This window comes from Dendrobates tinctorius, unplaced genomic scaffold (genome assembly GCF_039654945.1).
Source record: "Dendrobates tinctorius isolate UK_male_01 unplaced genomic scaffold, ASM3965494v1 ptg000070l, whole genome shotgun sequence".
NCBI lineage: Eukaryota > Metazoa > Chordata > Amphibia > Anura > Dendrobatidae > Dendrobates > Dendrobates tinctorius.
In genome coordinates, this window is record NW_027361738.1 from 30,023,101 (window position 1) to 30,082,028 (window position 58,928).

The 58,928-nt window shown below is 46.8% G+C and overlaps 1 protein-coding gene and 1 pseudogene across 1 annotated transcript; both read right to left on the reverse strand.

Annotated features, from left to right (window-relative positions):
* Positions 1-3,725: 3,725 nt before the first annotated feature.
* On the reverse strand, positions 3,726-7,092 carry LOC141095867 (uncharacterized). The gene is made up of 5 exons (XM_073582247.1): positions 7,074-7,092; positions 4,981-6,850; positions 4,646-4,687; positions 4,424-4,482; positions 3,726-3,872 (listed from the first exon to the last, which is right to left on the reverse strand). The coding sequence occupies exons 1-2, from the start codon at positions 7,090-7,092 to the stop codon at positions 5,880-5,882; spliced, it is 990 nt and encodes a 329-aa protein (XP_073438348.1). The 3' UTR covers positions 3,726-3,872; positions 4,424-4,482; positions 4,646-4,687; positions 4,981-5,879.
* A 28,954-nt stretch (positions 7,093-36,046) lies between these two features.
* LOC141095512 (nuclease EXOG, mitochondrial-like) lies at positions 36,047-55,765 on the reverse strand (annotated as a pseudogene).
* Between the last annotated feature and the right edge of the window lie 3,163 nt (positions 55,766-58,928).

The following is a 58,928-nucleotide window of genomic DNA, read 5'->3' on the forward strand; positions in this document are numbered from 1 at the left end:
ACACTCTACTGAAACTACCCTCACTAAAGTCTCTAATGATCTACTAACAGCTAAATCAAATGGTCATTACTCTATGCTAATTCTCTTGGATCTCTCTGCAGCATTCAACGCTGTGGATCATCAGCTCCTCCTCACTATGCTCCGTTGCATTGGCCTCAAGGACACCGTTCTCTCCTGTTTCTCCTCCTATCTCTCTGACCGCTCCTTTACTCTATCTTTTGCTGGTTCCTCCTCTCATCTTTCCCTTTCTGTTGGGGTTCCTTGAGGATCAGTCCTAGGCCCCGTCCTCTTCTCTTTGTACACTGCCCCTATTGGTGAAAAAATCAGTAGATTTGGTTTCCAGTACCATCTCTATGCTGATGACACCCAATTATACGCTTCTCCTGACATCACGCCTGCCTTTCTAGAAAACACCAGCGATTGTCTAAATGCTGTGTCTAACATCATGTCCTCACTATATCTAAAACTGAACCTGTCAAAGACTGAACTGCTTGTGTTACCTCCCGCTACTAATGTACCCATACCCGACATTGCCATTTCCGTGTGTGGTTCCACTATTACTCCCCAGCAACATGCCCGTTGTCTTGGGGTCATACTTGACTCCGAGCTTTCCATTGCTCCCCACATCTGATCACTGGCTCGCTCTTGTTATCTGCATCTCAAAAACATTTCTAGAATTCGACCATTTCTTACTTTTGACTCCGCAAAAACTCTTACTGTTTCTCGTATTCATTCTCGTCTGGACAATTGTAACTCTCTTCTAATCAGTCTCTCTCTTACCAAACTCCCCTCTACAATCTGTCTTGAATGCTGCAGCCAGGATCATATTCCTCGCCAATCGTTACACCGATGCCTCTACCTTGTGCCAGTCATTACACTGGCTACCCATCCACTCCAGAATCTGTACAAACTTATTACCCTCACCCGCAAAGCCCTCCATGGCTCAGCACCACCCTACATCTCCTCCCTTGTTTCAGTATACCACCCTGCCCACGCCCTCCATTCTGCTGATGTCCTGAGGTTAGCATCCTCGATAATCAGAACCTCCTACTCCCGTCTCCAAGACTATACACGTGCTGCGCCAATTCTTTGGAATGCACTTCCCAGGTCAATACGATTAGTCCCTAATCCCTACAATTTTAAGCGTGCCCTGTAAACGCATTTATTCAGATTGGCCTACCGCCTCAACATGTTAACCTATCCCTGTGTGGCACAGCCAAAAGTTTTACCATAACCAGGTTCCATGCATCATGTTCCCACATGCTTTATGCATCTATTAGCCCTCTGTGTCTGTACTGTTACACACTTAACATTATGGCTGGTCCAAACAATCAGGGCAACTGTTACCACACACCTTTCGTGTCTACCTTTTTCCTCATAGATTGTAAGCTTGCAAGCAGGGCCCTCATTCCTCTTGGTATCTGTTATGATCTATGTGATTATTGTTATGCTGTAATGTCTATCGTCTGTACAAGTCTCCTCTGAAATGTAAAGTGCTGCGGAATATGTTGGCGCTATAGAAATAAAATGTATTATTATTATTATGGGGGAGTGTTGCCTTATTTTACAGTCTGCTTATTGGGGGCTGCAATATACTCGAGTCTGCCTATGGGGGCTACATTATACTATATACTAGGTATATTGAGGACTCTCTGGTGTGTTATACTATATGGAGGCTGTCTAGTGGGCCATCATACAGTGTGTAGATTACAGTAAGGGGGACATCATACAATGTGGATTTTACAGTGAGGGGACCATCATACAGTGTTGGAGCCATCATTGGGGGATACTAAGGGGTCAGTATATATACAGTGAGGGGGCATTATACTGTGTATAGGGGAGCGATACAAGGGGGATACTCAGGACATTATTAAATGTAAAGTGGGCACTTATTGTTATAGGGGAACTCAGGTTACTGTGACTGTCAATCGGGGCACACAGAGGGCATTATTACATTCTAGGGGACAAAATGTGCGCACTGTTTTCTCAGTCACTTGCACCCGGCATTACTGTATTATAGAGGGATGCTTTAGAATTTAGAGGGCACACAGAACCACACAATAGGTGCAATAATAGGGACACGTACAGCAGCAGCGGCTCAGCATTGGGGTATCAGGTTCAGTAATAGGGACACGTACAGCAGCAGCGGCTCAGCATTGGGGTATCAGGTGCAGTAATAGGGACACGTACGGCAGCAGCGGCTCAGCATTGGGGTATCAGCTGCAGTAATAGGGACACATACGGCAGCAGCGGCTCAGCATTGGGGTATCAGGTGCAGTAATAAGGACACATACGGCAGCAGCGGCTCAGCATTGGGGTATGAGGTGCAGTAATAAGGACACATACGGCAGCAGTGGCTCAGCATTGGGGTATCAGGTGCAGTAATAGGGACACAAACGGCAGCAGCGGCTCAGCAGGATGAGGGGTTTGTGCAGGTTGGGGATACATGGTGATGGGGCTGGAATATTAGAAGAGAAACGTGTCAAATATTTTATATTTATTTATATGCATCTCCAGTTGGAGTACTGAGGGTTTTGTTTTGTTGTATAACTATATAATTTCACTTTTTTTTACTTGTGGAATCTGCATAGCGATTATTTCCTAAATTGTGTTTTTGTGTTGTGCCTCGGCTCGGGTTCTGTAGGAGGACCATTGGATTCGTAATGCATCTTATTTTATGCTATTTTTGACTGTATATTAATTACTGCTGGTATCTTTGTCCAGGACGCGAACTTGCGGTGTTCCTGCGGTGGTTCTTCTGAGCCATCGATGGTTCCTGGCTTTCTTCTTCGGCGCTCAAATGGATATATTCCCTCTGACGCCTATTTTTTAAACTGACAATCTCCTCTTCCCCTTTAAAAGGTCATTTTAACCCCCAAAAAATGATCCTTTCTATAATAATCTACAATATCCTCTTTTAAAATATTCCCCTCTATTACAAATGGCTGAATGGTATAATTTATGTTTTCATATTCCCTTTCTATATATCAAAATTATCTCTGACGAAATTCTCAGTTATAATATTGAATTATCCTTCTCTTCTCTAAAATTTGCTTTTTGAATGTAACCTTAGATATAGATTCATTTCCATACGGATATTTTTTTTTTGTCTTCTAATTACTGATAGTCCTTTACTATGACATCATATATATATTTTTTTATTGTTTTTAAATAAGTTTTCTCTTTTGAAATGCTTTCACAGTTATAGATATCTGCATGTCAGTACGTCGACAGCGATGTCATTTCTCTCTGACAAATCCATCTTTGTATACTCACACGCATATTATTTATACTTTTTAATTATGACGTTTTTTTCAACAATAAGTGATGATGGGTTTCTCCTTGGATATGATCTCAGCATAATATCGGCCCCAGTCTGGGAGTTTGCGATGTCTTGCGACTTTCCCTCACTCTAGAGCAGGGTTCCCCACCTCCAGTCCTCAAGGCCCACCAACAGATCATGTTTTCAGGATTTCATTAGTATTGCCCAGGTCATAATTGCTTCACCTGTGCAATACAAAGGAAATCCTGAAAACATGATCTGTCGGTGGGCCTTGAGGACTGGAGTTGGGGAACCCTGCTCTAGAGCTTCGAACAGAAAAAATCCCCCTCCCCTTTTTATCTTGTCTTCCTCTTTTTTATATTGTTTGTACTGGGAAATTGATTTATTTTACATGGTAAAAGCGATCACTTTATATTCATAATTATTAATGGACACAGTTCACTTAGATTTTTTAAATATTTATTAATTTTTTAATGTGTTTCTGCTCCGCAGGTTCTTGTCCATATCTTCTCTTTTGAAGAAAGCTTGGATCCACTCATTCATTTCTTAATTTTTTTCTTTAAATAATTTTCAGTTGTTACCCGTTAATCTGTGAATAGAAATGAATTGATGATTAAGAAAGGGATCCTTAATGTATATGTTTAATTCTATACCGATAAAGACGTGTTAACCTTTTGTCAACCATGAACTCTGACATCATGCGTCATTTGATCGTTAGGCGCCATTTTTTGAATTTAGCATGTGCTTAAACCTTGCAAGCACCTTGTCTCTTCATATTGTATGTGGTATTTCCTGACGAAGGGGTCATTGGAACACCGAAATGCGTTGAATAAGCAACTGGAATATTTCAATAATTTCTGGAATTAATCTATTGCGGCAGCGCGGAGATAATCCACACTTCCTACTAAGCATATCTCTTCATAAGGTCGTGGATCGACCTGTGGATCTGCGGCAGCTGCCATCTTTACATGCCTGTATTCACCTGCACCAGGTGAGCAGTTTTCTTGGTGTTTCATCTTTGTGATACGTGGGATAAGACCCTATTGCGCTTTGTGTCTCCCCTCTTTCTTTTTCTATATATAGCAAACTGATGATACCGCTTAGAGTTTGTAAATCTTTCAATAAAAAAATTATACTTACGTTTTATTTATTGTGTTCCCGCTCTGCTGAAGCAGCAGGTAAAAGCTCGGAGGAGTCAGCTGTATAGAATGGAGAAGAAAGGAAGGGAAGGTGTTGGTATCTTCCATTAAAAATATACTGTACAATATAGTATAAAGGGAAGACACAAAGTATATCTACCCATATTATGGGCCTTAGTGTAACAACATGTCACATACAACAATGGGGGAAGCTTTTCCTTACTTTGTTGGACGTCTCTCTGTTTCTTTTTTATCACTTTTGCTGCTGGAGAAAAAGAAAAAGTGATCACAAATAAATATATCAATATAATAATCAGGAACAAATCCTAGCATCATAGGGATACAGATAATAAACATAATGTATGCCCTATCTCATATACTTCACCACATCATATAGATTGCTAATTATTAGCTCATTGAATACATTTCACATGCACTTGCAAGCGGACTGATCTGCCTGTGTAACTACCAGGACAAATCATTGTATAATTTTGCATCTAGAAGACAGCGTTTAGGACATAAGGGCACATCCATTTGTGGGAAGGGTTAAATACTTACATGTTTTTGACAGTGATCTGGTTTTTTCTTCTATAGCATTTTGGCATCCACCATTTATGTTTGTGTCTTAAAAAATCCAAACAAACAAATTGAGACTCAGACAATTCACATCATCATTCTGATCAGTCTATGAGAATTTATACAGTGATATTGTCCTGTGTAATGTCCTATGATAATGTCACAATTAGTGATGGGTGAACCTCTGGATGTTTGGGTCCTGCGTGTTATGCCAAACGGTTAAAAAAAAAAGCTTGGTTTGGGTACCAGAACAGTACCCGAAACCGAACCTAGACCCCATTCAGATGCATGGTATGCCCGAACACCCATTGTTTGCCATGCTGTCATTTGCAGCACAGCACAGCAAACACTGTCTGTGATCAGTCAGAGAGCTGCGGTTTCCAACACCAGCTATGAAAGTTTACCTCTGTTCATAGAGGCGTCGGCTGATTAGAGAGTACTATTCCCAGCAGCCTACGCCTGCTGCCGCTAATAACAGCGAGATCAGGTGTCGTTGATGGGAGTATTCATCAGTCAGTGCCTGCACTATAAATAAATACAATTTTTAAAAAAAAATATGACGTGAAGTCTTTCTATTTTTGATTACCAGTATGGTAAAACTGACAGCTGCGAGCTGCAACATTTAGCTGTCAGCTTTAGCAAAGCTGGTTATCAACAATAGAGGGGTCCCAACGGCATTTAAAAAACAATTAAAAAATATGGAATGGGATCCCCCCATTTTTAACAACCTGCCAAGAATTAATGCTTAGGAAGCCTATGGATAAAGTTATCGGACTGGATATAACTGCTATCCATGTCTTCTTGAGTACATTTTTTTCCAGGAGACTCGGCGGTGTTCTGGGAGTCTTGGCGAATACATTATAATCTCACTATCTGTCTACTTACAAGCTGATATCCTCATTGCTGCCTTCTGATGTGGCATTAAACTTATCCACCTCTTCTTCCTCCTTTTTCTCCTCCTCCTCGTCATCCTCCTTCTCCTCCTCGTCATCCTCCTTCTCCTCCTCGTCATCCTCCTCATCCTCCTTCTCCTCCTCCTTCTCCTCCTCCTCGTCATCCTCCTTCTCCTCCTCGTCATCCTCCTCCTCCTCATCCTCCTCCTCCTCATCCTCCTCCTCCTCATCATCCTCCTCCTCCTCGTCATCCTCCTTCTCCTTCTCCTCATTCTCCTTCTCCTCCTCCTCGTCATCCTCCTTCTCCTCCTCCTCCTCATCATCCTCCTTCTCCTCCTCGTCATCCTCCTCCTTCTCCTCCTCGTCATCCTCCTTCTCCTCCTCCTCGTCATCCTCCTCCTCCTCCTTCTCCTCGTCATCCTCCTCCTCCTCGTCATCCTCCTTCTCCTCCTTCTCATCATCCTCGTCATCCTCCTCCTCCTCGTCATCCTCCTTCTCCTCCTCCTCGTCATCCTCCTTCTCCTCGTCATCCTCCTTCTCCTCCTCGTCATCCTCCTTCTGCTCCTCCTCCTCGTCATCCTCCTTCTCCTCCTCCTCGTCATCCTCCTTCTCCTCCTCCTCGTCATCCTCCTTCTGCTCCTCCTCCTCGTCATCCTCCTTCTCCTCCTCCTCGTCATCCTCCTCCTTCTCCTCCTCCTCGTCATCCTCCTTCTCCTCCTCCTTCTTCTGCTCGTCATCCTCCTTCTTCTCCTCCTCCTCGTCATCCTCCTTCTCCTCCTCGTCATCCTCCTTCTCCTCCTCGTCATCCTCCTTCTTCTGCTCGTCATCCTCCTTCTTCTGCTCGTCATCCTCCTCCTCGTCATCCTCCTTCTCCTCCTCCTCCTTCTCCTCCTCGTCATCCTCCTTCTCCTCCTCCTCTTCCTCACTATTGGATATATAACAGACATTATTTAGCAATTCTCATAAACTGCCATTGTTTTTACAATTACTCATTTTATATGAGAAATTTCTCTAAAAACTTCTGAATTTCTATCCATCATCACTGTTATCCTCCAGTTGCCAACTATTAGCAGAATGAAGGCTGCAATTTATAGTAGACTGTGTATGGAGGACATAAATGGTTTCATAAAACTCCCAGGCATGATCCGTAAAAATCTCTCTAAGAAAAAGTGTCCGTGTTACCGTCCGCCATGTCTGTCATGCCGCAAGATGCCTGGAGCAATGTGCACATGCGCCTTACCTCATGGCTGTTGCTGGGTAACCATCCATCTGTCTGGTTCTGCAATCCGCTGTATTCCTGGAACACCTAATCATGTGACTTCTATGTTCCAGCCCTGCTCTGATTCTGCAATCCGCTGTATTCCTGGAAACCTCTGATCATGTGACCTCCTCTATGGTTCTACCCAGGCTGTTCTAGCGATGCTCTCTATGATCCTGGAGGATCTGAACACAAAGTTCCTCCCAGGTCCTGACCCGGAAGTACTGGTGCTATGGTGCTATATCAGACCGCCCCTCCCTATGGTCAGGGCCTGAGTATCGTGTTGCTTCCCTGTATGGCTGCTAGGCTTGCAGGGTCGCTCCTGTATTCTGTGCTCCTACACTTTGCTCTGTCGTGCGTCTCTGCACACGCTCTGTGCTTGTACTCTGACTCCTGTCTCGTGCCATGTCTTGTGTTGTCTCTCATGCCATGTTTGTCCTTGCCTTGCCTTGTAGTACCTCCGCTGTTCTCTGCTTTAGCCTGTTTTGCCATGTCTGGTCTTTGCTATTCTGAGCCTTGTAGTACTTCTCATGTTTCTTGTCTCTGCCTGGTTTTCTGTACTCTGCCCTTTGGTGCTCTCTTGCACATTTCCACGCTAGTCCCAAGGCTCTGCCTTGGCCCGGCTCTGGGCTAGGGCCTACGCTCCGCTGCTAGCTCTGTTCTTGCTCTGACCTGGCTCTGTTTCTGCCTATGTTCCGCACCCTGTCTTGCCTTGTTTCTCGCCTAGCCTTGTCTTGTTTCTTGCTTTGTTGCTTCGTGTGCCCTTTGCATGCACCTGGCCTTCCTAGCCTCCTGCTTCTGCCTCAGCCCTGCCCGTCCTAGTCGTGCCCGCCTGCTTGTGCCTCAGCCGTGCTCGTCGGTCAGTGACAGCTGTGTCGCCTGCTATGCCTCAGCCGGGTTCGCTGGAGTCTTGCCCGCCTGTTAGTGCTGCAGACCGATCAGCTAGCCAGTGCCCCAGCCGTGCTCTCTGTGCTTCCTTGCACTTCACGCTGTTTCTGCACTGTGCTCTACGTGCTCTCTATAGCACGCGCAGGTGTAACAGTCAACGTGGGACTGGACACAGCGCCTCCAGCAGGGCGAATTTATGACACACGTGACCCTGGATACAGCGCCTCCAGCGGGGCGAATTTAAATAATACCGGGACGTGCAGCCGGATACACCGCCTCCAGCTGGCGAATTTAAAAAGTACACGTAAAACTGGATACCCCGCCTCCAGCTGGCGAATTTAAATAATAAGGGGAAACACAGGAACAATTACAGTGGTGGGCCCTGTAATAGGGAATAGGGACATGGAGACCTCCTGAGCTCCCCTGAGGCAGCGTCCCTGCACTCCTTACATTCCCTATACAGGCTCCGAACCTGTCGCCGCACGCGAACCTTATGCCCTGACTCGCCCTGAACCTAATCCCTCGCTAGGGCATTGGCCGGTGTGGAAACTAATCCCACCACTGCACTAGATCAAACATAAGGAAAGTCACAAACAGGGGAAATAGATCTTAGCTCTCTCTGTGCAAATGCTCCAGCACAGAGTCCAGCAACCGACTGCAGCCTTCCTCCAGAATAGCTGCCACCAAGTTCAGTCAGCGCTGCAAAGAACTCCCTTCTGTGACTCCTTCCACACCAGGACTCAGATTGAGCTGAGCAATCTCTCCAGCTCCTTCCACCACCAAGGTTGGTTGCAAATGAACAACTATCACCAATGATGATTGCATACCCTGAGCACACCTTTATAGGGTGTCACACCTGATCCATAATTAAGTGAACATTAACCTAAACCTAAGGTGCGATACCATTCCCCACCACCGGGCAACTTAGAATGAAGGACACCACGTGTGATAATTCTAATGGCCACCGGGGTCTATCACGACACACTTTGGAACCAAAGGAAAAAAAGTTCACTTAATGCATTAAATACCGCCAGATCCAACACTGGATCATGACAGTACCCCCTCCTTAATGAGGGGCCTCTGGACCCTCAAGACCACCCCTCCTTAGGGAAACCCCTACAGCGGGGACGCCCAGACCCTGAGTTCACCCACCCTCACCTGAATTCAAATTTATGACAAACACGCAGCTGGTAATGGCAATAAAGTTAATTTTGGAGGCACCACTCATCTCCACAGCGCCGACCTGGGGAACGAGTTTATGTATGTGTATGTTTGTTTGTTATGAGCTGATCAGGCTCCACAACACACTTCCACAAGATGATTTTTGGTGGCACCCATACACGCTCATTCACACACAGGTCCGGACCTGAACGTTTATTGCACACATTCGTTTGTCATAAAACTTGGTGAACTCATTCTGGACCTGATAACAGAGGCGTCCCCCTGTGTCACCACACTCACACCCCCGCATTACACCATAGGGTACACCACCCTCCAACCCTTTCCACCACGAGGTCTGCCCCTCACAGGGTTTGCTAGTGGCGAGGGCTGGAACTTGCCCCTACTCCCCCACCGCACAATCGCTGCTCTCACTGGAGAGGAAGGGGTCCCCTGAAAAGAGACGGCAGAGACAGTGGTCTCAAGGCAGCAGCCCCCACACGACTGCCCCCAGCTGACTACTTCCCTAGCTCGCCAATCTATCCCCGGGTTGTGTTTTTTCAGCCAAGGGAAGCCTAAAACGATAGGTACTGGCATTCCCTCCAAGACGTAGCATGACAAGGACTCCTCATGATGTCCTATACGCAGATGGATGTTTTCTACGACTTGGGTAAGGCTCCCCTGACTCAGTGGAACAGAGTTAATGGCCTGGACGCTTATAGGTTGGGCCAGCGTCCTACACTTCAGGCCATGAGTCTGGACAAAACGAGCATCCACTAGACTGACTCCTGCTCCGCTGTCCACAAGCACCAGTACCACCTCCGGTACCCCGCCAGCTAACACTTCTGCTGACATAATACCTTGGGAGGGCAAAATGGAGGAAATGTACACTCCCTGGTTGCCTCCCTCCAAACGACCATGGGTCTGCGGCTTCTGAGATGACACAGATATTTTGGCACGTAATGGGCACGCCTTAAGGAAATGACCAGTCTGCCCACAGGAAAAACATGCCAACCCCACTCCCTGAACCGTAGGCAGGCCTGAACACAACCCAACACCTCCTACTTGCATAGGTTCGTCCGGAGACTTGGCACGCCCTGGGCAGATTCCCATGAAATGGCCCGGCTTCCCACAGGAAAAGCATACCCCCCACCACGGTGAACCCCAGGCAACCCCCTATTTGTACCAACAACACCGGGCTGCCTGGGTTCCACCAACCGTACCAGGGGGTCCTCACCCCCGGAGCGGACTACAGGGGGCACATTTTGTGTATGTCTTTCCCTAAGGCGTCTATCCACCCGGATGGCGAGGGACATGGCGGCCTCCAGCAACCTGGGGGCGGCGTACTGCACCAGAGTGTCCTGCAACTTAGGAGACAGACCCTGCACAAATTGACTCCTAAGTGCAGGGTCATTCCACTGAGTGTTAGTGGCCCATCTCCTAAACTCAGAGCAGTACTCCTCAGCAATCCGGGCTCCCTGTTTACACCTACGGAGTCGGGATTCCGCCAGAGAGACGCCATCAGGATGCCCATACACAAGCGCCAAAGCCGCAAAAAACTCGTCCACGGACTCTAAAGATGGTGAATCGTCCGGCAGGGAGAAGGCCCAGGATTGGGGATCCCCCTTCAAAAGGGACATAATGATTCCCACCCGTTGCTCTTCGATCCCTGAAGAACGAGGGCGCAGCCTGAAATATAATTTACAGGCCTGCTGAAAAACCAAGAATTGATCTCTCCCTCCAGAAAACCGGTCTGGGAGAGATATCTTGGGTTCTGGCTGAGCCTGTGCCTGAATCAAACCTCCAAAGCCCACCAACAGCTGCAGTTGCTGCACCATCTCACCGCGCAGCCCTCTAATCTCTTCAGTAAAGGTCTGCAGTACCTGGGTAAAGGTTTGCATTAGGTCCATAGCTCAGCAGAAAAGAAAAAATGTTACGGTTAGTGATAATGTAACGGTCAACGTGGGACTGGACACAGCGCCTCCAGCAGGGCGAATTTATGACACACGTGACCCTGGATACAGCGCCTCCAGCGGGGCGAATTTAAATAATACCGGGACGTGCAGCCGGATACACCGCCTCCAGCTGGCGAATTTAAAAAGTACACGTAAAACTGGATACCCCGCCTCCAGCTGGCGAATTTAAATAATAAGGGGAAACACAGGAACAATTACAGTGGTGGGCCCTGTAATAGGGAATAGGGACATGGAGACCTCCTAAGCTCCCCTGAGGCAGCGTCCCTGCACTCCTTACATTCCCTATACAGGCTCCGAACCTGTCGCCGCACGCGAACCTTATGCCCTGACTTGCCCTGAACCTAGTCCCTCGCTAGGGCATTGGCCGGTGCGGAAACTAATCCCACCACTGCACTAGATCAAACATAAGGAAAGTCACAAACAGGGGAAATAGAACTTAGGTCTCTCTGTGCAAATGCTCCAGCACAGAGTCCAGCAACCGACTGCAGCCTTCCTCCTGAATAGCTGCCACCAAGTTCAGTCAGCGATGCAAAGAACTCCCTTCTGTGACTCCTTCCACACCAGGACTCAGATTGAGCTGAGCAATCTCTCCAGCTCCTTCCACCACCAAGGTTGGTTGCAAATGAACAACTATCACCAATGATGATTGCATACCCTGAGCACACCTTTATAGGGTGTCACACCTGATCCATAATTAAGTGAACATTAACCTAAACCTAAGGTGCGATACCATTCCCCACCACCGGGCAACTTAGAATGAAGGACACCACGTGTGATAATTCTAATGGCCACCGGGGTCTATCACGACACACTTTGGAACCAAAGGAAAAAAAGTACACTTAATGCATTAAATACCGCCAGATCCAACACTGGATCATGACAGCAGGTCCTCGCCTGCCCTTGGCATACCTCCCCGTGCTTCTCTAAAAGTACGCGCAGGTTTTGCCATGTACCCTGTCGTGCCCTCTAGCACACACAGGTCCTAGTCTGTATCATGTCTTGAATCCTGACCCTGGCGTGCCTCTCTGCATGCGCAGGACTCTGCTTTTAAACTCTGTCCCTGGCATGCCCCTCGGCATGCGCAGGCCTCCGTCCATGAACCTGACCCTGGCGTGTTCCTTCGCAAGCGCAGGACTCTGCTCTGTACCTTTCTCTGGCGTGTCCCTCTACACGCGCAGACCTCCGTCCTTAAACCTGTCCCTGGCGTGCCCTTTGCATGCGCAGGCCTCCGTCCTTGAATGAACCCTGGTGTGTCTCCAAGCACGCACCCTGCCTTGATCCCTGGATTGCCTGCCGGATTCCCGAAACCTGCCGACCGCTGCCAGAGGTCCAGAACCAGATGACTGCGGCCTGATGTCCGGACCTGATTTCCGTAGCCTGATGCCTGGATCCTGTCGGTCGTTGCCAGTAGTCCGGAGTCCGATGCCATCGCACCCAGTCTTGGATCCTGGCGTGTCTCCTTGCACGCACCCTGCCTTGGACTCTGGCGTGTCTCTCGGCGTGCACCTTGTCTTGGACTCTGGCGTGTCCTAGCACGCATCCCTCCTAGGAACTCGTGTGATCCCTAACACGTATCCTGCCCTGGACTCCAGTATGTTTTCTGCACGTGTTATGTCTGAACTTTAGGCGTGCCCTTGCACGCACCTTGCCGTGTTTCACCGTTGGTGCCCTGCATCTGATTCTCTGTTTTTGCCTTGTATCTGATTAAAATGTGTAACCACGTTTGCTGATGAAATCCTGTGACTTCGCTTTATGTTTCGTTTCCTGTTCGCCCTGTTGCTAGACACTCAATAGTGTCTCCCTGAGCCGGCCGTCTGGTCCAGCTGCCGTGGTGGCTCACCCCGTTGGTCTTGCCCCTGACACTCCCTGTACAGGGGGTGGGTTCTCACTAGGTTCGCTCGCCCTAGGTGGGTGGGTGCCACGGCCCAGAGGGTCCACTCTAAAAGGAAAAACGACGCAGCGTAAGCTGACGCTCGTCACACTCACAGCAACCAACCAGATCACTGCTCTTCATTTTAAAGGAAATTGAGATGTTGAAATCTGGATTCTGATTGGCTGTGAAGGGTCACACTGATACTTTGTCTTAGAAGAGTATTTATACATGAGCGTGCCTGTGTCTGCTGATGGTGGCACAGTGACAATGAGGGGATGTGAAATCTTCATGAATTTCCAACTCTTTCTTACATCATTTCCCCTTGTAGATACAGTACATTGATTATGGCAATAGTATATCTGAGGGAACAGCTCAGAAATATGACTCTGTTTATAATACCAACTTACAAGATGGTCTCCAGGGTAGGCGCGCGGGATGCTCTTCCAAATTTGTTTTTCCTATAATAGAACAAACAGCTCTGGTTAGAATCATAACACACTGGCTCATCATCTGCGGCTTTTTATAAGTCACTTTCCTTATATGTCTAGTGGTATTTGTTGCTGTTTTGGCACAGAATTCATCAAAATAATGTGCGTGATTCATGAATTTGTCGCAAAGTAAAAAATAGGCTTTTTTCGTCTTTTGAACTGCGTTTGTGATGTTTGGTCTCATATTTTGGAGTACTGAAAAACACACCAGTGGGAGGAAGAAGGAGACTAGAGAGAATCTGTGCCAAATCAGGTGAAAATATCTGGAATTGTTAAAAAACAGCCACAAAGCAGCAAAAATTAGAAAAAAGACGAGCACATGTAAAATTGACTTAAAAAAGGTGCAAATAATGATAAGGGTAAAAAGCAACAAAAAAAGGTGCCAACACACAAAAGTAGACATAAAGTGGACACAAAGGTGGTGATGAATCTGGGCCACGATCTATATAACCTGTCCCTCAGATAACAGCATGGACATAACCTCCAGAATCTCTCCAGCTCTGCCATCACATAGATTGTGCTACACAGAAGGATGATCCTTTAATCTCAGGCTCCAAGACAACATTTGGTCGGTCAAGAGTCCGGATAAATTTGGGGCATTACTGTAATTGGCTCCTGACCGTATTGTTATTCTACGAATAAAAGGGATGAGGAACAGTATGAAGAATTAATTTGGGTCTAAGTTCTTTATTATTGAAAGCAATGTCATCCTTCTTATGGAAACAGTGTAAATGCCCCTGAGTGGGAGCAGTAACGCCATGATATCACCACCATGGAGTCCTCCCCTTATTGGGACACATACTACTCCTATATGAATGTGGAAGATATAATAAGATACATACTCGAATTCTACCTCCCATAGCTCTATGCTGACTCTCCATCTATTAAAGAAAAAGCCAAGAAAACAATGAATAATATTACACATACACAGTCACCATGATGGTAGGAAGAGGAATGATACTATTGAGCCTTAATATAACCAATGCAGACTCATAGGGAACATCTCTGTGGTGGATCATTACAGGGAGAGTCCAGGAGGATCAATAATCCCAGTTATATTATATACATACAGCTCATGCAGGAACTCCTTGTACTCCTTGTACTCCTCTTCCAACGTCATCCTACTGAAGAGTAAGGAAGACAATTAGGAATTATTGTATCTGCTCCATAGCTGATAACAGATCATCAATGGTCACTAAAATGTACAACTGTTGTATGTCAGAAACCTGGCGTAGTGTAAGGCCCTGTTCACATGTACGTGTCTCCAGGGCGTCTGGCAGCTGTTTTCACCCGTACTGGAGACATATATCCACACGTACCCATTACAACCTATAGGGCTGCTCATATGTCCGCGTTTTACCAGCAGCACAGATGACAGAGGCCAATACCAGTCTATGGGTCCATGTACAACACATATAGCACACGAATGGCATCCATGTGTCATCCATGTGCCGTCCGTGTATATTTAACACTGCAAGCATAGAAGCTTTGGAATTGATTTTTATAAAGCCATACTGGAAAAAAACGGATGTCACATGGATGGCACACGGGTGTCCCACTGACGAATCATTGATGATACACTGATAGCACTCGGGTGACACTGGGGACACACTAATGACACCAAGTCATCTCCAACTGTGGTACTTTACAAATCATTAAAATGTAATCTTTAATGCAATACTAAAAAAAATATTTATACAAAAAAACACTAATTAGAGTAATATGGGAGTAATTACTCCTTTTTTATACTATTTAATTAAAGTTTATATTTTAACAATTTGTAAAATATCACAATTGGTGGAGAATTGGTTTCTAAATAGTGTGTACTCTAATAACAAAATAACGCTTTGAGCTTTCTCAAGGATGACACACTGATGGCTCACTGATACTACACTGACAGTACACTGATGGCACACTGACAGTACACTGATGACACACTGACAGTACACTGATGACACACTGACAGTACACTGATGACACACTGACAGTACACTGATGGCACACTGACAGTACACTGATGACACACTGATGGCACACTGATGCAAAACACTGATGACACCGATACTATTTTTTCCGGTATTGGTATTATATGGACGTGTGAAGGGGCCCACAATTTCCTCCCACCATGAATGAATTTCCCAAAAATGGGCACTAAATCTGCCACATCTGAACTTGCCCTTCGGCTAATGCTCGGCGGTAATAGAGTCACCCGGTCATTCTGACATGGATCTGCAATGTTTCCCTGTGGAAGCAGAATTGCAGGAGATTATCCTGTTTTGATATTTGTAAAGAATTGCAGGGATTAACTACATAACGATTCCATTATTAAAGGGAAGTGATGTCCTGACATTACAGGGTTAACACCTATAGATAAAGGAGAACCTATCAGAACATAATAAAGGACACAAAAAAGAGGCTAATACAACGTTTCCTTCCACTTTACTCCCGACTGCAGCCCTCTAGTGCGTGTCCCCTCGGCAGGCACCATGATGTCACTGTGTGATGTCATCCCATTTCATGGATTACTAATCCCCAGTAACAGCAGTAACTGTCAGGAGTGACAAAAACCTACAACCAATCCCATATCCATGAAATAGGGTTTTAAGGGATTGTGCAGGACTGGAAAAACATAACTGCTTCATTCTAAAAACAGCGCCGCACCTGTCCACGGCTTGTGTTTGGCATTGTAACTCGGCTTCATAGAGATGAATAGAGCTGAACTGTAATACCGGACACAACCAACAGACAGGTGTGGCGCTGTTTTTTGAAGAGACAGAATTTTTCAAATCTTGTACAACCCTCTTAGATTCTTTACCTTAAATCAAAACTTTATCAATGTAATCACCTAAATATAAAGCACATAGCCTCTTCACAGAGGAAGAGGACAGGAGTTCTAGAGCCACCCATTAGAGGAGGCAATCCTAAAAGTCAATATCGGCCCTTTCATGAGCCTTGGCACATGACTTTGGATAGGAAACCAAACCAGAAGCTGCATTTACAATCAAGTACTTTGGATTTTTTACTCCTTATTAGCACAAAGCTATCGCCAATAGGTGGCGCTAGAGCTCTTGTCCTCCTCCTCTGAACAGGCACCCTGCATATTAAAATTCCCAGAGGAGCATCACTTGGCCTATAAGTCTCCCCACACCAACTTGGCGCCTCCACAAGGGACAACGTTACCCCTTAGAGCCTCTAAATGTTATGTAACTGTTACAAAATGGTAAAAATTAAATATTTATGGCAGTTATTTCTATATTCCTAATTATACCTAATCTATACATTGCATTGTATTGTTCACATGGATGGTGGAGGATACAAAGAGAGAAGGCCGGTTAGATAGATGACACAGTTTAAACATTAGCAAAAAATAAAGTTGAGATATTAGAGAATGAGGGAAATCAGGAGCGAGAGTCAGAGACACATGGGATATAATAGGACATAAATCAGGAGCGAGAGTCACAGACACATGGGATATAATAGGACATAAATCAGGAGCTAATATAAATGATGTTACTTACACTCCACTAACTGAAACCCTTAGAGAAGTTCGTTCGGCAGTTGATTCTATGTCATCGTGATGTCACAACATTCCGTGACCTCATAACCGGCAGCCACCTACAGCCGATGCTCTATACATGAAATAGGCTTCTCACGACTTATGGGCACAACTGGTTTTGGCCTTAAAGGGGTTCTCCGAGAAATTTAATAAAATAAATAAATACACAAATAATAAACAGTTTTCTAAATACTTTTATTTAGCAAAAAGCTATGCTTTATGGACTGCGCCCTGTCAGGATTTTTGCATGAAAGAGTGGTCCAAAATTCAAGTTGAGAGGTGTAAGAAGCTCTTGATGGTTATGGGAAGCCACTGATTGCAGTTATTGTTTCCAAAGGGTGTGCAACCAAATATTAAGATGAGGGTGCCAACAATTTTGTCAAAACTTCAGTTTCTGGAACAATTTCAAGGGTTCCAACACTTTAGGCCATTATTGTGTGTGTAATATGTATACACAGCAGTCTCGGCGTCTCCTATGTGATGTAGCCGTATATACACCATTCTAGGTGTATCCTGTCCTGTGTCATGTATATAGCTATAGTGCGGTGTTAACATAGTGGGTAATATTTATATATTGAGCTTTTTTTCTCATACCGAGTCAGTATGGGAAAAAAATATTGCACTTCCTCATTCAATAGTATCTGATAAAAGAAAAAATATGATAAAAATAAAATATCGAATAGCACACACCCAATTTATACGTTTGTGTGCATGAGCCCTTATTCCATGTATATATACACTGCACAGTACGGGTTCTCCTGTCCTGTATACTGGGTATAAGGGCTCATTCACACTCCTGTATAAAATATTGATCTGATGTTGCTTCAGAAAAGTTGGACAAGTGGAATCCGTATGGCTGAACTTATGCCATGCGAGTGTGCAATTTGTTTTCTCCCCCAGTATCCGTATGACATCTGTGCGACATGCATATGCAATGTGTTCTTAACATCATCTTTTACATACTATAATTCACTATGTAATTTAAAACTAGTTTACAAACTAATAAAGCAATCTTATATACAGATATAGATAGAATAGATATAATAAACTCTAAAGTTGGCTCTGAAGGATCTTTAGCCTTGTTTAACCCCTTTCTGACATCAGATGTTATATTCCGTCCACATGCCCTGGGCCAATTTGACCATGGACGGATCATTACTTCATCGAGATCGGCCGCGCTCACGGGGAGTGCGCAGCCGATCGCAGCCGGGTGTCAGCTGATTCTAACAGCTGAAACCCGGCATTAGGTGCCAGGAGCGGTCACAGAACGCTCCCGGCAATTTAACCCCCAAAATACTGTGATCAAACAAGATCTTAGATAAAAGCGCCAAAACATAAAAAAAAATATATAAATGAGGTGTCTCTGTAATCGTACTGGCCCAAAGGATAAAACTGCCTTATCAATTTTACCACACACGGAATGGTATAGACCCTCCCTCCCCCCCAAAAAAAGAAATTAATGAATTGTTTTTTGCTCTTTCTGCCTCCCAAAAATCTGATCTTAATTCCAGCCAATTTTGCATTGAAAAAGTAAAACGGCGCTCCTTCCCTTCTAAGCTCTGCTATGCGACCAAACAGTGGTTTACCCCCACATATGGGGTATCAGCGCACTCAGGACAAATTGCACAACATCTTTTGGGGTCCAATTTCTCCCATTACACTTGGGAAAATCAAAAAAATTTGATCTGAAGTAAATTTTTTGTGAAAAAAAGTTAAATGTTCATTTTTTGTTAAACAATCCAAAAACTCCTGTGAAGCACCTGAAGGGTTAATAAACTTCTTGAATGTGGTTTTGAGCACCGGGGGGGCTGCAATTTTTAGAATGGTGTCACTTTTGGGTATTTCCTATCATATAGACCCCTCAAAGTGACTTCAAATGTGATGTGGTCCCCCAAAAAAATGGTGTTGTAAAAATGAGAAATCGCTGTTTAACTTTTAACCCTTATAACTTCCTAACAAAAGAAAATTTTGGTTCCAAAATTGTGCTGATGTAAAGTGAACATGTTCGAAATGTTACTTATTAACTATTTTATGTGACATATCTCTGTTATTTAAGGGCATAAAAATTCAAATAAATTTTACCACTATCATGAGGTACAATATTTCATGAGAAAACAATGTCAGAATCACCAGGATCCATGGAAGAGTTCCTCCAGAGTTATTACCTCATAAAGGGACAGTGGTCAGAATTGTAAAAATTGGCCTTGTCATTAACATGCAATCCACTCTTGGGGGTAAAGATAATAAATAATTTACAAGAAATATGTGGGTGCCCCCACTGTTTAATAACCAGGAAAGGTAAAGCAGACAGCTGTAGGCTGCTATTATCAGGCTGGAAAGGTCCATGGTTATTTGGCCCTTCCCAGCCTAAAAATACCAACCCGCAGCTGCCCCACGATTGGCTCATCACATTAGATACGCCAATTCTGGCGCTTTCCTGATTGCCCTAGTGTGGGGGGATAACTGGTATTTCCTGCTAGGCCACAAGTCAAACTAACAAAGTCAAGTAATGCTCTATGGGCTTCCCTCACACTAGCTGTCCCTCGTTTCATTTACTGCACAGACCCGGACAGAACCCTAACAGGTAATCTCTGCATGTGTTGTGGCTGTCGAACAGTCGCAAGACCTGCAGGCGCGAAAACTAGAACATAGTATTTGAGCACGCAGAAGTCACTAGGTTAGTACCCAAGCATGCTCGGTTAACACCTTATCTGACCACGTTTGCTCATCACTAGCAGTAATGTTACTCACTGCTATTCACATTCACAGTCACCGGATTGGGGGGAATGCTGGACAACCTCAGGGCTGCATGGGGAACAATTTTTAAAATAAATTGGTGAACAAGTGACATTGTGTTGTTTTTTTTTTCTGTTTGTGTTTTTCCATTAGTGGACTACGGCGGATTTGGTGGACTGTGGCAGATTCCCTTGATGACAGCGGACCTGTGTGGCTTTTTTTTTTTTTTCAAAAAGAAATTGGTGAACCAGGAAAAGTGTCGGAGTGTTTTTTAAATAAAATTTATTTTTCTGTCTGTGTATTTTTTTCCATAACTTTGTTAGTAATGGGGGTGTCTGATATACACCTCTCCATTACTAACCTCAGGGCTTGATGCCAGCTGTGATTTTTGACATGCGCAGCTCATTGTCTCTGCTGAATATCCGGTTGGACGCTCGCATCATGCCTACATTCAGCATTACACCATGGTGCAGGGCCGCCATCAGGGCATTACTGCCCTGATTGACATATGGGGCCCGCAGTATCGGGCCCCCTCTCTTCTGCTCACCGAATCCCAGCGGCAGGATTCTGCTGATGCAGTAACTCAACCTGCCCCCCGAGACTCAGGTTCAATTAATAGAATGTTCATTTCATATAGTTCCTAGTTAACAATTAATGGCTGGTTATTGATTACTCATATCTTCTTTATCATTTTTTGCAAAACTGTATAAGAACATTTCGAGTGAGATTGTAAAATGCAGAACCCAGCCTTCCTCCTCAAAACCAACTTCTCCACCATTATAGAAGATTGACTCTCCACTCCACTCTCAAGATCACGTCTCACCACCTGTGCACTTGACCCGATCCCATCCCACTTCATCCCAAACCTCACCACAGTCTTCATCCCATCCCTAACCCATCTCTTCAACCTATCACTAACAACTGGTGTTTTCACCTCAAGCTTTACACATGCCTCAATCACACCTATCCTCAAAAAGCCCTCTCTTGACCCATCCTCTGTATCTAGCTATCACCCTATATCACTTCTCCTGTTGTGAACTCATTTTCTGGTTTACCTCTGGCTTCTGGTGAGGGTGGTGGAGCTGGCTGTGTTGACAGAGGAGTCGTGAGTTCTCCATCCGGGCTCCCTCTGTTGGTGACAGCTGGTAATGAAGCTGATCTAAATGGCAGAGACCTGCCACCTGAGGAGGAGGACTGTGATTGGACATCAGGAGTCTCTGACTGGATTTAAGACAGCCGACTCCCTAATTTTTTGCTGGTAATTTTTTCCTGCCCTGAGGTTCTGGTTTCCAGTTCTGTTCCTGCCTCAAGCTAAGTGTGCTCTGCTATTTTTTCACATGAGATTTGGTCTGGTTTACTCAGTTTTTGTGGTCAGCCAGCCCCTGCTGGGGCTGTGCTCAATTTCCATTCTTATGTCTCTGTTTATGCCAGTTTGCTTTTTGTCCCTGATCAGATTGGTCTCTTTTTGCTCTGTCTTCAGAATATACCAGAGTGCTGATATAGGGAATTGAAGTCTAGCGACTTCAGGGCTTTTGTTATCAGAAAGTGTTGGACATTTTTTGGCAGGGTTTTGTGCGTGATTGCAGACAGCATCTTTCCTTTCCTGTCCTTTCTAGTTAGTGTGGGCCCCATGGTTTGCTCAGCCTATTTTTCTATCTGTGTTTTCATCTTGTCTCACCGACAATACATGTTTGGGGGCTGTCTATTGCTTTGGGGTCTGCTCTTGGGCAGTTTAGATTTCCCCTTTTCTTGCTTTAGGCTTATTTAGTTCTCCGGCTTTGACGAGGCATCTAGGATCATCGTAGGTACGCTCCACGGCTACTACTAGTTGTGTGGATAGGATTAGGGGTCTGCAATCCATTTAGATACCAACCTCTCCAGTTTTCTGGGGCTTAGCTTGTTTTTGTTTTTCCTCCTCGGTGACTCATTCATAACATCTCCCCTATGCCTCAAAACTACTGCAACAACACGTCCATCTTGAACTGTCCTCCCACCGCTCTTCTTGCATCCTCTTTGACCGCTTACAATCTGGCTTCTGGCCACACCACTCCACTGAAACTGCCCTGAGGTCACCAATGACTTATTAACCGCCAAGGCCAAGCGACACTACTCTATCCTCCTCCTCCTGGACCTGTCCTCTGCCTTTGACACAGTGGACTGTTATGATGAGTCACCGAAGGAGGAAAAAACAAAATACCAGCTAAGTCCAGAAAAACCAGAGAGGTTGGCAGCTATCGGATTGCAGACCCCTGAACCTATCCACAACAACTAGCAGTAGCCGTGGGGGGGTTCCTACGGTGCCCTAGACCCCTCGATCACAGACGGAGAACTATATAGCCTAAAGACAGAAAGGGGAAAAACTAAACTGCCTCAGAGCAGACCCCAAAGCAATAGGCAGCCCCCAACATATAATGATGGTGAAGCAAGATGAAAACACTAACACAGATAGAAAGATAGGTTGAGCAAATGATGGGGCCCAAGCTAACTACATAGGACAGGATAGGAAAGCTGCTGTCTACCATTTGCAAAAACCCTATCAAAATGAGCCAACCGACTGATAGGAAAAACAGGCCCTGAAGTCGCTAGGCTTCAAAAGACTATATCAGCACTAAGGTATATTCTGAAGACAGAGCAAAATATCAACAGATCAGAGACAAAAATGGAGTTCAGCTCACCCCCGGCCGGGGATGGCAGAACTCCCAAAAAACAAGGCAAAACAAAAACAAAACTGAAGAGTACAAAGAAGAGCAGAAAAACTTAGCTTTGAGATGCAGGAATCAGACTGGTCTCCAAGAATCCAGCAGGAAAATCACCAGCCAGGAAGAAGGGCGTCGGCAGCCTTATATCCAGTCCTCAATTCCAGCCACCCAGTCATCATCTAGCAGCCCAGGTGTTTGGTATTCAGCCTCACTACCTTCCTTCACCAGAGGAGGGAGTTCATCAGACCTCAATGGTGAAGGGAAAAATGAACTCACGACAGTACCTCCCCCTTGAGGAGGGGTCACCGAACCCTCATCCATGCCACCAGGGCGATCCGGGTGAGCCCGATGAAAGGCACGCACCAATCTTTCGGCATGAATATCAGAGGCAGAGACCCAGGAATTATCCTCCTGACCATAACCCTTCCACTTAACCAAATACTGGAGTCTCCGTCTAGCCAGACGGGAATCCAGTATCTTCTCTACCTCATATTCCATGTTACCTTCAACCAATATAGGGTCAGGAGGTGCCACCACAGGAACTACTGGTTCAACAAACCTCTTCAACAAGGACTTATGAAACACATTATGAATTTTAAATTTTAAATGTGACAGGAAGAGCCAACCGAAAAGAGACCGGATTAATAATCTCCAAAATCTTGTAAGGTCCAATAAATCTAGCCACCTTCATAGCGATATTTTTTGATGACAACCAAACCATATCACCCACCTTAAACTGGGGACCAACGGTCCTACGCCGGTTGGAAAACCGCTGGGCCTTTTCCTGGGAGAGAGACAACTTATCCACTACTTGGTCCCAGATCTGGTGCATTCTCTCCACCACAGTGTCAACACCTGGGCAGGCAGAAGGCTCCACCTGCCCTGAAGAAAATCGAGGGTGAAAACCAAAGTTACAAAAAAAAGGTGACATCAAAGTGGCAGAACTAGCTCTATTATTTAAAGCAAATTCGGCCAAGGGCAAAAATGAAAGCCAATCATCCTGATCGGCAGAAATAAAACATCTCAAATACGACTCCAAAGTCTGGTTTGTTCTCTCCGTCTGCCCATTGGTCTGAGGGTGAAACGCAGAGGAGAAGGACAACTGAATTCCCAGCTTGGAACAGAAAGTCCTCCAAAATCTAGACACAAACTGAACTCCTCTGTCAGATACAATGTTCTCAGGAATCCCGTGCAAGCGAACCACCTGTTGCAAAAACAAGGGCACCAACTCAGAGGAAGATGGCAACTTAGGGAGTGGTACAAGATGGACCATCTTAGAGAATCTATCACAAATCACCCAAATAACAGTCATTCTCTGAGAGACAGGAATATCAGAGATAAAATCCATTGAAATATGGGTCCATGGCCTCCTGGGCACCGGCAAAGGCATCAACAAGCCACTAGAGCGAGAACAAGGTTTAGACCGGGAGCAAGTCCCACAGGACTGCACAAAATTCCTGACATCATGAGACAAGGCGGGTCACCAAAAAGACCGACTCACCAGATCTCTAGTACCAAAAATACCTGGATAACCAGCCAATGCAGAGCAATGAACTTCAGACATCACTCTCTTCCTCCACTGGTCAGGAACATACAACTTTCCACTGGGACAACGCTCAGGTTTGTCCTCCTGAAACTCTTCCAGAGCACGTCTCAAATCGGGAGAGATGGCAGAAAGAACTACCCCCTCGCCTAAGATGGTAGCAGGCTTAGTCACAACAGGAGAATCAGCAAGGAAACTCCTAGAGAGGGCGTCTGCCTTGACATTCTTAGTGCCCGGAAGAAAAGAGACCACAAAATCAAAACGTGTGAAAAACAAGGCCCACCTAGCCTGTCTAGGATTCAAGCGCTTGGCCGACTCCAGGTAAATCAAATTCTTGTGGTCAGTAAGGACCACGACTTGGTGTTTGGCTCCCTCCAACCAATGTCTCCACTCCTCAAATGCCCATTTCATGGCCAACAGTTCCCGATTCCCCACATCATAGTTACGTTTGGATGGGGAGAACTTTCGGGAAAAGAAAGCACAAGGATTCATTTTAGATGTCACAGGATCTTTTTGGGACAACACCGCTCCTGCACCAATCTCAGAAGCGTCCACCTCCACCTGAAACGGGAGTGAGACATCAGGTTGCCGCAAAACCGGAGCAGAAGTGAATCTTCGCTTCAGCTCCTGAAAGGAAGAAACAGCCTCCGGAGACCAATTCAGCACATCAGCACCCTTCTTAGTCAAATCCGTCAATGGCTTGGCAATACCAGAAAAATTAGCTATAAATTTCCGATAAAAATTAGCAAAACCCAAAAACTTCTGGAGGGCCTTCAAAGAAGTGGGCTGAACCCAATCGTAAATGGCCTGTACCTTGGCCGGGTCCATTTCAATAGTTGACGGAGACAAAATAAATCCCAAAAAGGAAATCCTCTGTACCCCAAAAAGGCATTTCGATCCCTTGACATACAGGGAATTCTCCCTCAGAATCCGGAACACAGTCCGAACATGTTCCACATGAGAGTCCCAATTCTTGGAGAAGATCAAAATATCATCCAGATAGATAATCAAAAATGTATCCACAAAGTCTCGGAATATATCGTTCATGAAGCACTGGAAGACAGAAGGGGCATTAGTGAGCCCAGAAGACATCACCAGGTACTCAAAATGTCCCTCCGGATTATTAAACGCCGTCTTCCATTCATCCCCATGCTTAATGCGAATAAGATTATACGCCCCCCTGAGGTCAAGCTTGGTAAACCAGCAAGCACCTTTAACTCTGGAGAATAGATCCGAAATCAGGGGTAACGGATACTGATATTTAATAGTAATTTTGTTGAGGGCACGATAGTCAATACAAGGCCTTAATGAACCATCCTTTTTAGCCACGAAAAAAAACCCAGCACCTAAGGGTGAAGAGGATGGTCTAATATGACCCTTCTCCAATGCCTCCTTAATATAGGATCGCATAGCCTCGTGCTCGGGTACAGATAAATTGAAAAGCCGACCCTTGGGGAATTTACACCCCGGGTTCAGCTCAATTGCACAGTCATAACTCCTATGAGGAGGCAAAGACGCAGACTCATTCTCACTAAATACATCATAAAAGTCAGCCAAATAGTCAGGAACATCATGCGACTGGGGAGAGGTGGAGAAAACAGGAGCATCACTAAGGGCACACCGACAACCCCAACTCACCACAGACAAAGATTTCCAATCCAGAACTGGATTATGGATTTGCAACCAGGGAAACCCCAGAACAATGGTATCATGCAAATTATGCAACACCAAAAATCTGCAATTTTCTTGATGGTCTGGGGCGACCCGCATTACCACCTGGGTCCAAAACTGAGGTTTATTCTTCGCCAAAGGAGGAGCATCAATACCCCTCAAAGGGATAGGCGTCCGCAGAGGTGTCATAGGAAATCCACAACGTTTAGCAAAATCCAAGTCCATCAGGTTCAGAGCTGCTCCTGAATCCACAAAAGCCTTGGCAGAAAATGTGGACAGGGAGCAGATCAGAGTAATTGCCAGAAGAAACTTAGGTTGAACACCACCCACAGAAAACGTGTGTGCACAACGTTTCTCTCGTTTAGGGCAGACAGAAATAATATGCGAGGCATCTCCACAAAAAAAACCACAGCTTATTACGCCTTCTGAACTCCTGACGTTGCACCCTAGACAAAACTCTATCACATTGCATAGGTTCAGACATTTGTTCAACAGGTGGTAACATCTCTCGTGTAGTTTTGCGTTCACGTAAACGCCGATCCACCTGAATGGCTAATGACATAGAATCGTCAAGACCAGAGGGAATAGGAAATGCCACCATAGTATCTTTTACAGTTTCTGACAAACCCTTCCGAAAGAGGGCTGCCAAGGCACCATCATTCCAGGTAGTAAGGACCGCCCACTTTCGGAATTTTTGACAGTACAACTCTGCAGAATCCCGACCCTGGCTTAATGCCAACAGGGTCTTTTCAGCCTGATCAATAGCATTAGGTTCATCATACAACAACCCCAAGGCTTGAAAAAATGCGTTCACATTATTCAGAATAGGATCATCAGGTTTCAAAGAAAACGCCCAATCCTGGGGATCGCCGCGCAGCAAAGAGATGACAATTTTAACCTGCTGCGCGGGGTTCCCCGACGAGTTAGGCTTCAAGGCAAAAAATAATTTACAATTATTCTTGAAATTCAAGAATTTAGACCGATCCACCAAAAATACATCAGGAGTAGGAATCTTTGGTTCAGCAGCATGTGAATGAGCAAGATAGGCGGAAATTCCCCGCACTACAGCAGCGAGCTGCTCCACACGATCAGACAATTGCTTCATCTCCATTGAGAGAAAAATTCCCCCTACGGCCTCAGAGATATAGAGGAAAAAATATGCACACAAAAAAAAAAAAAAAAATTCTGACACTTTTTTTATTTTTTCCTTTTACAATTCTCTCCTGCTATTGAGTACCACCCTAGGATTTGCGGTATGGCTGGTGATTCTGTTATGATGAGTCATCGAAGGAGGAAAAAACAAAATACCAGCTAAGTCCAGAAAAACCAGAGAGGTTGGCAGCTATCGGATTGCAGACCCCTGAACCTATCCACAACAACTAGCAGTAGCCGTGGGGGGTTCCTACGGTGCCCAAGACCCCTCGATCACAGCCGGAGAACTATATAGCCTAAAGACAGAAAGGGGAAAAACTAAACTGCCCCAGAGCAGACCCCAAAGCAATAGGCAGCCCCCAACATATAATGACGGTGAAGCAAGATGAAAACACTAACACAGATAGAAAGATAGGTTGAGCAAATGATGGGGCCCAAGCTAACTACATAGGACAGGATAGGAAAGCTGCTGTCTGCCATCCGCAAAAACCCTATCAAAATGAGCCAACCGACTGATAAGAAAAACAGGCCCTGAAGTCGCTAGGCTTCAAAAGACTATATCAGCACTCAGGTATATTCTGAAGACAGAGCAAAATATCAACAGATCAGAGACAAAAATGGAGTTCAGCTCACCCCCGGCCGGGGATGGCAGAACTCCCAAAAAACAAGGCAAAACAAAAACAAAACTGAAGAGTACAAAGAAGAGCAGAAAAACTTAGCTTTGAGATGCAGGAATCAGACTGGTCTCCAAGCAGGAAAATCACCAGCCAGGAAGAAGGGCGTCGGCAGCCTTATATCCAGTCCTCAATTCCAGCCACCCAGTCATCATCTAGCTGCCCAGGTGTTTGGTAATCAGCCTCGCTACCTTCCTGGGAAAAATGAACTCACGACAGTGAACCATTCCCTATCACTACAAACCCTCTCATCTCTTGGTTTCACAGACTTGGCCCTATCTTAGATCACATCATACCTAACCAACCGAACATTCAGCGTCTCCCACTCGTACACCACCTCCTCACCTCGCCCCCTGAGTCCAGCAAGGTTCAGTCCTAGGGCCCCTGCTCTTCTCCATTTACACCTTCGGCCTTGGACAGCTCATAGAATTTCACGGCTTTCAGTATCACCTCTATGCTGGTGACACACATCTAGATCTCTGGACCAGATATCACCTCCCTACTAACCAGAATCCCTCAGTGTCTGTCCGCTATTTCATCCTCCTTCTCCTCTAGATTTCTAAAACTTAATATGGACAAAAGAGAATTCATCATCTTTCCCCGATCTCATGCAACCCCCCCACGGACCTATCCATTAAACGGCTGCACACTCTCCCCAGTCCCACATGCTCGCTGCCTTGGGGTTATCCTTGACACTAATCACTCTTTCAAGCCACATATCCAAGCCCTTTCCACTTCCTCCTGACCTCAACTCATAAATATTTCATGGATCCGTACATTCCTCAACGAAGAATCTGCAAAAACCCTAGTGCATGCCCTCATCATCTCCCGCCTTGACTACTGCAACCTCCTGCTCTGTGGCCTCCCCTCTAACACTCTCGCACCCCTCCAATCTATTCTAAACTCTGCTGCCTGACTAATCCACCAGTCCACCCGCTATTCCCTGGTCCTCTCTCCCCCAGTACTAGTCGTGACTTGTATTGTTTAAGATTACTGTACTTGTATTTATTATGTATACCCCTCCTCACATGTAAAGCGCCATGGAATAAATGGCGATTTAATAATAAATAATTATTATATTATAATAATCAATCAGGAAGTTTGGATTGCCATCTAGAGGTGGTAAAGCTTACCTGCACCAAGGAAAGGAACTTTTTTTTTCTTTTACAAATTTTATAAAAAAGAGACATGTAACAATACATAAGTCTGTATTGCATGTTTGACCATCACACTGGAGAGTGTATGGATCAATATAGTCATTTTTTAATGAAAACCAATAGTAAAGAATGTTAATAATAATCATGTCGGTTTTCAAATCGATCAGCTGCGATCAGGTTCGGCAGGATATAAACTTTGAACAGAGCTGGAAATCACAGCTCTGCTTAATGTGTAATGGCCGATGCCACGTACTGCAGATCAGATTTATGACAATAAGGATAGGTCATTGATATTACATGCCTGGACAGCCCCTCTGCATTGGATCTATCACTGCTACCTTCTTGGATAGTTAGCTGTATAGCCTAACTACTGCAACTGTAATGAAGCCTTTCCTTTACTGATGTCTGAATTATTTTCCTCCACTTATAATGAATGTCCCCTGTTCCATTGTTTTAAATAATTATAGAAGGAAAGGGAAAATGAAGGGAGGTCAGCTCACCAGTCTCGGTTGCGATCCATAATCCTCCTGCGCACGGAGTCACCTTGATCAGGGGTGTTGACTGAAGCAAAACGCGTTGGTTGGAGACCACCAGAGACCCCATCTGCCTGTATGTCCTTATCCATACTTTTTTCTGTTCTATTTTAAGAATTTACAATAAATGATGTATTTTTAACTGAAGTCCAGCGCTGGAGATTCCATCCATTGTTTTAAATACATCTGTATAGACGTGTGTACTATCAAGAAAGACCACCGAGGAAAGGGATCACCCCTCTAAGGGTAAGTTCACACTAGGCATTTTTGCAGCTTTTTTTAATGCAAATTTTCAGTTCCGTTTTACACTATCAGCAAATTCTATGAGATTTCAGAAATCTCATGCACACACATTGTTTTTTTCTGTCATCAGGATTTTGCGTGTTGCATGGTTTTTTGCACAATGGAGCAAGTCACTTTCAGCGTTTTTCACCCATTGAAATGAATGTATCAGATTTTGCTGATTTTTTTGTGCCAAAACCTGATTCTATAGCACAGAACTTTTTTTTCAACACTAAACTTTATCAGCATGCATAAGAAACAAGTCTAGCATGCCAGAAACACAGCAAAAATGAGGGAGATCAGGTTTTGCTGCAGGAATTGGAAAACTTGCAAAGTCAGCAGTCTATCAAATACTTAATTTTCCCCACTGTGTATACTGGCCCAAAGTACGCTCTGGTTGGCCTCCATTACATGAAGAGGGTCCTATGGATAAGTCATAAGAATGTAGGCAGACATATTTTCAGGTATGTGCCAACTATAAGAATAATTTATATTGAACTCTGTGATATTTTAGGAAGAACTCCCGGTGTGGACCCGCTGGACCGTGGCAACGAACCTCCCGCTGGCGAGATGACCAGGTGGACCACCCCCTATACAGGGAGTGTTAGGGGCAGTCCCACGGGTAGCTATCACCACGGCAGCTGGTACCCTGCGAAGGACACAGGAGTCACGACTGGAGGTCGGAGAGGCTGGCGGGGGATCTCCCCAGGACAGGAGCACAGATGGCGGTCAGGACTGGAATGACGACAAAGCGGCAGGGACCAGACACGGACTGGAGGACACAGGGACCGGACACGGACTGGAAGACAGCACAGGGCGGAGTGGAGCCCCGGAGTACCAGGACCTAGAAGAGAGAACAGCGGAGAGCACAGGTAAGATATAGGCAGGAGAGCGGGAGCTGCAGGAAGAGGAACGAATGGAGGGACGAGGGGCCAGAATCACTAGCTAGGCACAAGTGATCATCAGGCACCGCCAGGAGGAAGAGGCGGCCTGATATAGGGAGTGTCCCTGGAACTTCCGGGTCATTACCTCCTCCCAGAGCAGAGAGGAGGGTGCACGCCTGCAGGGGGAATGGAGCGCGTGAACGCTCCTGAGCACAGTGTGGGCGCGCGTCCGAGGAGCAGGAAGCCAGGCAGGGGCGCGCGCCCGACAGAGAGCAGGGGACTGAGCGGGAGCGCGTGCTGGGTGAGTGTGCCGGGGAGCTGAGAGCTGCGGTGAGGACCGAGGCGGGCGCGGCAGCAGTGTGGGAGCCGGGAATGAGTGGGACGGCTGGAGCGGCGGTGAGGGAGCTGGCGAGGACCGCGGCAGCAGCCGCAGCAGGGGCGTGACAGTAGCCCCCTCCCTACGCGCCCCCATCCGCAGACTGGAAAGAAACTTAGTCAACATTCTGGGAGCCTGGATATTCTCCCGAGGCTCCCAGGATCTCTCCTCGGGACCAAAACCCTTCCAATCAACTAGAAAAAAGGTTCTCCCTCTTTGCTTTTTCATGGCTAAAATGTCTTTAACCTCAAACACATCGTCAGCGGAGACAGGTAAAGGAGAATGGGTAGCAGAGGCATGGAACTGATTGAGGATGACAGGTTTTAGAAGGGATACGTGAAAGGAATTAGGGATGCAGAGCGAGGCGGGAAGTCGCAGTTTGTAGGAGACATCGTTGATACGAGCCAAGACCTCAAAGGGTCCAATGTACCGAGGTCCCAGTTTGCGCGAAGGGATCTTTAGGCGAATGTACTTGGAGGATAACCAAACCTTATCACCCGGATGATATAGTGGGGAGTCCAAGCGCCTTTTGTCTGTGTGTCTTTTCACCCTGTCACGAGCTAACTCGAGAGTGGTCTTGGTCTCCTGCCAGATCCTGGAGAAATCCCCAGACAGAAGATCTGCCGCCGGTACACCCGAGATAGGAGGAACCGGTAAAGGTACAACCAGATGTTGCCCGTAGACGACAAAAAAAGGTGACTTGGCAGAAGATTTGCTGACGTGATTGTTATAAGCGAATTCAGCCCACGGGAGTAAGTCGGACGAGTCATTCTGGTGGGCATTAGAAAAATGCCGGAGATAGTTCACCAAATTCTGGTTAGTCCGCTCTGCTTGACCGTTGGACTGTGGGTGGTACGATTAGGAGAAGTCGAGCGTGATGTCCAGAGATCGGCATAGGGCGCTCCAAAATCGAGAGGTGAATTGGACTCCTCTGTCCGAAACAATATGCTGGGGCAGTCCATGGAGACGGAAGATGTGATGGATGAAAACTCTCGCCAAGTCAGGCGCTGAGGGTAATCCAGGGAGAGAGATGAAGTGGGACATCTTGTAGAATCTGTCTACCACCACAAGGATGACGGTGCAGCCTGCAGACTTGGGTAGATCGGTAATAAAATCCATAGCAACATGTTGCCATGGAGTCGAAGGAACGGGAAGCGGATGTAGAAGACCGGAGGGCAGCTGCCTAGGAACCTTGTTTTTGGCACAGGACGGACAGGAGGCGACAAAACTCCGTACATCTTGGAGAAGAGTAGACCACCAGTAGTAGCGGGACACAAGGACAAGCGTCTTCTTAAGGCCGACATGACCTGCAAGTTTGGAGGCATGCCCCCAGCGTAAGACCCGTTTCCGGTCCTTCTCGGGCACAAAAGTCTTACCAGGAGGTGGCGAAACTAACGCGACAGGTGCCACCGTGATGAGCCTGGAAGGATCCAAGATGTGCGTGGGTTCTTCCTCAACATTTGCAGACAGGAAAGACCTGGACAAAGCGTCAGCCTTGAGGTTCTTGTTACCGGGACGGAAGTGCAGGTCAAAATTGAATCGGCCGAAGAACAGGGACCACCTGGCCTGCCGTGGGTTGAGTCTCTGTGCCGATCGAAGGTAAGCTAGGTTCTTATGGTCCGTGTAGATTGTAAACAGATGTACAGCTCCCTCTAATAGGTACCTCCATTCCTCCAGGGCTAACTTGATGGCAAGCAGTTCCCTGTCTCCAATGGAATAGTTCCGTTCCGAAGTGGAGAATGTCTTGGAAAAGAAACCACACGAAACAAGCCGACCGGAGGGGGATTTCTGAGAAAGCACTGCTCCGGCCCCAGTAGCCGAAGCATCAACCTCGAGGACAAAGGGTTTGTTAGCCTCTGGGCGATGGAGCACGGGTGCCGTGGCGAAGGCTTGTTTCAGAGACAAAAAGGCGTTCTCGGCCTCGGATGGCCAAACATGAGGATTAGCTCCCTTGCGGATCAAGGAGGAGATGGGACCAGTCAAGGAGGAAAAATGAGGGATGAACTGCCGGTAATAATTTGCGAAGCCAAGAAACCGCTGAATTGCCTTAATGCCATGGGGACGCGGCCAGTTGAGCACGGCTGACACTTTCTCTGGATCCATGCGTAAGCCTGAGTCGGAGATGATGTAGACTAAGAATGGAAGAGAGGACTGTTCAAAGGCGCACTTCTCCAGCTTAGCATACAGGCGGTTCTCCCTGAGGCGCAACAGTACTTGACGGACATTTCTCCTGTGGGCGGACAGGTCAGGAGAGAAGACGAGGATATCGTCCAGATACACAACCACACAGGAGTACAGAAGGTCTCGAAAAATGTCATTTACAAATTCCTGGAATACTGCGGGAGCGTTGCACAAACCGAAGGGCATGACCAGATATTCGTAGTGCCCATCCCTGGTGTTGAAAGCGGTCTTCCATTCATCTCCGGAGGGAATACGGATGAGATTGTAGGCTCCACGGAGATCTAGCTTGGTAAAGATTCGCGCCCCTCGCAGCCGATCGAATAACTCGGGAATGAGAGGAAGTGGGTACTTGTTCTTGATTGTGATCTCATTAAGACCCCGATAGTCAACACAAGGACGAAGAGATTCATCTTTCTTCTTGACAAAGAAGAAACCTACTCCAGCGGGTGAAGACGACTTCCGGATAAAGCCTCTGGCCAAATTTTCCTGAACGTATTCGGTCATGGCTTTGGGACTCAAGGGGATTCAGAGGATAAATTCCCCCCTGGGGTGGAGTAGAACCTGGAACAAGATCGATCGGGCAGTCATATGGCCGGTGCGGGGGAAGACTCTCTGCCTCCTTCTTGTTGAAGACTTCGGCGAAGGCCCAATAGGCTGAGGGCAGACCGGATGGTCCCGAGGCTGATGGTGAAGTCTTGGGAGGCTGCACAGGAAGGAGGCACTTAGTATGGCAGGACTGACCCCAACGAAGAATGTCCCCAGATCGCCAATCCAGAACAGGTTCATGTGTCCTTAACCAAGGAAGACCTAAAAGCAAGGTATGGGATAATGAAGGCAGTACGAAGAAGGCTATCTTCTCTCGGTGCAAGGCTCCAATTTGTAACTCCACCTCAAGGTAACGGTCTCGCGCAGGGGAGCACCATCGACAGAAGCTAACTGCTGGGGAAACTACAAGGACCTGACAGGTATCCGCAATCTTTCTACCGCCTCGAGTTGGATGAAGTTCCCTGCTGCCCCTGAATCAATATAGGCCACCTCAGAAAAACGTTTGGAACCCAGGATCAACAAAACAGAGAGGGTCAAGGGTAGAGAGGTGTCACTGACACCTAGGGAGGCCTCTCTTACCTGTCCTAGGCGGAGGCGTTTCCCGGCCTTACCGGACAAGAACGCAGGAGATGGGCGGCGCTGCCACAATAGAGGCAAAGGCCGTGCGTGAGTCTCTCCTGGCGACGCTGTTCCGCTGGTTTGAGTCGGTCCACCTGCATGGGCTCCGGTGCAGAAGCCGCGGCGGAAAATCGCGGGCGAGAAGGGCTGCGTGTAGAGGGAACTGAACGAGGAGGTCTTCTCTCCCTGGCGGCTTCGCGGGAGCGCTCCTGGAAACGAAGGTCGATACGAGTTGCCATGGAAATGAGGTCATCCAAAGACGTAGGTGTGTCTCTCCCAGCCAACTCGTCTTTAATTCGAGCAGACAGGCCGCGCCAAAAAGCCCCTACCAGCACCTCGTTGTTCCATCCTAGCTCGGAGGACAACGTACGGAACTGGATAGCGTACTGCCCCACAGAGAGAGCACCTTGGCGGAGATTGAATAAGGACTCGGTGGTTGAGACCAGGCAACCGGGCTCGTCGAAGTCTTTACGGAAAGTCTCCAGGAAGGTTGCAAGCTGAGAGACTGAAGGATCGTCTTGCTCCCACAAAGGATTTACCCTGGCCAGTGCCTCACCCTCTAAGTGGGATACCACAAAGGCTACTTTGGCTCGGTCGGTGGGATATTGCAGGGGCGACAATTCAAAATGGAGCTGGCATTGATTAAGGAACCCCCGACACAGCTTGGGATCTCGGCTGTAGCCCGGGGGTTTGGCCAAACGAGGTAACGGATGCGGTACCGCCGCCTGAACTGGAGCAGCAGCAGCGGTCTGGAGAGCTAGCAGGCGGTTATCCACCGAGGCCATGTAATTCAAAATGAGGGCCTGGGTGTCGTGTTGCTGGGCGAGCTCCTGCTGGAGACCGGTGATCAGAGAGGCACTCCCCGGATCAGAAGCCTGTAACGACGAGAGACGGGACTCCATGGATTTAAGGAATGACATTATCCTCGCCTGATTTTCCCAGAGGAACAAAAGTTCCTTTTGGGTTGGGGTCGGGGTACCAGCGGGATCCATGGCCTGATGATTCTGTGATATTTTAGGAAGAACTCCCAGAGTGGACCCGCTGGACCGTGGCAACGAACCTCCCACGGGCGAGCTGACCAGGTGGACCACCCCCTATACAGGGAGTGTTAGGGGCAGGCCCGCGGGTAACTATCACCACGGCAGCTGGTACCCTGGGAAGGACACAGGAGTCACGACTGGAGGTCGGAGAGGCTGGTGGGGGATCTCCCCAGGACAGGAGCACAGATGGCGGTCAGGACTGGAATGACGGCAAAGCGGCAGGGACCGCACACAGACTGGAAGACAGCACAGGGTGGAGTGGAGCCCCGGAGTACCAGGACCTAGAAGAGAGAACAGCGGAGAGCACGGGTAAGATATAGGCAGGAGAGCGGGAGCTGTAGGCAGAGAAACGAATGGAGGGACGAGGGGCCAGAACCACTAGCTAGGCACAAGTGATCATCAGGCACCGCCAGGAGGAAGAGGCGGCCTGATATAGGGAGTGTGCCTGGAACTTCCGGGTCATGACCTCCTGCCAGAGCAGAGAGAAGAGGAGGGCGCGCACCTGCAGGGGGAATGGAGCACGTGAACGCTCCTGAGCACAGTGTGGGCGCACGTCCGAGGAGCAGGAAGCCAGGCAGGGGAGCGCGCCCGACAGAGAGCAGGGGACTGAGCGGGAGCGCGTGCTGGGTGAGTGCGCCGTGGAGCTGAGAGCTGCGGTGAGGACCGAGGCGGGCGCGGCAGCGGTGTGGGAGCCGGGAGTAAGTGGGACGGCTGGAGCGGCGGTGAGGGAGCCGGCGGGGACTGCGGCAGCAGCAGGGGAGTGACAAACACCATGTAAATCTAACATCAAAGGGAATCTGTCATCAATCTGTCACCAGGTTTTTGCTACCTCATCTGACAGCAGCACAAAAGTAGGAAAAGACAGATTCCAGCGATGTGTCACTTAGTTTACTGTGGGAGATGTGACACAGAGTTCTTAGATACAGCATATACAATAGAAGAGCTGAAAAGCTGCCACGGGCCACACCACAGCTATGTACATTATCTATAGACAGTGAGCTGCTTATCACAGGAGGGGCGGAGTCGAACTTGGTGTCACCTGCTGCTGCAGTCTGAGCAGTGATAAAGTCCTCGTGATAAAACCTTCATTATAAGTAAACAACAGCACACAGCCTCATAAGGGACACATCGATGAGTTACCCATTTTAACCCTACCTCATACTTTCTTCAGATTACATAGCGAAAGCCTGCTAATGGATTTCTTTAAATATATACATGTATTTCCATCCTTTGACAAGTAAAAGAAAACATCTGATAATCCCTGATGAGTTGGTAATAATGGCCTGGTATCAATAGTCATAGCCGCACAAAGTGAACACTCAGCGGGCAGCAAGATTTCTCTCCCTTCAAGAGTCCGGAAGGGAATGATCAAAGCCTTCTTGGTCCGGCTCACGGACCGACCCACTGAATAATGACAAATGTAACGTTTTTTTCTATGCTTTATTCCCCCCATATTTTTTTTTAAGTACTTTACAAAAGTCCTCATTTAAAGGGATTTTTCCTTGTTAAAGGTCACCTTTACAGATTCCTGAGCAAAGAAAAATAGAACTTGGTTCCATGTGATTATGGGCCCTGTAACATGCAGCTATGACTTGTTACCCTTGTCTTCCGTCTCGTACAGTAACAGTCTCACAAGACTCCAGTTCATTCTTCTTCTGTTCATAAAGTTCTAACAGATACCAGTCCGGCTTTATGTTGGCCTCACGCAATTCTAGCATGATCTTCTCCACTTTCTGGAGGCTTCTTGCATTCTTCATGCTCCGTCCTGCAATGTATAGTTTGAACTCTTCTAGTTTAATAAGCTTACAGGTGTCCTCCTCACAAATGTTCTTCACTTCTTTTGATTTGTCCACTTGAGGGAAGAAAACAAGACCAGATGACTTCTCAAGTGTCTCAAGAGGGACCTGAAATTCTGGCAACTGATGCTGAAAGCTGATGGGGACGTTGGGAACAATAAAAGCTCCTTCAGCTAGAGTCTCCTCAGAGGGCTTCCTCCTGGCGAGGATCACCTTGTACAGATGTGTGGGCATGGCTACATCATCACTGCCAATAACCTGAAATAAAAAATGAGCAAGAACATCTTCATTACACCAAAAACATCACAGTGCACCACCACAAATTGCAGTAGGCCTCTGTGCACCTACATGGAGACTTCCACATCGCCCCTCAAACACCCCACCCATCTTCACTATTAAAGTTTAAACTTTAAGGACTTGTAAGATTTGGAAAACGAATATTAAAATGCCATCAAATAGCAAAAGAAGCTGCGGTGGGCATCTCTATACCTGGGGAGCCAACTGGCCCCCAATAATATAAACTTTCAGCCCACTTATTTCACTGTTATCTGACAATTGGGTCCCGGGAAGCGGGGACTGCATTAATGGATAAATAGAAAATCAGCAAATACCTTTATTACAAATTAGATTGTTTAAAAGTGCCACCAACAAGGTGCATTCATTCTCACTAACCTGTCCGTCCAACGCCTAATGTCAGGTCTGTGGCAACAGAAAGGGAACCTGTCACCAGAAGTGTCATAACAGCTAAAACTATGACTTTACTTAGCGTCTGTGCTGCATTCCATAAATGCTTATATACCCCCTGTATACTCCAAAAAAAACCTTTAAAGTTCTCCCGCGTTGTATGGAAATCGGGTCGGTCCTGTCCGATGGCCATGGTTTAGGGCCTCTTGATCCCTCCCTCCCGGCTGCTGCTCGCCGCCCTCTTCCCCGGCTGCTGCTCGCCGCCCTCTTCCCCGGCTGCTGCTCACCGCCCTCTTCCCCGGCTGCTGCTCACCGCCCTCTTCCCCGGCTGCTGCTCACCGCCCTCTTCCCCATCTGCTGCTCGCCTCCCTCTTTCCCGGCTGCTGCTCGCCGCCCTCTTCCCCATCTGCTGCTCGCCGCCCTCTTTCCCGGCTGCTGCTCGCCGCCCTCTTCCCCGGCTGCTGCTCGCCTTCCTCCTCCCCGGCTGCTGCTCGCCGCCCTCATCCCCGGCTGCTGCTCGCCGCCCTCATCCCCGGCTGCTGCTCGCCGCCCTCATCCCCGGCTGCTGCTCGCCGCCCTCATCCCCGGCTGCTGCTCGCCGCCCTCATCCCCGGCTGCTGCTCGCCGCCCTCCGTCCCGGCGGCTGCTCGCCGTCCTCCGCCCCGGCGGCTGCTCGCCGCCCTCCGCCCCGGCGGCTGCTCACTACCCTCTTCCTCGGCTGCTTCTCACCACCCTCCTCCTTCAACTGACATGGATGATGCCTCACATCAAGATTTCGCCAGGCAATGTGGATGCATCAAGGAGTCACCTACGTCAATTAAAGGAGAGCAGCGAGCAGGAGCCAGGGGGAGGGATGGGGAGACCTGAAACCACGGTTCCAACCTCTATAGTGCCCACAGAATGATAATGAAATGGGGCAGCCCACTAGAAAAAAATTTGATGCAAAGTTACAAAGCACCAGAATTTTATAGTGCTCACAGAATTATAATAATGACATTGAGCAGCCTACTGAAAAAAAAAGTGGAAGCCAAGTTACAGAGTATCAAAATTGTGTATTCTAATAAAGGAAGCTCCAGACTCTATAGTGCTGACAGACTGATAATGAACTGGAGTATCCCACTGGAAAAAAAAGAAGCCAAGTAAGAGTGTCAGAAGGGTGTACTCTAGTAAGGGAAAAAAGGAAGTTCCAGACTCTATAGTGCTGGCAAAATAATAATGACCTGAAACTGACCATTGAAAACAGAGTGGTAACCAAAATACAAAGCATTCGCTTTGGAACAGTTCCAGCTAGACTGGTACAGTTAGGTCCATATATATTTGGACAGAGACAAAATTTTTTTTAATTTTGGTTCTAGACATTACCACAATGAATTTTAAACAAAACAATTCAGATGCAGTTGAAGTTCAGACTTTCAGCTTTCATTTGAGGGTATCCATATTAAATTGGATGAAGGGTTTAGGAGTTTCAGCTCCTTAACATGTGCCACCCTGTTTTTAAAGGGACCAAAAATAATTGGACAATTGACTCCAAGGCTATTTCATGGACAGGTGTGGGCAATCCCTTCGTTATATCATACTCAATTAAGCAGATAAAAGGCCTGGAGTTGATTTGAGGTGTGGTGCTTGCATTTGGAAGGTTTTGCTGTGAAGGAAACATGCAGTCAAAGGAGCTCTCCATGCAGGTGAAACACGCCATCCTTAAGCTGCAAAAACAGAAAAGAAAACATCTGAGAAATTGCTACAACATTAGGAGTGGCAAAATCTACAGTTTGGTACATCCTGAGAAAGAAAGAAAGCACTGGTGAACTCATCAATGCAAAAAGACCTGGGTGCCCACGGAAGACAACAGTGGTGGATGATCGCAGAATAATCTACATGGTGAAGAGAAACCCCTTCACAACAGCCAACCAAGTGAACAACACTCTCCAGGAGGTAGGCGTATCAATATCCAAATCTACCATAAAGAGAAGACTGCATGAAAGTCAATACAGAGGGTTCACTGCACGTCGCAAGCCACTCATAAGCATCAAGAATCAAAAGGCTAGACTGGACTTTGCTAAAAAAACATCTAAAAAATCCAGCACAGTTCTGGAAGAATATTCTTTGGACAGATGAAACCAAGATCAACCTCTACCAGAATGATGGAAAGAAAAAAGTATGGTGAAGGCGAGGTACAGCTCATGATCCAAAGCATACCACATCATCTGTAAAACATGGCGGGGGCAGTGTGATGGCTTGGGCATGCATGGCTGCCAGTGGCACTGGGTCACTAGTGTTTATTGATGATGTGACACAGAACAGAAGCAGCCGAATGAATTCTGAGGTATTCAGAGCCATACTGTGTGCTCCAGCCAAATGCAGCCAAACTGGTAGGTCGTCGTTTCATACTACAGATGGACAATGACCCAAAACAAAAAAGCCAAAGCAACCTAGAAGTTTATTAAAGCAAAGAAGTGGAATATTCTTGAATGGCCAAGTCAGTCACCTGATCTCAACCCAATTGAGCATGCATTTCACTTGTTAAAGACTAAACTTCAGACAGAAAGGCCCACAAACAAACAGCAACTGAAAACCACCGCAGTGAAGGCCTGACAGAGCATCAAAAAGGAGGAAACACAGCGTCTGGTGATGTCCATGAGTTCAAGACTTCAGGCAGTCATTACCAACAAAGGGTTTTCAACCAAGTACCAGAAATGAACATTTTATTTACAATTATTTAATCTGTCCAATTACTTTTGGTCCCTTTAAAAACAGGGTGGCACATGTTAAGGAGCTGAAACTCCTAAACCCTTCATCCAATTTGAATGTGGATACCCTCAAATGAAAGCTGAAAGTCTGAACTTCAACTGCTTCTGAATTGTTTTGTTTAAAATTTATTGTGGTAATGTCTAGAACCAAAATTAGAAAAATGTTGTCTCTGTCCAAATATATATGGACCTAACTGTATTTGCACTAACAGCAGTGATGAGGGCAGCAGGTCCAAGCATTTACCCTGGTTTTGGATATTATACCAAGTAAGCCCCCCCAGATTACGATTACGGCTGATTGCTGGCACAAAACACACATAGGTGCAAAAACGACAAAGAATATTTGCCCAGAATCACCCATGATGCCAATGATCATGCCATGGAGGTGTTGCAAACCTGCCATTCGCTGCCCCACGAAGCCTTTTATTGCATATTATGCCCATAGCTCCTCATTTAAATTCTGAATTTATAATTTATCAAATTAGAATCTCACCCTGGTTACTGAGCAAACAGGTAGCTCTTAATGAGAATGTGCGGTGTCTTTCACCCTGAACTAAGAAATTTAGTGGATCGGAGGCTGCCGATAAGAGGAACTTCATTTCACGACTGAACGCTTCTCAACACAATCAGGCAGGAGCAGAAAGCAAAGATCGCCAGACTGAAGGAGGCTCATTGTTTTCTAGAACACGGCGGCCGACCGGTCATCTCTGAAGTCACTACATGAACATGTGGTGGTAAACAGCGGCTCACCTGATAAGTGACACTTTTCTTGCCGTCCTCATTCTGCACGGGTAACAGCAGGGGGCGCTCACAATCCAGACATCATCGAATCGCTGTGTCAGGTCTCGACAATACATTTCAAACCTGGATAAAGATTTCAAGCAATGAGAAAAATGAGCCGCCATTACTCCATTGTAGGACTGATCTCATTACACTACACATGCAATGGCCTGGCTGATGACTGTCCCCGGAGAACATGTCCGCCTCAAGCCGCCTTCGGTTATGTCATTCTTTGCAGATATTTCTACATATCTGTATCTGAAGCTCCAGATACTGTTCTCCTAGACCTGTGAATAGGAAATTTACCTAGTTACATAGTAATCCAGAAGCAGAGGGGTGTCACCATACAAATAGATGCCATCCAGGACAGAGTATGAAATCACCGTGAATAATGACATTGATGAGATGGGGTATTCCCATCCCATAAAGTGATGGCATGTTACTTTATGATCGGTGGAGGTCTGACCTATGGGCCCCTCACCGATCCTGAAAATGTTGTACTCTCTACAGAGTGACGCCAGAGGGGAACTACAGCTCAGCGGTATACCACCACCTTCCTCAGCGCCTGTGCTGCATTACAGAAAGTTGTATACTATGTCCTGACTCCCCCTTATATCTCCAAAAAAAACTACTGAAGTGCTCCAGCAAGGTATACAAATTAGGACGGTCCGGTCCCAGGGGTGTCATTACAGCGGGGCCTGTCCCTCCTCTCCCCTGCTAAAAGCCGTCTTCCAGCTTTGATTGATGTGGATGACGTGTCCTGTGTCATCCACATAGCTGAATGAAATCTCGCGCCTGAGCAGGGACATTGCCGGATCGCACAAACGCACTTTCCTCTTCTCTACTGCAGGCCGAGCCTAAAACCTAACTGCGCATGCGCCGGTACATGTCTTTCCAGCTCCTGCTTACCAAAACCATTTTGCCAATATTGTTTTCTGGGCAAAATGGTTCCGGTAAGAAGGAGCCAGAAAGGAAGGAAGGCTGTAGAAGGCGCCATGTCTCGTCATATCTTTGTGTTTGTGACATTGAAGGCTCAATGTGGGTTCAAACTGCAGTGGTCCAGGAAAGACCACGATATGTTAAAAGGATTGTCCATTACTGAACAGCCTCTCATTAAGTGCTAAAGGACACCAGATTTAAAAAAAATAAAAAATATATTTCTATATATTTACACACACTTGTCGGATGGAGGTTATTCCAGCAGTTTTTAATCGCTGGTATAACCCGAGTCTTTTGATAGAGGACACTGGTGTCACAGGAGCGTTGCAGACTGCCACACCGATCAGCTGCAGCCTTCAGTCAGGTGAAGCCATTTTGTCTGATGCCACGATGAAGGCTGGAGCCGATTGTCATGTCACATAACCTCTGGAAGACAGCTCCAAAAATCACTGAGATGTGGAGTCCGGGTGGTAAGGAGGTGATTTTTGCTATTGACAACCCCTTTAATCTTTGAACATGAGGCAGGACTGCATCTGCATTTCAGATTGTAAAGTAAATCCCTGTTGACCATGGACCTTACGGATTCCAGAAGCCGGCGTTGTTTTTATAGTTTTGGGGGACAATGTTTGACAGGTAAAATGTTTCAGCCATGGCCTCCTGTGGACGTAAAAGGGAACTGATGTAAATAGTCAAAATAGTAAGGGTCTGTGCACACGCTGCAGAGTTGTCGCTTTTTTTCTGCACAGATTTGTCATAAAGTGAATGAGAATCCTGAAGTCTCATGCACTTATTGCTTATTTGTTTTTGTTTTTTTAATTCTTTTATTGAACCAAAGGCAGGGTATACAGTATGCAAACCGACAGCAATGAAAATATCATGTAACACACATTCATATCACAGAGCAACAATGTCAAGCAGCGTGTGTATACCAACTGTGCATTGAATAAAACATACTGTCAATTGCCTTATATTAGACTGTGTATTATTATTCAAATAATAAAGCCTGCCTACTTCTAAAACATTACTACTACAACAAAACAACTATTTGCAGCCTGTGTCTATATATTTAGCTCTTTATCATGCGATATCTCCGTCCTACAACGTGAGGTGAGAAGAGTTCCACCTCTCCCATATCTTCTCAAATTTACCGGGGCACCCTCTGCTTTGGTAAAGCGTACGCTCATATGGGATAATCGAGTTCACCAGTTCTATCCAGGCCCTAAGGGAGGGATCCGAACCCCCCATCCCCCGCAGTGCCAACACCTTCCGTGCCATGAACAATGTCTCCCTTAAGAAAATCCCCGTATAATGTCCCCATGTCTCATCATCCCACACCCCAAACAGACAAACCAATGGCTCAAGGGGAACAGGAATCTGTGCCAGGGAGGTTAATAATGACGTCACCTCTTTCCAGTAGTGTACTATAATCGGACATTGCCAAATCATGTGGATAAAATCTGCAACGGATGCATGGCATCTCAGACACTCCGAAGATTGGAAACGGCCCATCTTAAAAAGTCGAGTCGGAGTCAAATATGATTGGCTTATGATATAAAGTTGTATCATTCTATTGTTAATTGACGGAGACACCTTAATTGGTGACTCCAGAATTTCCTCCCACTCCTCCCCCCCCCCCCCCGTGTGTCAGGGATGAGCCTTTCCCATTTCCCCCTAACCAAGCATACGGCAGATTCCGTCCCCACCGATAGCATGTGTGTGTACAGAGAGGAGATGAGACCCTGTGGACCCTGTGATTTAAGAATGCCTATCAAGGGTAGAGACGAGATGGCACCATTCATATCGACATATCTCATGTGCGATTGAAGGGCCAATCTTAATTGCAAATATCGGAAGAATTGTGACCTCAGGACATTGCACTTAGCTTGTAATTGTTCAAAAGATAATAGTGTACCGCATTCATATATATCCCCTATCGTAGAGACACTGCACTGAGGCCAGAATTCAGCAGATGGGTGGGCCAGCAGTGTCGGAAAATAACTGTTATTCCATAAGGGCATTCCAGCTATGATGTCACTAAATCCAACCACCCTCTTAATCTGTCTCCAAACTAGTCTTGCCAGACGAAGCATGGGTAGCAGACGTGGGACTTTTACTTTTTCCATCTCCAAGAACCCTAGCGGGCAATCAGAACGTGCGGCATGAAGCAAATGGCTCTCAGAATTAGGAAGATGATTACCAGGCATCCACTTATTTATAGCTCTTGCCTGTCCCGCCAGATAATATAAAAAAAATCCGGTAGCACCACCCCCCCCCCTTTTTTGGCCTTTGTACGGTGGTTAGCTTAAGTTTTGGCCTAGTTTTCACCCATATGAAAGATGTAATTTGGGAATTTAAGTTAGTGAAAAAAGACTTAGGCACCACCACAGCACTATGTTGGAGAAAATAGCTGATCTTAGGGAGTAGTATCATTTTAATTAGATTAATGCGTCCAGCTACAGACAGCGGGAGTTTACTCCAAATCGCAAATTTGACTTTAACCATCTCTAATAATGGATATATATTAAGTTGTAGATCAAGTGTGCTAGATTGAGAAATATGAACACCCAAATATTTAAAATGTGGTACAATAGGCAACAAGGAGAGATTCTCGAGTCGCGGCATCGGGGCATGAGAAAGAGGCATCAGAGAAGACTTCTCCCAATTTATATACAGGCTGGAATATCTACTGAATTAATTTATAGTGGCAATCACCCCCGTCAACATCTCCTCCACTCTATCCATAAATATTATCATATCATCGGCATATAGGCCTATGGTATCCACCCGATCTGCTATCTCTATACCCATAATATTAGAAATTCTCATGCGAATTGCCAAAGCCTCTATTGCAAGAGCAAAGAGGGCCGGGGAAAGGGGACACCCCTTACGAGTCCCCATGTGCAAAGAAAAAGACTCGGAAATGGAACCATTTACAATGACACGGGCTTTAGCTTTCATATATAATGTATTAACCCATTTTAAAAATCTATTTCCAAAACCGTATTTCTGCAAGCATGCGTTGAGGAAAGGCCACTCAAGGGAATCAAAGGCCTTGGCCGCATCCAACGATGCCAATGCCCATCTATTGTCCGGCATCAGGGAGCTATATTGAACCACTGATTGAACCCGTCTAATATTAATGGAGGTGCTCTTCCCAGGCATAAAGCCGGTCTGGTCAGGATGTACAAGTTCCAAAATAATTGAATTTAGCCTAGTTGCCAAGATCTTCGTAAAAATTTTGTAATCCACATTTACTAAAGATATGGGGCGATAAGATCCACAGTCCAGAGGGTCCTTCCCTTCCTTCTTAAGCACTATTATATTAGCCTCATAGAAGGACTCCGGCATGACCCCCCCCCCCAATCTCCTGGAACACCGACAACAAAAGTGGCGCTAAAATCTCCCGATATTTCCTGTACAGCTCAATAGCAAACCCATCCGGCCCAGGGGCTTTCCTAGAGGCCATATCCCTCATGGCATCTTCTATCTCTTCCAGAGTGAACTCAGCGTCCATAAAGGCCCGCTGAGAGGCACTTAGCGTGGGAAACGTTATATCTGATAGTCTAGACACCCCTGGTTACCAATGAAAATTTTTTGAACTGTACAGTGAGCTATAATAATCATGGAAACATCCCATTATTTCTTCCGTCGAGGACACCACTGTACCATCTGAGCTGCGGATCTGTAATATTGTGTTAGTTGTATTGTGCTGCCGCACCAAATAGGCCAGAAATTTGCTAGACTGGTTCCCTAGCTCAAAGTAGGACTGGCAAGTAAAAAATAATTTACGTTTGGACTTGGAGTCCATATGTTGAGTGTATAATCTTTGGGCAGTTAGCCATTCCACTCTATTACCACTAGTTTGATTAGATATGTAAGCAGCCTCTGAATCCTTCAATCGTTGCTCTATTTCATCATCCTCCCCCGACGTCACCCGTTTGATGCAGGAGATTGTCGAAGATAGGCAGCCCCTCAAGTACGCCTTAAGGGTGTCCCAAAATAAATTAACATTCCAGGGTTCGGGGTGGGAGGACACGAAAACATGTAATTGGTCAATTGTTCTGTCAGGTGACTTGATCAATTTCAGCCAGAAAGGGTTTAATTTCCATGTTATCCTACCACCCGGCGGGCCAAACCTGAGCTTAAGAATGATTGGGCTATGGTCTGAAATCCCTCTACTTCCATGTTCAATACTATCCACCCACATCGCCAGACCACTAGATCCAAAAATGTAATCTATACGAGATAAGGAACGCCTAGTGGAAGAATGGCAAGTATACTCTCTTGTTTCTGGGTGACGTGTCCTCCATAGGTCCAACCATCCACTACCTTCTATAAACTGTGATAATTGGGATGTAGTTACTGCCGGGGTCCCACCCTGTGTCCCGTCATCCAGTCTCAATCTATCGAGGCAATTATTCATAACCAAATTAAAATCCCCCATACAAATAACATCTGCGTCTGGATAGTTTAAAGCAAAACAATGCTTTTTGGAGAATCGCCGTACCAGCTGGAGGGGGATTATAAACACACAGAACAACATATTTCCTAGAATTGATCAGTGCATACACAAATATGAAGCGCCCTTCAGAGTCTCTCCGGGCCTCCCATCTAACGTCTTTGTGTATTAATAATGAGACCCCCCTAAAGTAACTGGTGTGAAATGCGTGTATAGACCATTGAACCCATGGTTTTTGTACACTCCGAGCAGTATCCCTGGTCAAGTGGGTCTCGACCACAGCCACAATATGAGGGTGATAGTGCCTAATTTGTGAAAATACTTTAATCTTTTTCCTGGGGGCTTTGATACCCCTCACATTCCACGTCATGCAGATTAATTCAGATCCCATCTCCACTTATCTGGGTATGTTGCGTATCGGTTCCTAAGTAGAACTCAGAGACATCACACAAATAATAGGATTTCCATTGGCTGCAACCTCTACCTAAGTAACACTGAAAGCTAAAACTAAAGCTTTTGGAAAAAAGACAAAATATAACCCTAGTAACATAGGAGCAAAGTCCCGCTCCTCTATCAAAAAACAAACAAGGGGATACCATCACTGAACACAGTGTCCGGTATTGTAGATCTCTGGGTGTCCGCCAGGAGAGCTCCGATTAAGCCCGCAATCAGAGGATCCAGATGAAAATAGGTACTCTAGGACTCCTTTGCAGGGGACCCTCTATGGGACCGCAGCCACTCGGCAGCCTCCGCCGGATCCGTGAAAAACACGGAGGAACCCCCGTGGACAACCCGAAGCCAAGCTGGATAAATCATGGAATATATAATGTTCCTTTCCCTGAGCCGCTTCTTGATGTCGATAAATTGCGCACGCTGCTTCTGGAGTTCCACGGAGAAATCTGGGAAGATTCAAATCACGGCGTCGTTGAACTTGATGGGGCTCTTTTGTCGTGCAAGGAGCAGAATGGTGTCTCTATCCTTACAGTTGAGGAGACGCACCAGGAAGGGTCTAGGCGGGGCCCCCGGAGGTAGAGGTTTGGTGGGAACTCTGTGGGCTCTCTCAACAGCGAACACCGAGGAGAATTCATCTCCCAGAGAAGTCTTAAGCCAGCCTTCTAGGAATTGCTCAGGGTGTTGACCTTCAGAGCGTTCAGGCAGACAGATGACACGGATGTTGTTCCGATGCATTCTGTTTTCTAGGTCATCTGCCTTTTGCCTCCAGGCGTTCATAGATCCCGCTACCTTAGTTAGCTTAGCCTCCATAGGTGTAATGGTGTCTTCCACCTGGGACACTCTTGTCTCCACCTCCGTGATGCGCCCCCTCATGGCCTGCATATCGTGACGGAGTCTCCCCAACCTCAGTGTAGACATCCTCTATTTTCTCCGTCAGGGATGTCCTGGTGAGGGAGATAGCCTGCATCAGCTGTTCAGATGCCTGTTTAAGGGTCATTTCTTCCTGTTCAATCTCCTCTCCACCCTCTGAGGGACGATTTTTACGTTGAGATTGTGAGGTGTTCCGTAAATAGCGTGCGCTCTCAGAGGGGTCAGGTCTGACAAATTCCTTCAATTTTTCTGCTGCCGTCGAACCCCTAGACCGATTCATGTTTAAGAACCACGAAGTATCCCAGTGTAGCTGAAATTATACAGTCCAGAAATCCTCCTGTTGCGCTTATATGTATATAACAGGGGTTACGTTTATTAGTTATAGCCTGGGAGCAGAGTTCATGTAGACAAAAATAGAATGTCACCAAGGCTCCTATGGCAGGGGGGAGGGATACCTACTCCCAGAGAGATAGCAGCAATGGGAGGGGGAGCAGATTCCCCCACTGTAATGGCACCAGCAGGCCAGCGATGCAGAGTAGAGAGAGGACATTATGCAGGACCCATCTTTCAGGGCACTCACCGCACTCCTCTCAGATCCTTTAGGATACAGGTCGCTGCCCCTGCGACGCTGCAACACTGGAGACTGGACACCGCGCTCCTACTGGCAGAGCGCGCGTCCTATATGGCCGCCGCTCCCTGCGGGCCCCGCCGTCCACTCCCGTCTTCCAAGGCTCCCCCGCTCACCACGTCCTCTTTTAACTTTCCAGCTGACTTCTTTACTGCACCAGCAGCGGTGCAGCAGTGGGGGCCGACGCGCAGCTCACAGCAGCCGAACCGCTCGCCCAAGATGGCCGCCGCCTCGTGGAGGAACAGCCGCCCACTCCAGCTCCTCCAGCCGCTCACACACCGGCCGCTCACCGTCCTCCTGCGGGGGACCAGGGGGGATCCCGGTATCCAGAGGGGGCCAGGCAGCCCCGAATATGCCGTTAAAAAGGGTCCTAGCATGCAGGATTATACAGGATGGTGAGGAGCTCTCCCGTCCAGCGTCCTCTCTCCCTCACTCCATAGCCACGTCCCCCCTTATTGCTTATTTGTGACTTGCAGATTTCACTCATATTAATGAGTGGGAAAAATCTGCACCAAAAAAAAACATTTAAAAAATGGGGCAAAAACGCATGTATTAGGCTAGTTTCACACTTGCTTTTTTTTGCAGCGCGTTTTTCCCGCAAAAAAACGCATTGAAAAAACGCATACAAAAGCATACAACTGCTGCGTTTTTTTCAAGCATTTTTATGAGCATGCATGAAAAAAACGCAGCGTTTTTATGCGTTTGTATGCGTTTTTAGTGCGTTTTTACCGCGTTTGCGTTTTTTTCCAACATTAGGTGGCCCCTCACACTAACCCAAACCATGACTTTACTAACCCTAACCCTGACCCTAACCCTAACCCTGACCCTAACCCTGACCCTAACCCTTAACCAAATCATACTTAACCCTAACCCAAACCCTAAACCCTAACTAACCCTAACCCTGACCCTAACCCTGACCCTAACCCTTAACCAAATCATACTTAACCCTAACCCAAACCCTAAACCCTAACTAACCCTAACCCTAACCCTGACCCTAACCCTAACCCTTAACAAAACCATACTTAACCCTAACCCTGACCCTAACCCTAACCCTGACCATAACCCTAACCCTAACCCTGACCCTAACCCTGACCCTAACCCTTAACCAAACCATACTTAACCCTAATCCTGACCCTAACCCTGACCCTAACCCTGACCCTAACCCTGACCCTAACCCTTAACCAAATCATACTTAACCCTAACCCAAACCCTAAACCCTAACTAACCCTAACCCTGACCCTGACCCTAACCCTAACCCTGACCCTAACCCTTAACAAAACCATACTTAACCCTAACCCTGACCCTAACCCTGACCATAACCCTAACCCTAACCCTGACCCTAACCCTAACCCTGACCCTAACCCTTAACCAAACCATACTTAACCCTAACCCTGACCCAAACCCCAACCCTGACCCTGACCCTAACCCTAAACCCCCTTAACTAACCCTAACTCTAACTCAAACCCCTAAATTCCATGGTTAAAAAAAAAAAGCGCATATGCAAAAAAACGCATACATGAGCATGCCAGTGCGCACATATGTGCATCCATAGGCTATAATGGCCATTTTTAGCGCAAAACGTGCGCATATGTGCGCATGCGCTTTTTTGCAGGGCCAAAAAATGCAACATGCTGCGTCTGGAAAATACCAACGCACACCCCAAAAAAACGCAGCGCATGAAAATCGCATACATGCGCTTACAAGCGCGCAGGTATGTGCACCCATGTTAAATATAGGGGAAAAAACGCATGCGCACATATGCGTTTTTTTCCAGCGCTAAAAAACGCAAATGTGAAACCAGCCTTACACGCTGTTTTTCGTGCCAAGAGATGCCGAAATGGTACAGAAATTTCTGCACCAAACATTTAACGGCTGCACACACCATAATGCTTTATGACAAGTCAAAGTAATGAACTTTATATTCCATATTCTTATGTAAATACAAAAAGAAAAGAAAAAAGACTAATTTTTATAGATTTTCTTCTTCAGATAAGCAGAAAACAGATTCTTACTGTAGAATATTTACTGTCCCCCGCTGGCGCCATGTGACCCCGGGACCACCCGCTACGTAAATAGTCTTCATTGCTGGCACTAAATAATTGCGGAATGTTTGGATCCGGTTTAAATCGACAGTGTTTCCGGTCAGCAACGCCTAAGGAAAAGATAAAAAAGAAAAACATGTTCTAAAACCTAGACAAACAAAATAAAGCACAACACCCCCTGAATTGGGGGGCAACTATATTTATACTGAGCCGTCCAGCTGTTTACAGTCCCAAGAGGGGCCTTTCCATTGGCAGCTGTATACGACCATTAGGGCTCGCTCCCACTGGCGATTAAAGAATAATAATAATCAGATTGCATTCGTACCAATTTAATCCTATATTTCATTATCTATCAGTGGCGGGTTTTTGCCAGCGCTGATTGGATTGCAATCGGACAGGAAAAAAAATGGCAGCATGCTGTGATTGCGCGCCAAGTTCGGATCTCACGCACACATACAAGTCTATAGGAGAGTGTGTAACATCGCACTGCACTCGGATAACAGATGATCATTTCCACTGTGGATTTGGTCACTAATCCACAACAAAACGTGTAATGAATCCACAGAAGGAACCAGCATTTGTTGATCGTGGATTCCACCCTGCTCCGTTACTAAGCATTATTGAATAGGGTGAAATCCACAATCAAAATCTGTACATGAAGGAGCACGCTGCAGATCTGACGTCGGCACCATGCTTTCATTTTTTTGCAATGTGTGATTGAGACTTTCAAGTCTTCTAGACTGCTGCAGACTAAACCACAATTCCGCAAAGTGTGAACTTGGCCTCAGGACATGCCGCAGCCTCACTTAAAGAGGACCTGTCACCTGTGTGTGGCTGCACGTACGATGTAAGAAAAGAGAGAGCAGCCACAGACCGACGGTTTTACAAATCATAACTCATTAAGAAAGACGTCCAGCAGTGTCCCTAATGACAGGCTAAAGGTCCGGACTGTCTAGAAAAAAAATCAGGTCCGAACTTCTGGGTTGTGGGATCTGGACATACAGAGCGAGATCCAACAACCCTCCGTGGCCGCCGTGACAGTAAAGTGCGAGGCCGATGATCTACACCAGAGCGGATACATCATTTACTGAGAGGCGAGGTAACCGCTCTAATGATGTTACCGACTGGTAACTGCTACGTACCGGACGGGGCGACACTGGTTTGGCTCCAACGTGAGATTTCATGACACCTCACGAGGTCTCACACTGAGGGAATCTGAATGCCACGATCTAACAACATGCAAGTTTGAACCTGAATTTTGCTAGAAAGTCGGGTCTTTTAGGTTGGTATTAGCAACACTTTTTTATTTCATTTTTGCCCATAGGTTGTTTAAAAAAAAAAATTAAAAATCACCAGTCGGAGGCTGCCCGCTGTTCTCTTAAATAAAAAAGGGCGACCTGAGACTGGTGGCAGGCGCTCTGTAATGTGACCGCTCTAGACAAATGTCTAATGCTACAGTTTTCCCAACACTGAAGTCAGTTAGTGAAAACGGAGTTAACTCAGAAACAAATAGAAGAGGTTTGAAAACTTTTTTTTACTGCATGGGAATAAACATTAAGGCTATGTGCCCACGTTGCGTGTTAAACCGCACACAGAAAACCGGACTCCTTCCCAGAAATCGCGCGTTTTTTCCGTGTGATTTCACCGCGATTTTGATCGCGATTTTCATGTGCGATATTCAAGCACTTTCCAAGCGATTTGAAGCATCACTTGAAAAGTGATTGACAGGTTGGTAACATTCGTCAAACATAGTGTTTGACAAGTGTGAGCAGCTTTTTAATATTGAGGCCGCCAATGTTAAAATGCTGAAAAAAATAAAAAATCGGGGTATATTTACCTTCCGACGTCCCGCGCTGCATTCTCGGCCTAAGCGTTCCCAGTAATGCCTTGCGAGACCTGTGATGACATAGTCTCGCGTTGCTATAGCGATCTCGCGAGACCACGTCATTACAGGGCCTTGCCGCAAGGCATTACTGGGAACGCTTAGGCCGGGAATGCAGCGCGGGACGTCGGAAGGTAAATATACCCCGATTTTTTATTTTTTATTCTTTTTTTTACAGGGGTATGGTACCCAGGGCCTGGAGGACAGTCTCCTCTCCTCCACACCGTGGGTACCAACCGCAAATGAGACGCTTCACTTCGCGCATGGTGGGCATAGCCACATGCGGGAAGTAAGCGATTCTCATGCATTCCTATGGGTGTGGAATCGCGGCAATTCTTTGCGATTCCGCACAAAAGAATGAGCATGCTGCGATTTTTTCCGCGATGCGATTTCGCCGTGGAAAAAAGCGCAGCATTAGCACAGCATGTGCGGAATGCCATAGGAATGCATGGGGGCGTCATGTACACGATTTTTAAATGTTTTCGCAGTGTTTTCGCGCCGAAAATCGCTACGTGGACACACAGCCTAAGAATTCACTACAACGTTGTCTGGCCTAAGTGGTGAATTGTCAGAAAAAATACTAAATACATCAAAAATGAGATGTGTAAGAGTGCCACTAAAAATGGATAACTGTGATCCTGACATATTGTTAGACCTCTGGGAATCCAGTGCTGAATAAAGGGGGCTGTCCCACTCTCTGTCTTCAGGAGGGCACAGCTCCCGGTGAGCATGAAGTCAGAAAATAGGAACGGCACTGAGCGCCCGATACATTGTGACAGATGAGACGAGCCGCATGTTTCCACCGCTCACTGGAACGGAGCGCTCAGCTGCTGTTACAGGAGGCGGCTCTGTCTCATTATTATGCTTTACATTATATAGCGCCAGTAATTCCACAGCACTTTACAGATCTTGCCTTCACTGTCCCCATTGGGACTCACAATCTAAATTCCCTATCAGTATGTCTTTGGAGTGTGGAAGGAAACCGGAAAACCCAGAGGAAACCAACGCAAACACGGGGAGAACATACAAACTCCTTGCAGATGTTGTCCTCGGTGGGATTTGAACCCAGGACCCCAAAGCTGCAAAGTAAAGGTGCTAACCACTGAGCCACCGTACAGTGCTAACCACTGAGCCACTTTGTTGCCCATTGTGCTTCTTACTAAGAGACCAGCCGAGGTAATGGAATTAATTCCCTTTTTACTCACCAACTATTTTCTCTTTTGTAAGATGCTCAATGACCCAACGTGGGGTCTTCTTTGCTTGATCATAAGATAAAGCATGACCGATATATTGCCTGACCTCCTCTCCACTCTGCGGGAATCCAGACTCCTCCAATGGAGACTTCTGTATGGGTTCTGGGGGGAAAAAAAGAGTTAATATTAACATTATATCTGGTTCAGTAGGATCAACCCTCCTAAGCCATCTAGATGGCCACGCAAGTAAATAAAAAAAAAAATGAATAAAATGATAACGTGACATCTTCAATCTGATCTTATTACCTAGAAATCTACACTTGTCTTCATATGTAAATGAACGGTTAAGATCTACGGGCCGGACATAGATCTCCCTGAGAATCTGCCTCCAGAGACTTTTTTTAATGAAAGGAGGTGTTACCAGTGTAGATCAGGAGAGCTGACTGTCAGTCATTACATGTCTCACACCAGCAATGCCGCATTTCATTTAAAGTTGTCCACTGCTAGGACAACCCCTTGTCATACCCCACGCTTTGCCCCAATAAGATAAAAAAGCCTATACTCACATCCCGTGCCTGCGCTGCTCCCACGGTGTCAGCACGCGCTCTCTGCAGGGCTCTCATGCGGTTTGACACTGGCACACAATCAGCGCTGGCATCACTGTCCCCACCCTTCATATGAATCGAACATGAAGAGGAAGTCGGAGATCAGCCGCAGCCCGGACTTACTCTTCATGTACAACTCGTATGAAGGCGCGGACAGTGACGCCAGCGCTGATTGGGCACCGGAGACACGTGTCACATCGTACAAGAGCCCCAGGACCGCGCGTACCGGCCCCGCGGGAACAACGATGGCACAAGGGGCGAGGATAAGCTTTATGTAATCTCTGTAATCATTCTGCACCAAAATACTATCTGTGCCAACTGTTGGCGGCATAAACTTAAAATGAAGGAAACAATGGTGTAAATTGCTGCTGTTTCACAATACAACTCAGCCTGCAGAAAAAACACCAAATATCAGAGCTACAGACAAAAAAAGAAAAAAAATGTATAAAAAACAGAACAGAAGAGATGCTGAGCAGTGATGAGCGTGTTGAGGTGTTATCTGGGCATGCTGGAGCGCTAACAGTGACTTCGGTGTGCTGAATATGTTCTAGTCCTTGCGGCTGCATGTCTCGTGACAGCGGTGACACATGTAAGGGTATGTTCCCACGGTCAGTGGACGCTGTGTACATCCGCAGCCTCCAGATGTTACAGCACAGTGGAGGGGGTGTCATCATATCCCACGCCCACTATGCGGGCAGACGCCTCCGGCTTCCATGTGTCTCCACAGGATAAATCTCACCCGTACAATGTAATGGGAGCCGTGATCCCGCACGGTTCAGTGATCACATGTGGAATCAGCGGCGTTCAGAAGCCGGCAGCGCTGTGGATGGAGCGGACATGTGCTGCCAATACTGACCGTGGGAACATCCCCTGAGGAGTGACTGACAATCCCTGCATGTGCCGCTGCTGTCAGCCACGAGACATGCAGCCGCGGGGACCAGAACACAGTATTCGAGCACGCCGGGCACTATGAGCACTCGAGCATGCCCAGATAACACTTTATCCGGCCCCGCTCACTCATCACTGATTCCACGGTGTGGACGTTGCGCTTTTTTACTTCTCTCCTATAAACCGACACAGAACAGACCCCAGACAGACCCCATAACGATCCATGGCCCCTGTGCTCCGTCCTGACAGGAGGGGGCGCTGCAGTAAGGCAGGGGGTGAGAGGGGAGCTCGTACTGACGTCACTGAGAGCAGGGACCCGGATGCAGGCCGCAGCACACGCGTCTATGACAGGGCCTCCCTCCACAGGGGTAACGGCGCACACTCTCCGCCAGGGGGCGGCTTTCTCACCTCGCTCGGCTCTTTTTCGCTCGTATAAGTACAGCGCGGCTAAGCAGGACGATGTGCTCAGTGTAGCCCCCAGCACGAAACCCCCCAGAAAGCGGCGGCTTATAATCCTGTAGGAAATATGTCCTGACATCTTCAAGTAGTTGTAAAAGACGAATGAACCGGAGCCGCCACCTGCTGGCCGGGAACAGTACAGCACTCGATTTACAGTAGAATCCAAGGCGTGCTACCAGCGACATCTTGCGGCCAGACTTGTTTATTGCATGTGAATAAAATGTATGTAGACGGGCGCCACCTACTGGCGCGGAATAAGACTGCTGCTGTGCTGGTGATCGGACATGAGGCGTCACATATCTGAGCTGTGATTTGGGGTCACCTCAGGAGTCAGGTATAGGTGTAAGCAGGGCCGGACTGGGGCGAGAATTCAGCCGCGGCATTGTAGGTGCACAGGCCACGTGTGGGATGAATGTGAGACATCTCCGTGCACTTGTAGGTTGTAAGAAGTGAGGTTGGAGTAACACGACTCTATGGCCGGGGTCAGACTTGTGAGAAACTCGGACGAGCCTCGCATCAATACCCGGCACTGCCGCCGGCACTCGGGACCGGAGTGAGCGCTGCATGTATTTCTATGTGGCTGAGCGCTCCGGGCCGAGTGCCGGCGGCAGTGCCGGGTGTTGATGTGTGAGACTCGTCCGAGTTTCTCACTTGTCTGACCCCGGCCTATAACACGGTTGCAGGTGGTCCAGTATCACAGCTCCGTCCTATTGTCGCTACTTTACCTACATACCGGGGTCTCGTAGATAATGATGAGGACGCTGCGCTCTCCATGGTGCTGGGGGTCTTCATACAGCTCACGGGCCGGGATGTAGATACCCCCGGAGCTAATGCTGATGACCCATGCTACAGACAGCGATCAGTCTCAAGTCCCCAATCATCACTTTTAACCCTTTCGAGACTTTACAATTTTCTGTTTTTTGCGTTTTCCTCCCCTTCTCCCCAGAGTCATAACTTTTTTTTTTTTCTGCCAATACACCCACATGAGGGCTTGGTTTTTTGCAGAACGAGTTGTACTTTTGAACGACACCGTTGATTTTACTGCTGCAGCCAGGGTCATATTCCTCGCCAATCGTTACACCGATGCCTCTACCTTGTGCCAGTCATTACACTGGCTACCCATCCACTCCAGAATTCAGTATAAACTTATTACCCTCACCCACAAAGCCCTCCATGGCTCAGCACCACCCCACATCTCCTCCCTTGTTTCATTATACCACCCTACCCGCGCCCTCCGTTCTGTTGATGACCTGAGGTTAGCATCCTCAATAGTCAGAACCTCCCACTCCCGTCTCCAAGACTATACACGTGCTGCGCCAATTCTTTGGAATGCACTTCCCAGGTCAATACGATTAGTCCCTAATCCCTACAATTTTAAGCGTGCCCTGTAAACGCATTTATTCAGATTGTCCTACCGCCTCAACATATTAATCTATCCCTGTGTGGCACAGTCAAAAATTTTACCATAACCAGGTTCCCCGTATTATGTTCACACATGCTTTATGCATCCATTAGCCCTCTGTGTCTGTACTGTTACACACTTAACATTATGGCTGGTCCATACAATCAGGGCAACTGTTACCACCCACCTTTAGTACCTTTTTCCTCATAGATTGTAAGCTTGCGAGCAGGGCCCTCATTCCTCTTGGTATCTGTTATGATCTATGTGATTATTGTTATGCTGTAATGTCTATTGTCTGTACAAATCCCCTCTGAAATGTAAAGTGCTGCGGAATTTGTCGGCGCTATAGAAATAAAATGTATTATTATTAATATTATGGGGGAGTGCTGCCTTATATTACAGTCTGCCTATAGAGGGTGCTGCCTTACATTACAGTCTGCTTATTGGGGGCTGCAATATACTATACTACGTACACTCACTGGCCACTTTATTAGGTACACCATGCTAGTAACGGGTTGGACCCCCTTTTGCCTTCAGAACTGCCTCAATTCTTCGTGGCAGAGATTCAACAAGGTGCTGGAAGCCTTCCTCAGAGATTTTGGACCATATTGACATGATGGCATCACACAGTTGGTGCAGATTTGTCGGCTGCACATCCCTGATGCGAATCTCCCGTTCCACCACATCCCAAAGATGCTCTATTGGATTGAGATCTGGTGACTGAGGAGGCCATTTGAGTACAGTGAACTCATTGTCATGTTCAAGAAACCAATCTGAGATGATTCGAGCTTTATGACATGGCGCATTATCCTGCTGAAAGTAGCCATCAGATGTTGGGTACATTGTGGTCATAAAGGGATGGACATGGTCAGCAACAATACTCAGGTAGGCTGTGGCGTTGCAACGATGCTCAATTGGTACCAAGGGGCCCAAAGAGTGCCAAGAAAAAATTCCCCACACCATGACACCACCACCACCAGCCTGAACCGTTGATACAAGGCAGGATGGATCCATGCTTTCATGTTGTTTACGCCAAATTCTGACCCTACCATCCGAATGTCGCAGCAGAAATCGAGACTCATCAGACCAGGCAACGTTTTTCCAATCTTCTACTGTCCAATTTCGATGAGCTTGTGCAAATTGTAGCCTCAGTTTCCTGTTCTTAGCTGAGAGGAGTGGTACCCGGTGTGGTCTTCTGCTGCTGTAGCCCATCTGCCTCAAAGTTCGACGCACTGTGCGTTCAGAGATGCTCTTCTGCCTACCTTGGTTGTAACGGGTGGCAATTTGAGTCACTGTTGCCTTTCTATCAGCTCGAACCAGTCTGCCCATTCTCCTCTGACCTCTGGCATCAACAAGGCATTTCCGGCCACAGAACTGCCGCTCACTGGATTTTTTTTCTTTTTCGGACCATTCTCTGTAAACCCTAGAGATGGTTGTGCGTGAAAATCCCAGTAGATCAGCAGTTTCTGAAATACTCAGACCAGCCCTTCTGGCACCAACAATCATGCCACGTTCAAAGGCACTCAAATCACCTTTCTTCCCCATACTGATGCTCGGTTTGAACTGCAGGAGATTGTCTTGACCATGTCTACATGCCTAAATGCACTGAGTTGCCGCCATGTGATTGGCTGATTAGAAATTAAGTCTTAACACACAGTTGGACAGGTGTACCTAATAAAGTGGCCAGTGAGTGTATATTGAGGGCTAACTGGTGTGTTATACTATATGGAGGCTGTCTAGGGGGTGTAGATTACAGTAAGGGGGCCATCATACAATGTGGATTTTACAGTAACCATCATGCAGTCTTGGAGCCATCATTGGGGGATACTAAGGGGTCAGTATATATAAAGTGAGGGGGTATTATACTGTGTATAGGGGAGCGGTACAGGGGGTATACTCAGGACATTATTAAATGTAAAGT